The 55689-nt window shown below is 36.6% G+C and overlaps 2 protein-coding genes, 1 long non-coding RNA gene and 1 other non-coding gene across 4 annotated transcripts; 1 reads left to right on the forward strand and 3 right to left on the reverse strand.

Annotated features, from left to right (window-relative positions):
- Positions 1 to 1984: 1984 nt before the first annotated feature.
- LOC140158556 (uncharacterized) lies at positions 1985 to 9746 on the reverse strand. The gene is made up of 5 exons (XR_011859797.1): positions 9499 to 9746; positions 6809 to 6970; positions 5955 to 6075; positions 5489 to 5605; positions 1985 to 4078 (listed from the first exon to the last, which is right to left on the reverse strand). It is a non-coding gene; the product is annotated as an uncharacterized lncRNA (long non-coding RNA).
- Trnav-gac (transfer RNA valine (anticodon GAC)) lies at positions 4830 to 4902 on the forward strand. Its single transcript has one exon. It is a non-coding gene; the product is annotated as a tRNA-Val (tRNA).
- A 46-nt stretch (positions 9747 to 9792) lies between the features above and the next one.
- On the reverse strand, positions 9793 to 24692 carry LOC140158441 (low-density lipoprotein receptor-related protein 12-like). The gene is made up of 7 exons (XM_072181532.1): positions 24565 to 24692; positions 15247 to 15320; positions 13552 to 13656; positions 12392 to 12618; positions 11362 to 11524; positions 10731 to 10835; positions 9793 to 9932 (listed from the first exon to the last, which is right to left on the reverse strand). Exons 2-7 carry the CDS (start codon positions 15314 to 15316, stop codon positions 9793 to 9795), a joined length of 810 nt encoding a protein of 269 aa, XP_072037633.1. The 5' UTR covers positions 15317 to 15320; positions 24565 to 24692.
- A 20708-nt stretch (positions 24693 to 45400) lies between these two features.
- Positions 45401 to 55428, reverse strand: LOC140158557 (low-density lipoprotein receptor-related protein 12-like). Its single transcript, XM_072181691.1, has 6 exons — positions 55306 to 55428; positions 54310 to 54383; positions 53276 to 53380; positions 51641 to 51891; positions 48921 to 49074; positions 45401 to 45497 (listed from the first exon to the last, which is right to left on the reverse strand). The coding sequence occupies exons 2-6, from the start codon at positions 54377 to 54379 to the stop codon at positions 45409 to 45411; spliced, it is 669 nt and encodes a 222-aa protein (XP_072037792.1). The 5' UTR covers positions 54380 to 54383; positions 55306 to 55428; the 3' UTR covers positions 45401 to 45408.
- Between the last annotated feature and the right edge of the window lie 261 nt (positions 55429 to 55689).

The raw sequence follows: 55689 nt of genomic DNA on the forward strand, positions 1-55689 counted from the left end.
ACTTTTTAGGCTAAATGGCCAAATATGAGGTTAATTTGGCCTGAAACCTACATACAGGCATCAACATGGGGGGGGGGGTGATTGTATGGACCATCCTATCAAAATATTGGGGTTTTTATCCCCCAGGATTGACGCCTATGCTTCTTACTAAACCAGAGAGTCGGAACCAGTGGTTGTATTTATAAACATGATTTCCCTAGAAGGCACTATTGGTGATTTGCTCAATCGGAAAATAGAAAAAAATCAGACTTTGTAAAGAGAATGGGGTTTCTAACATACATTGTAATTGGCAATACCGAACATGGCATAATTAAGGAAAAATATCACATGTTTGCCTAGATCACTGAGAGCCTTATCAGTCATTTTAATTACTCAACTGTATGTATTCTTTGTACTTGGTATAAAGAATGCACAAATGATTGAGTTTGACAGACTGCCAATTAACCTGGATTCTATTCTTGTTAGGCATGAATTCTCTTAAATAAGTGAACAGAGGTTCGACTGCGCGCGGACACTGCACTGATAAGTTCATAAATATTCCTGTATGCTGCCCTCTTGCTCACTTGGCATGCTGATCATTATCTGATCATTGTTAATTTAAAAAAAAAATGATATGTTATCCTCGGGGCCCTAAAGCACTAACCCCTGTTCACTAATTCAAGAGAATTCATGCGCCCGGTCCAGATCCGGCAGTCTGAAACCCATAATGATCTGGGCACAGGCACTGACACACATGCATATGTGGATTTAAGGAAAGAAAAAAAATTGAATATATTGCCTTCGGGCACATTAATCCCCTGTTTGCTAATTCACGAGAATTAGCGCGTAGCATGAATTTGACAAAGGGACGAATCCAGATTCGGCAGTCTGAAACTCATGATATGCTTGATCTGTGTGCACACATTTGGGAAAGTTGGTGGAAATGATCAATGTCATTAGGAGATTGAGTCATTAATGAAAGGGTTTTGAGATAAAAAATCCCAGTAAAAATAGTATTCAATACCTTCACAAAAAACTCATTAAACTTGAAAGAATTGATTTCAGTGAAATGTATTCATACTTTATTGCAAACTTCATTTCTTCAATCTTACATGACCTGGGGTTGACCATTGTGAAAATATGATCATCAATACTCAGCAAATACAAAAAAGGTATAACGTTTTTAAAACGTTTTGAATGAAAATACACTTCGACAAAATGTTTTGAAAATGTTATTTAAAAATATTTTGGCACACGTTTTTGAAAAATTTATTGTCATCACTTTAATACATAACATCCTGTTAGAAAATTTTGCACCAAGTTTTCAAAAATGTTTTTGAATATTATTAAAACATTTTATACCTTTATAACCCCACATTTAAATGTTTTCTGGAAAACGTTATGTCACTTTGGACTTAGACTTACTGGGCTTACATTATGTCAATTTGGACTTAGACTTACTGGACTTACATTATGTCTCTTTGGACTTACTGGACTTACATTATGTCTCTTTGGACTTAGACTTAACTTGACTAACATTAGGTCTCTTTGGACTTAGACTTACTGGACTTACATTATGTCTCTTTGGACGTACCAGACTTACATTATGTCACCTTAGGCTTGGACTTACGGGACTTACATTACATCATTTTGGACTTGGACTTACATTATGGCACTTTGGACTTAGATTTACTGGACTTACATTATGTCACTTTGGACTTAGACTTAACTTAACTAACATTATGGCACCATGGACTTAAGACTTACATTAAGTCACTTTGACTTAAGACTTATTTGCCTTACAATAGAGAGATTGAGATTTCCAAACGCAGTGATCGGACAGACATCAATCTTTTCAAAACCACTCTCTTGTATCGAAGCAAGGTCGCGTATTTAGCCAGTTTTGACGATTTGCCACGTGGGAAATTAACGTAGATACATCGGTGAAAATGCAAAGAAATTTGTTCAGTTCACAATATGTTAAGGGGGTACTACTACACCCTGTTCAATTTTGTGCCTATTTTTGCATTTTTCTCAAAAATTATAGCACATTGGTGACAAGTAAGATATGTATATTATAGGAGCAAGAACTACAACTTCTGTACTGAAAATTCAACAACTCAAAGCACGGTATAGTTATTGATTTATTGATCAAATATTGGTTTTCCCTCATTTTTTACTGTAACTCCACAACAGTTGTCTGTGCTGAAATAAAATTTCCAGTGCAGTAGTTGTAGTCCTTACATGTCCCCAATGCGCTATAATTTTTGAGAAAAAGGCAAAAATGGGCACAAAATTGGGCAGGGGTGTAGTACCCCCTTAAAGACAGTCAAGGATAATGAACATACGAAGGAAAGTTTGATTATTATTATGATCCTTTTTGTTTGTAACAAATCATAATAAAGCTACAGCAATGTGCTAAAAACTGCCTTCATTTATACGTGATGCATGATGCAGAGATTGTCCATTGAAATGTGTGTGATACTTTCCATATAAAAATGACATTGCAATTTCACATTTTGGACACCAACGTCGTATAAAAACGCATGTGTTACGCAGAAATGTGCTGATTTTACGACATGTCGAAGTTCATGCAACGCGCCTAATTTTCAGCACAAAACGTATGTAACATCGCAATCTCTCTATTAAGTCACCTTGGACTTATTAGACTTACTGGACTTACCACTTTGGACTTAGACTTCAGTGACTTACATTAAGTCAGTTTGGACTTGACTCACATTATGGCACTTTGTATTTACACTTTCTGGACATAAATTATGTCTCAGACTTACTGGACTTAAATTATTGCCACCGCTTTTGTTGCACCGGGAAAAAACATTATGCAATACAATACAATACAATACAAAACATCGATCTATTTATCATAGGCCCCCTAATGGCCCAAACTATTTATCTTAATCATAATTTTTTCCTGACATTTAATTTGATCGTCTTAGTTCAATAAAATCCTGTAACAATCGTGCAAATTATGTTAAATTTTCTGTATTTGGCAGCGATAGAGTATGCATAGCGCTTATCATTATAGGCTATGGACGCATTTCAACAGCACCCTTATTTGGTGGGAAAAGGTCGTTGAACTTTTACACAGAAGTCAAGCTCAAAAATGCTCGGACTTTGTTAAAAAGTATAGTTTGACCTATCTGCGATGTACAGTTATGGAGTTATGAGCAAAAAAGGTAACATTGCGACGTCTAATTTTGGTGGCACCACATTATTTTGGTTTTGTTGAAAATGGTCCCAAATTTTCCATGATAAATCAGAAAAATAATAGTTAGTGCTATGTAGGATGTTTTGTTACCTCATCAAAATGGACAATACATATTGAGTCGCATTGGGTTCTATATTGAATCAATTTGACCTTGACAAATTGTCGTGTTAGGCCTACCTGGATAAGAAAGCACTCAAGATAGTTAAAACTGTCCATTTTCTGATTTCTTGCAACAAGACAAATAATTTGAGACCAGTTTCATCAAAATCAGAGCAAATTTCATTTTCACCCCCAACTGGACAAAATTGGACCTTTGACGTCACAATGTTACTATTTTGCCCATAACTCCATAACCGTACATCATAGATAGGTCAAAGTATACTTTTTCTGATCCTTATTACCAGTGGATCACGATGGTATGAGGTTTGAACAGGTCTGATTAATTTTGAAATTGACCCTCTTTGCAAAGTTCAATGACCTTTTTCTACTATAATGAGGGTACTGTCATGAATGCCTCCATAGCCTAGATTAATTAGCACTATAAATACTATTCATCTGCCAAATATGACAACATTAACATGATTTGCACGATTGAAATCAATTGCACTATTTGTATTGCCTCAGTGAGCCTCGTATAACAATAGCCATCAATTCATTAGCGTTCTGAGTGTATTAATCATTGTCTAGTGCCCTCTATTTCAATGACGGATATCCGTCAGCAAACATATTTTGTTGCCGTCCATACTAATGAGGGCTGTGTGTTTCCAGGATGATGCGTCTCTATTAATTCTCAACGTGATCGTTGGTGGAGCTCTTACACCTCGGTAATAGTTTTCTCATGCAGTGGGAGTAGGGCGACTTGATGATTTTCTTTTTGAAGGAAAGAAAAATAACATGGAAAAATATCATTTGAAAGTACCGAATATAATGAAAGCTAAGACATGATTAAAATACATTAAAAAGGTGAAAACAGTCCGTTAGCAGGAGTGTAGAGAGACATATTGTTATGGAAAGACAGGAACGTGCACATTATACACAAAAGGAAGGGAGGGAGGGAGAAATAAGCAGTTATAATAATATTCATCTTTTGTTGGAAATTTGCTAAACTTGGTTAGGCCTACTGTATTTTAAGTAACCTAACTCTTTTGGTTGCTTGTGAGCCACGGGGGGAGGGGGGCACTTGTATTTCAAGGTGGACACCATGTTCATGTAAAAAAACAAGCGAGAGGTCTGGGGTTCGAGTCCCCGCACAGGCAGGTATGTCCGGAGGTTTTACTCTGGTATATCTGCCTATGCATGTAATGTTTCCACTTGTAAATTCATGTTTAATTGTGCTAGTGTGCGATGCGTAATTCTTCTTTCCCCTGTATATTGATATATTAAGAATACGATTAAGCATCATTAATTTGATCTCGATGCGCTAGTTTGTACTGTTTGAATGTTTCCATGTTCCAGTGTATGATGCGTAGGCCTCTTCCCTTGTTTGCATGATTATATTAGGCGGGGTAAGCATCATTAATTGATCTCGTACACTGGTATGTAATGTGTTGTTTGTACTGTTTACCCCGCATGACTGCTCATATCCATAAGTACCAGACTTGAGTCCTGTTTATCAGGGACAGTCTGTGTAGCTCAGTGGTAAGAGCGCTCGCCCGACAAGCGAGAGGTCTGGGGTTCGAGTCCCCGCACAGGCAGGTATGTCCGGAGGTTTTACTCTGGTATATCTGCCTATGCATGTAATGTTTCCACTTGTAAATTCATGTTTAATTGTGCTAGTGTGCGATGCCTAATTCTTCTTTCCCCTGTAAAAAGGGTTGTTTTTCAGCATTGGGCAAGTACAGCGCTGTACCTGTTTAGTGTCAAAAACGCCAAAAATCAGGAAAAAGGGTATACTTTTCCAAGCAAAATACTTGCTTAGGCCTTTTTAGGGTTAATGGCAAAATAAAAAAGGGTGAAATAGGCTATGTTTGCTTCTATCAGAACAAATCGTAGGGTAAAACATTAAGAAAAGCTAAGAAACATCAAACTACTTAAATTATACAAGAACCTGAACATGAATTTTTACTTTCTTAGTGTTAAAAAATGGCAAATTACTTGTTTAGGGTATGTTTTGCATGCGCTGAGTAATACTTGTTTAGGGTGCGTTTTGAGAGTCCATACATGAGCATGGTGTCCATCACGTAATGTAAGTGGCCCCCGGGGCCATGGATTGGATTTCAACCTGAATAGCCCAATAGCAGGCATTTTGTTCTCAAAGCAATTCACTGAGGCTTTAGATACCTTTTTTATTGACGGGTGACGACTATTATTACAATGATGATAACATGCTTAGCACTGCTCCCAAAGCGCTGCCAAGAATTATGGTTCCCGTGCAACGTAGTCCTGAACCTTCACTTTCTGGAATGCAAAATGTAAGAAATCATTTTGAGAGTAAATAGCGTGTAGAAACACCACTTAATATGAACCGTTGATATCCACGGTTCCTGTGTATCCAGTGTTGTACACAAATTTCTTGTGTGTGTCCTCGTTTACCATTGTTTACAAACACGCCCCTACACATAACACATGCACCCCAATATCCAAAAATTGGATCACGCTTTTGAGTTCTGCACCACGATCGAAATGATCGCAACACAAACCTATGACATGTACTACCAATTCCAAAAGGTGCGGGGTCCAGTTACCAGGAGTTAACCACCCGCTGGCGAATTGCTGCTATAATCTTTGATTGCTGTATGTAACTAACCTGTTTGACATTGTTCTCCAGAGAACCCTGCTGGGCATTTACAGTTCAGGTTTCCCTTCTGTCATGACGCATTCAGCGCCATTCTGGCATGGATTTGCTAGCCCGCACTCAGTGGACATTACTGTAAGGTAAGCATACACAAAAACAGTATGTGAATGCAAACATATGAATATTCATTAGTGGTAATCTGGTTCACAACGCCATATAACGGGTGGTAACCACAGTAGTCTCCTACACAGCCAGTTTGCGTCGGTCTGACACTCGTCGATCAACATGTTCGTGATAGCCACATACAGTCTGGCTCGAGACTAGACTATAACCACAGGTGGTAACCACCTTGGGGGATGATGCTATTTACTCTTTTTGTTCATAACATCTAAACAGGCTGGTAGTAAACTTTATAAATCCAATGGATTGTACTTAAAGTGTATGTAGCTGGGATGAAAAGCCGACGATCAATTGAAAATGTTGACCTTTCGTATTGAAGATATGGATTTTTCCCCAAAACACCAACAAAATTTAAGTCTTTTTGGGGAAAATGTATATCTTCAATATGAAAGGTCAAATAGTTCAATTGATCGTTGGCTTTTCATCCCAGCTATACATACACTCTAAATTTCTTGTATTCAGAATGCAATTGGACATGTCTGGTGTACTCTCATCTCCCACAAAAAATACTGTGCAAACGTTAATATCCAATTCCTTAATATGACTAAAAATGGGACAAACAATGACAAATGAGGACGAAAATGTGGCTTTGCCCCCTCACACTAAAATCCTGGCTACGTTACTGTGGTGCTCAGTAGGAAATAGCAGGATCGTGAATAAACACAAAAAATATGAATTATTCTTACCGATAGAGTATTCAATATTGAAGCCTTTGTTCGATCTTGATCCATCTGATCTAAATTGTATCCATAGGTAGTTTCCCATAGATTGATACGGTTCGATAGCATCATCCCCGCAATAAATCTCACCGTCATCATTCTGCAGATCCGTGATTTTATCTCAAAGGTCTGTTTCAAAAAGAAACTTGATAGGTTTATAATATATAACTCTAAAGACGTATGTAAAATTGGTAAAAGAGGACACCCTCAATTTTCTCGAAATTATGGTTTATCACACAATCATGCTTTGAAAAAAAAATGTGCCGGACAATAGACCCCCTTTTTTCATCAGCTTACACCCAATTACCACTTTTTCAAATATGCCACCAAATGACCCCCTTTTTCATCAGATTTACACCAAATTTTAAGCGCGCATTTTGAACAAATTTTACGTTTGTGTAGCAATTCAACTGCCAAATTTTTATTTTGCCCAGAAAGTTACTTTTTCACGGTCAATGACGCCCAATTTTTAGCAATTCACCACTTAATGACCCCCTTTTTTCGGCAAAAATCGCCACCGATAGACCCCTAGCTAGACCCCCGATAGACACCAAATTTTAAGCGCGCATTTTGAACAAATTTTACGTTTGTGTAGCCATTCAACTGCCAAATTTTTATTTTGCCCAGAAAGTTACTTTTTCACGGTCAATGACGCCCAATTTTTAGCATTTCACCACTTAATGACCCCCTTTTTTTGGCAAAAATCGCCACCGATAGACCCCTAGTTTTGTACTCCAGTAGGCACAGGTACGTCACTTTCATATTCGAGTGCCCCCGGGGTTAGGTGCTTGGAATTATTGGCGCTTATGAAACACTACTTAAAATCTGGTATGGTGAAAACAATATCAGACTTAGGTCATGATAATTAATTTATCCATTGATACCAATAACAACATTCTAGTAATTTCACAATATTTGATCAGGGCCGGTGCTATAAGCCTAGCCGCGATTTTGTTTGCCGCCACAGGCAGGTTCCCATCTTACCGTCTTACCATCTCACCGTTGCTTGTAACATTGGGCTGTCCCTCAAACCTATTTCATCGCAGGCCAGGTCGGCCCTACCTATGACGTCATAATGTGAGCGCGCTCAAGCAAAATTGCAGAATCTTATCAATACCGCCAGTAGATCAAAATCAACTAAAACAAATAAACTCCTCAACAAAAGTTTGGAAAGTTTTTTCAAGCATCTATATCTCAGATTATTTGTGATATGTTCATATCGTGTTTCATATCAATGGATAGCTACTTTATTTCTCTTTACAATGACACCACATTTGAAACAATCGCCTTTTTCACAGTTGAGTACATGTCATGTGAATGTAGTGGGGTCTCAAACAGAATGTGCCAAATTGACTATTATTCTGTGCTCAAACAACACTAGTCACTAATCTCAATAGCGGGTGGTAAACCATTCATACACATGCAGCCACAACAGCCAGGCACCTCCTCCCATGAATGCTGCTCATATTCAATTCTTAACCAGGATTCGTCACAGGTCATTCAATGTGGTTGCATTGGCTACTCTGGCGCACGTACAGCACGACCAATCTGGTCTCACGAGTGTTCAATCGGCTTGAGGTCTGGGCTGATGGCAGGACATTCCATTCTCTCTACTCCCATATACCCTGGCTCCGTGGGGGCGAGCGTTGTCATCTTAGAGAATTGCAATAGGTCCCAGATTGTGAAAATATGGGATTGCAGCTTGCTGCACAGAATAATGGTCAATTTGGCACATTCCGTTTGTGACCCCACTACATTCACAAGACGTGTACTCAGGCGTGAGAAAAGTGATGGTTTCAAATGTTGTGTCATTGTAAATGTTGTAAAAGGGAAAAAAGTAGGTATCCATTGATATGCATAAAAATGTCACAAATAATCTGAGATATAGATGCTTGAAAAAACTTTCCAAACTTTTGTTGAGGAGTTTATATGGGACTAGGCGAATAATTTGACAGGGCCTAATTATTTGAAAGTAATATTTGAATATTATAGGCCTAAGTTGTACCCCCGTATGGTCCTGTCATGGTGTCAAAATACTGAGGGCATGCAGCCCCGGCGGCAAATTCAGCATAATTTCGAAATGGAGAGGTGCTAACTTTTACTTTTACTTACAAATACCGTACGAATCTTGAAATTTTGAAAGTAGACCCAGCCTAGGCTACATACTAAATTGACGATGACGCAGGGGCGTAGCCATTTATTTGGTCGGGGGGGGGGGGGGAAACATACATTTTCGGGGCACAGACGAAAAAAATTACAGTTGCATAAATACAATAGGCCTACATAGAGACTGTATGTCTTCGAGCTTCAAAAAGGCTTTTTGGGACGATAAAGGTATTTTACACAAGTTTCGCCCATTATCAGGATAGAAATGGCTTTATCTTTACAATGTGCGCGCGTAAAAATTTTGTTTTTTACACTATTTTGGGCCTGGCTGAATTTTGGTAGAAAGGGGGCTCCTTGTCCCTTTTCTTTCCCTTTGGCCTCCTGATTTTCTCCTTCATTTTTTGTCAGAGGGGCACTTTTTTCTTTCATGTTTTGTCAGGGGGCACATTGCCTTCCTCCCCCATACACAGCGGCCTCCTAACCCCCCCCCGGGCTACACTACTGCGGTGACGACAACGACGACCGTATAATTTGTTTTCCTAATTTCTTACTCTTAGCCAATCATAACAAGTGCGTGAAGAACTACACTGGCCTCCTGTGCAAATAATACTTGTTCCTGGGTTCTGCAAATCAAAATCGGCGAAACGTAATGTAATTATGGTGTCTGGAGGTCCCTGTATTATCCACGTGCATGTTGTATCCGCTGGGTAGTCTGATGGGTAATTCGGTGAGCTGATAAACCCTGATGTAGGTGATGTTGCATTTATTTTACCGCCACAGCTATCAACAGTATTTACAACACCTGTGAGGAAAAAAATACAAACGCAATAACAAAATGGGGATCGCTAGAATAGTCCAGATATTATCCACGTGCATGTTGTATCCGCCGGGTAGTCTGATGGGTAATTCGGTGAGCTGATAAACCCTGATGTAGGTGATGTTGCATTTATTTTACCGCCACAGCTATCAACAGTATTTACAACACCTGTGAGAAAGAAACCCAGCCAAATACAAACAAGACATTTAGTACAGGGCGCTATTGGGTGATTTTTGAGTTAGCATCTAGTTTTCCTACATTAGTAGAACCAATGTTTTATTGCATTCTTACACCTCAAAGGATAAAATTAGAATTGGCTTATTTTTTATGCCCACTATATTTCCCACGAGGGGTCGAAAATCATAATGGGGCCAAAAGTTAATATCTGTTCTACCATGATGTAATATACCTCAAATTATTCATCTCATTGCTGGGAATAAAAAAAAGTCCATTGTCATATTTAGTTCAGGAGTTATTGAGTAAATAAGGTCAAAATATCTCATGCATAGAAGCCAAATTTTTAAAACGCACCGATTCAATCGAAATTTGTCTCAAATTACTCCTCTCGGCAAACCACATAGGATAATAATTAATTTGAGAAATTTATAACCTCAGAATCAGATTAAATTATGGGTCAAATGTTATGCTTGTACATATTTTTATTGGACTTCGGACCCATGTACTCTGAAGGGGACATGACAATACATAACTGACATTTTTTTGCGTCATCGGTTGAAAGTTTTCACTGTTGAATGCCAACTGTTGAATGCCATGTACGATTTGTATCAAATAAAAAGTAAAAGAAAGCTTTATGTTTTAAGTAATATCATAAGAGAAATTCCACAAATTGCTTTTTTAGCATCCAATCCCTCCCATACTGTACCACCTTAAGTGGCATTGGACTAATCTTTGGATTACTCTCCTGATTGTTTTTGACAATATTAAAATATGGTTTATAAAACTTACAATTTTGTTCGTCCGATTGATCTTGGCAGTCATATTCGGTGTCACACTGAAACCCATAATAGACACATTCACCGTTGTTGCATAAAATGTCATTGCCACTGCAAGCTGAAACATCAGTAATTACAAGTTAAACATTTCTCCAATAATGGCTTGTGGTTTTTAGTTCCTCGAAAGATGGAGCGGCGAGGTGACAACTGGGTGGAATTTCCAAGCAAACACAAAAATGTTCTTAAAACATTGATTCAAAACGTTTTAAGAACACATGTCGAGTTATATTAAGATCATGAAGACGTTTAAAAAATGTTATTAAAGTGATTGCGATGTTACATACGTGGTCATCAGTGTCATTATCCACAGTGAGACTTTTGACCAATCGGACAGAATAAGATTTTCATCAGTTTGATCATTGATGTCATGTATGTGACCAATCGGTACCTTTAATGATTGAAAATTTACGTCACGCATTAGCGCCGCATACCAATCGTACGTATTCACGTTATGGAACGTGATTATAATAGCGTAACGTCTTTGATGAAGTCACATGACGTCTCGCAAAAACATCATATCAAATGATAACAGGCAGAAAATAGCAGGATCTTGAATAAACACCAAAGATGTTAATTACTCTTACCGGTAGAGTACGTAATATTAAAACCTTTGTTCGATCTTGATCCATCTGATCTAAATTGTATCCACAGGTAGTTTCCCGTAGACTGATATCGTTTGATAGCATGATCACCGCAATAAATCTCACCGGCATCATCCTGCAGATCACCCGATTTCTTCTCAAAGGTCTGTTTCAAAAAGAAATTTGATAGAACTAAAATAACACCCATGATGTAATGTAGGATTGGGTTGGGTGCATAGAATTATTCTACTTTAAATCTGGTGTATACTGAAAACAATATCAGCCTTATGTCATGATTATCAATTATTAGCAGACTTGGGACTTCTTTATCCAATGATACCAATAATATCATTCTAGTCCTTTCACAATGTTTGATCAGGGCCGGCGCTAGTTGCCGCAATTTTGTTTACCGCCCTAGGCAAGTTCCCATCAGCCTTAAGCCCTTAAAAAGGCTGACTTGTAACATTTGACCGTCCCTCAAACCTATTTCTAAAAATTGTATCGCCGGTTCTTCATTTGATGTCATAACGTAGGTGCGCTCAAGCAAACTTAGGGGCGCACCATTTGATTTTCAGGGGGGGCATGGGAGCTTTTTTTGAAAAAAAATCGCCTACTGGTCAGATTACAAAAACCCAATTGCTTCACTGATGAGTAAAAAAAAAAGGATTTTGCCCCACCTAACTCTGGATAAAGATATATATTAAAAATTGAAAAAACAATAGTCGCCCGAAGGCGGTGAAAAAGAAATCCCGCCTTAACCAGACTCCCATGCCCCCCTGAGAATGTAATGGTGCGTCCCTTAGAATCTTATACCGTATTTAAAATAATTAATTAAAACAAATAAATGGGACTAGACGAATAGTTTGACATAATTATTTGAAAGTGATAGACATAAACAAACCCGGTAGGCAAATTTTGAAGTCAGCATTTCGTAATGGTTACGAATCTTGTAGATCCAGTCTATACTAAATTAATGATGATGACGACGACGATGACAACGACAACGGTATAATTTGTTTTCCTAATTTCTTACCGTTAGCCAATCATGGCAAATTTTTGTAGATTCTCTTGTTTCTGGGTTCTGCAAATCGAAATCGGTGGAACGTAATGTAATTTTGGTGTCTGGAGGTCCCTGTATTATCCACGTGCATGTTGCGTTCGTTGGGTAGTCTGATGGGTAATTCGGTGAGCTGATAAACCCTGATGTAGGTGATGTTGCATTTATTTTACCGCCACAGCTATCAACAGTATTTACAACACCTGTGAGAAAAAATACCAAATACAAACGAGAGATTTAGTGTAGGGCGCTATTGGGTGATTTTTGAGTTAGCATCTAGTTTTCCTCCATATATACCACAAAAGACCACGATGAAACCACTGCGCATGCTTGAATCACAGGGTCTGTGAGGACGTAATCACCCTAAGTGCTATATGCTCACGGAATCGTTGGCCGGGGCAGCGTAACCCGTGTGGCTACCGGTCGTTGATCGTGTGCTTGGCATGCGGGGGAGGTGGGTGGGGGTCTAAGGTTCGAATCCCGGGGTGCCAAGCGATTTCTTTGTTCATCTTCTCTCCTTTTTCGTTTCGTCTTTAACTTCCGATAGCAACACGCCACGCGCAATTGGGAAATGGTGTTCACTTTATGTTTGAAGTCGATTCCAGACCAAAATTTTCCGAGGAACACGATGCCGGTGGGCCTTTTTTGAAAAATTGTGCTTTAAAGTTATAACATTAAAATATTAATAATAGCTAATAAGCATAGTATTATGATTAGAAATAGTTATTTTTACTGTCATACCACTTGAATTTTATATATGTTCTGTTCCATTGATGAATTTTGGTCTGTAATTAATTTCTATTAATTGATTACTTAAATAACGCTGTTTGAAAACAATAGAATATATAACAAATATAATGCATGTGTTGATATAGGATAATAATGCTCATTCTGACAGTTTTTTGCGTCATCGTTTATAAGTTTTTCATCCGCAACTTTTGAATGCGCCGATGTGCGATTTGTATCAAATAAAAAGCAAAAGAAAGCTGAATGTTTAAGTAATATTATCAGAGAGATTCCAAAATTGCTTTTTAGCACCCAATCCTCCCATACCATACCACCGTAAGTAGCACTGGACTATATATTTTACTTTCTTGATTGTTTTTGACAATATAAATATGGTTTATTAAACTTACAATATTGTTCGTCCGATTGATCTTGGCAGTCATACTCGGTGTCACATTGAAACCCATTATAGATACATTCACCGCTGTTGCATAAAACGTTATTGCCACTGCAAGCTGAAACATCAGTAATTACAAGTTAAACATTTCTCCAATAATGGCTTGTGGTTTTGTGGTTTCTCGAAAGATGGAGCAGCGAGGTGACAACTGGGTGGACTTTCCAAGCAAACACAAAAATGTTCTTAAAACGTTTATTCAAAACGTTTTAATAACATAAGTCGAGTTATATTAAGATCATGAATACGTTTTTAAAATGCTATTAGAGACATTGCGATGTTACATACGTGGTGCGCATGCGTGACACGTACGCAGGCCCGTGCGTTTATACGACGTTCAAAACGGTGTTAAATATTGCTAGTCTCGGTTCCAAACTGGATTGTGCTCATTCGTCACGAAGGAGAACAAGGCGGCTGGAACAAAGCCTAATATCTGAGCTTATCTGATCTGGCCGATAGAGGGCAATGTGATTGAAAATTTAATGGTTACCGAGTATCTGCCTAATTCAATACAGCATACTTTTGATTTGGACTAAAAACCAAGGTTGACATGCTGCTTAAATTTAATTGTATTTTTGTGCTCCCCAAAACATATATTTTGGTAGATTAAGGACCACTACACCCAGTATTATCATGACTTATCTTTCAAAATGAGAATTTTTCGTGCTGAAAATTAAGCGCGTTGCATGAACTTCGACATGTCATTAAATCAGCATATCCACGTAACACGTGCGTTTTATACGACGTAGGTGTCCAAAATGTGAAATCGCAATGTCATTTTTATACGGAAAGTATCACAAACATTTCAATGGACAATTTCCTTTTGATGTTCATTATCCTTGACTGCCTTTAAAAACATATCGAGGGTTGAGAGCCAGAAAGCCTCAACTTACAATCACATGCTCCCACAAAATGAGCATAAAGACGCCAGGGCACTATAGAAGATACAGTCCATTAATAATCATCACAAAATTCAATAGAAACAAAAATATTGTGGAGGGAATATTGATTTTTGGTTATCAAAGCAAGGAGCCAACTTTATGTTCATTTTGTGAGAGCTGGTCATAGTGAGTTACGGCTTTCTGGTTCTGAACCCTCAATATTTGAAATGGACAAATTCTGTGCATTTTCAACGAGGTATCTACGTTGATTTCGCACCTGCAAAATCTTCAAAACTGGCTAAAATACGCGACCTCGCTTCGATACAGGAGAGTGGTTTTGAATAGATCGACGTGCGTCCGATCACGGCGCGCCGCGGCGTTTGGAAATCGCAATCTCTCTGTTGTAAAATATTTTGGGCAAACAGTTTTGAGAGGGCTTGTCACATCAGTACAGCTGTCAGTACTGAACCAAATGCTAGCTTGAAGTTTCTGTCTTTCTTCTTGCCAAATTATATCGTTTGATTGGTAGATTTTTAAAAATGAAGTATTTCAGAAACCGAAATAACCCATAAATAAAGAACCATTTGATATACTAGCATTAAAGTTCATCTGTGTTGGTAGACATCATAATTTATGATTTTCAACTTTTGATCTCAACACAAGATTAGACATACCTCGGATGTACATGTAAGCACAGACATGTAAATTTACACGAATTAAGTAAAAAAATAATAAATGAAATCTAACATTTCAATAAAAACACACAATACCTGTTTGCCCTTGATCAACAATTGCAGACAATAGAACGACGAGCTTGATTAAACATATGAATGCCATCATCGTGCTGTCGAATGCAAAACAAATAATTATATTAATTTACTTCCTTTTACATCCAGGTGAGTCCACTATCGCAGTGTTACCAGCGAAAAGACTAGCCTTGACCAACGGTCTTGTGCCCCGGTCTTGTGCTTGGGTTACAACTTGATGTAAACAAGGCGAATTTGTATGTTTTTGTGTATAATATGTATTCCCCGTGAGAAGTCTTGCACCCTCCGCCATGATATGTAAGATTTTTACCCATTTTTAGTACTTTTTAGCCTATTTTTGACCATTTTCGTTAAAGTTTTCCCCTTAAAATGGCTTGTCCCTTTCCTCTCTTCCCCCTCTGAAAAATGCTAGCTACGCCACTGTTTCAACTTTACCTTATGCCGAGTCCTGCTAGTATAAATAATGCCTCGATGCATTTCCTAATTATTTTCTTCAGATTTGCCTCAAAATTCAAGCAAAAATCAATAGTTTCGCACTTCAAACAAATCATTAGAATGTTTGTGAACAAAAGTAACAATATAATGATACTTGGGTGGGGGTGTGTGTGCGTACGTGTTTGCCGGCAAACGAGGACACACACAAGATTGTAACAGGAAAAAATTAGTACATTTGTTTACATTTATTATAATTATTCAATGAGAGATTTTTAAATTTTGTTTTCTTTAACGAAGTCAGGAAAGATAGGCATTTAACCTGTGATACTTAAATTAATGCTGCATTGTCAAGCAAGTGTCCAAATTAGCCTTCAAAATCTCGAAATGTGCCAATTTAATGTTGACATTGTAGCTATTTGTGGCAGGTTTTCATCCCACTTGAAATTGACACTACATCACAATGCACTGTCCGATTTCAATTCATGATGCAGTCATGTCTACAGTAGAATTCATCTCGACCTTTGCAGGACTTAACCCCATTAAAAGCTATTAAACCAAGATAACACTCATTGAAACAGCTCACATACTGCAGTTACTGTCCGTTTTCCTATACACAATACACAGTGCTCTCACCATTGACGCGTGACCCTACAAATGATGTATGTTGGGAGAATGGACACTTGCCTAGTTAACATCACTGTGTGAAAAATAACCAGCCAATATTTTATTTATTCTCCAAAACTTCTAGCAAATATATTTCTCTAACATGACCTAAAATTACAGCTAGGTTAGATGTTCAGAAATGGTCGCACTTTTGTAAACTATGAGTGAGGGCAAGGCATAGCTAGCCAACTCCCCGTGTTATTTGAATGGAGATTTGACCGAAAATATTGGTATCGGACCGCTCACTTCTGAAGGATGCCACAAAAAACCGGTAAAAGCTACATTTAAATTATTCTAAATAGGTTCTAGAAAATAAAGTTTTGTAACATGTCCTAAATTTTAGCTAATTTAGGTGTTTGGAGAGGTCGTACTTTTGTGTTTTAGGAAGGACATGTAAACGACAGATAACACCAAAAATATGAAGAAATTATTTCTAAACCGTGTTAAGTCAAAAATCATTATGTTGCTCATTTTCAAGAATGCTGGTTTACAAAAAGCACGACATTGTCTGATTTCGTGAACAAAGCCACACATAACATTGTTTCCTTTCGTTTCCTTTATAATCGGCTACCCAACTGAAGCTATGAATACCAGCTTTATTGCGATATCGCACATGAAAACAGTCACTTGTGCACAACCAGAGAAGATCCGATTTAATCAGTTGAGCTGTTTCAATGAGTGTTATCTTGGTTTAATAGCTTTTAATGGGGTTAAGTCCTGCAAAGCTATTAAACCAAGATAACACTCATTGAAACAGCTCAACTGATTAAATCGGATCTTCTCTGGTTGTGCACAAGTGTCTGTTTTCATGTGCGATATCGCAATAAAGCTGGTATTATAGCTTCAGTTGGGTAACCGATTATAAAGGAAACGAAAGGAAACAATGGTATGTGTACCTTTGTTCACGAAATGAGACAATGGTCTGCTTTTTGTAAACCAGCATTCTTGAAAATGAGCAACATAATGATTGTTGACTTAACACGGTTTGGAAATAATTTCTTCATATTTTTGGTGTTATCTGGCGTTTACATATCCTTCCTAAAACACAAAAGTGCGACCCTCTCCAAACACCTAAATTAGCTAAAAATTTAGGACATGTTACAAAACTATATTATCTAGAATTTTAGAAGAGTACTTTTAATATTGGCCGGTTATTTTTCACACAGCGACGTTAACTAGGCAATGTACTATTACCTATAACATTAACTAAAACACCAAAGTACGAATATTTCCAAACATCTAAATTAGCTAAAAATTTAGGACATGTTAAAAACTATATTTTCTAGAACTTTAGAAGAGTACTTTTAATATTGGCCGGTTATTTTTCACACAGCGACGTTAACTAGTCATATCCCCATACTTTTAACGTAGGGCTATTTGTAGAGGTCACGCGTCAATGGGAAAGAGCACTGTGTATTGTGTATAGGAAAACGGACAGTAACTGCAATATGTCTGTTTTTTGATTTTTGATACTTTTATAAAGACCATTCATGTAGAATCCTTAAAGAACATGTTTCTGCTGCGCTTATTTTTGAGGTGATATGCCTATTAGTAGGTCTATATCATGATGCCTGTTGGTACCGCATAGTCAAAGATATAACAACATTGTGATTAAGATATATCCCTTCCGTGAATTCATAGAAATTCTTTATTATGATCTAACATTGTCTTCATCTTCTTTCGCAGCCGAAAATGAAGTAAAATCAGTCGGAACTCGGAAATATTAAATTTTCATTTTCTTATATGATTGTAAAAAGCATTTTCAAAGCTGCACCCCCGATTTTGACCTAACTTAGTCACAACCATCATTGACCATGACCTACATGTCACATAAACTTATGGGGTCAAAGGTCACGCAGGGGTCATAGGGGTCAAAAACGTTATTTCAACTGATAAAGCATCTTCTCCCCACAGACTACTACAGACCATGTATCAACAGTCAAAGTCCCCGTGTATTGTATAGTGTGATTTCTCGCATATTCATGAGGGCCGATTGTTCGATGTGCCGTGTCTAACAATCACGCCAGCGCGCTAGCGCTGCGTGCCTTTGCGTATACGCGATAGAGCGTTGCGTGCTTTCGCGATTACACGATAGACGAAAATTGCGTAGCTGTCTCGCCTGTCGCATTTCATGGAACAATCGGCCCTCATTATCGGGTGATGCGGAGACTTTGACTGGTTGTACAGCCTCTGTTTTCTCTCTCCTCTGTTCTTCTCCCACAAATTACGTAGAACAATGACTCCACTTGCACACCTAGTGTCTATAAAGCATACACATATTTGGGATTAAAGGTCATTAAGGAGTCACTTTCGGTGTAAAACCAAATACCATCAAATATTTTTATTAGCTAATAAAAACATAGCACAGTAACATTATGTCCACACATGAATTGCGATTACCCAATGTATATTGAGGTATTTCTTATTTGGGGTCAACGGTCATTGAGGGGTTACTTCTGGCATAAAACGAGATACCATCAAAATGCATCTTCTCCCACAAACTACTTAAGACAGTGACGCCACTTCACACATGCATTGTTATTACAAATTGTTTATAAATCATACATAGATTTGGGGTCCAAGGTCATTAAGGGGTCACTTCCGGTGTAACACCAAATACCTTAAAAAATGTTATTAACCAAGAAAAACATAGCACAATGACGTGATGTTTACACATGCATTCCTGTTACTCAGTGTATACATGTTTTTTTTATTATATTTGTAATCAAAGGTCATTAAGGGCCACTTCCGGTATAAAACGAAATACCTTCAAAAATTGTATTAGCTACGAAACTAAATTCCTCCAAAATGCCTCCAAAATCCCCAAGCCAAAAAGTAATATGCTATTTACGAACTTACAAATCAAAACGAGAAAGATTTTAAAAACAATTTTCCGGAAAAACGCATGTGAATTTTTCATTCTCCATTGAAATGTGTACAAAAGTGAAAAGTTGAAGCCCAAAATTGGCACTTTCCTTAATTTTTAGTGCTTTGATCTTCATGGGAGTAGAAATATGGCCAATTTCGAACAAGTAATTATTTGTGTGTGTATCGTACTACCTGTCCCACAATGTTCATCTTTCCAGTGTGGCAGCGTGTTCTGCCTAGCCTAGTCCTAATGACACATTTGGAATGTGACTGAAACCAGAATACGATAAGTTCCACGTATGCTTTAGACTACCCCGTGGTCCACTTGCCCATTGTGCATACTCTGGATATTGTATTTAAGCTTAAAACTCTGATTTAATTAATGTGTGCACAATTGATAGATTTTCACATCTGATCTTTTCAGTCACCCTACTCCCTCTCTTTGTTAGCTTCCCAAGTGGACTACTGACTTTGCCTTGCGGTTAAGATTTTTAACACGGGACTCTATGGAGAGTTAGGCCAATTTCTGGCCTAACTAAAATTGGCCATGATGTAATGCATCTTTAAATGGATCTGCCTTGTGATTGGTCGCCCATATCTCGCTATGGTTTAAATCTTCTGGGCCCGCGCCATTACCATTAACTACACCGTACAAAACTGTCTGTGGTATTTGCGGCGCTTTTGTGTTGACGCGAAAGTTAATCTCTCATCAAACATCTAGCGCGTCCATGCTTAGTACTTGTGGTTAATGGACTGATAAACAAGTATGCTTGACAGTGTGTTTTTAGAGAGCAAAGTCCAGGGGGTAAAGTTCTGCTTACAATTCAAAGTCCATAGTCGAATTTCCGGGGTTCGCTATCAATAAACTGGTAGATTCCAAAATCAGAATTGTTCAGTATTAAAGTGAGCCATTATGATTATGCAAGATAATGTTGCATTCAATTACTTTTATTGTCACTAATCATCTGATATGTTTAACTCTTTATGACCATTTTACTATTGAATACTTTAATTTTGATAAACATCAGTATAATTTTGAGTTCAACGAAATGGGTTCATCATGACTAATAATAACATATTTTTAATAAAATTCGACTATGGCATAGTCTACGTATGCTTACACACTAGGTATGCGATTAATTTGTATGGCAACTTCATTACATCTGCTGGGTTTCCCCCATCGTGTTGCAATGCATGTGCAACTACCTTGTTCTGCCTAGCCTCGTCCTCACACCACATTTGGAATCGGACTGAGACCAGAATACGATAAGTTGTACGTACGCTTACACATTAGGTATGCGGTAAATTTGTGTGGAGACTTCCTGTATGTTACATCTGCTGGGTTTTCCCCATCGTGTCGCAATGCATGCTACTAAAGGTTTTTCGGGATGTGATTGCTTGCATAAAATAACATTACAAATGAAAAATCTATTATGATATAGCCACCATTATGGTCGCCTGTGTAAAGATTATGTAATGTTTATTCAAATATAGCAATTCAGTACGACAGCAACTTCGTGACCTCTTTTGTTCGACAGAAAATTTATACGGGTTGGTGAACACGGGTTACGTAACACAATGTTAAAATTTTAGCCGGCAAACGCTTTTTATCAAAATAGCTCCAGAAATGGAAGACACGGGTCGTATATTGCTCCATTTATGTACCCTCACCACAGATAAGATATCAAACATTTGTGTAAAGCAACAAATAACGTGTAAAAGTTGAATTAAATGGAGAAAAATAAGCTTGAACATGTCCAAAGTAGCTCGGAAAATGAGAAAAATTGCATGTCACGAACACAAAAATGTTCATATCATCAAGCAAGAAAAAGCGCCGGAATCAAAATGGGTGTCATGTTATAGAATAACTAAAGTTAGCTTGCCTGAAAATTTCGTGATTTTTGGTTGGGGTATATTTCTAGTCGCATATTGAACATGTTGAAATGTTTATCTTTGTGCGTGACTACTGTCACGCCATATATTGTACGGCCGATGTTTTTCCTGCAAAGAAACTTTCATTGTCAATTGTCCATTGTTGGTTATTTAACTTGAAAATAATACTCCCAATGTTCAAACAATTTTAAAAGTCAGCATAAAGGTTTGTGTTACATTATTTGGACGGTGTTAATTCATTCCAGAAATAGAATCACGAGTGAGCCAATGAGTGGGTATAACATTGCTATTATTGCCACCGAATTAATCATATCTCTGGTATGGCTTAGTGGTAAATACATGTATTTGGAAGTTCGATCTTGGTTCGAACCCCGCAAGCACCTCTCTTTGATTTTTTATTTGATTTTAACTCATATTTTTAAATCCTGGTTGTCATATTTTTATTAAAGCCATAATATACGATTTCGGGCAAAGTTGAAGTTTTGTTATTCCAAAAATTATAACAATATTTATAATATTAGTAAATAACTGTCAGGAAGGTTTTCACGTTACATTTGAAGCAGAAGTAGCGAGATAAAAATGAAAGAAAACACTTAATATCTTGACCGCTTAACTGTGGTGTTCTATGGGGGATTAGTCTTAATAAGACATCAAAGTTAGTTGATCTATCTAAACAACGAACTTGGCTGATTCCAATTAGGTGTAATCCGAGGTGTAAGTTGGACATTGTGTAAAAATTACAAATATGCCAAAATATTAGGTTTGAAATTCGTGCATCTCATGATTTGATATGTATGCATAAAAGCTCATAAAATATGTTGCCGATAGGGAGGGTCTAGTCCAATTAAAAAATCGTGAAAATCTGTGTTGACGTTCCTTTATTTGATAGGCCTATATATATTCTTGAACTTTTAAAATTAAGTTTGACATGCTTTATTTGATTATTTCATATTGAAAGCTACTGAACTTAAATGCATTTTTTTAAAGATATGAACTCGAATGTAGGATTAGGCTTAAACATGAACAAGAAATAAATCATGAAAAAAGTGGGCCTTCAAGCTGACATTCATTTAGGCCTATATTATTAAAGACAAAAGGGAGAGGAAAAAGAAAAGAAAAACGAACTGAAAAATTCCACATCATCGACAAGATAACATGGGAACTCTCAACCTTCCGCACTGCAAACATTCGCTCTGTCCACTAAGCCATCGCAACTTGTTCGGGCAAAGGGTATTCTTTTGCTATCTTATTTCTCGTTCAACATGTTCAAGGATCTCACTCAACAACAATCTTATTTTGCATTTATAAAATATATAACAATAGACGTTTTTAATTGCTATGTTAATGAACATAACATGTATAATAGACAGCGCCGGCTGGCATCCATTTCGTGAAGCATCGTGACACTTGCAACGTGCACTTTACGACACGAAAACTCAAAGAACGCAACTTTTCAACCTACGACTAGGTTGTTCCACCGCTCATTTTCGCTGAAATTTTAATACAAGCTGTGGTTAATTAATGTTTATCATAACAGAAAAGCATTAGACCGGCGTTTCCTCAAAGCTGTAGATATAAGCATTTTAGTGATCGTGACATGCATTTTCTCTCATTTTTTAGGCTACTTCGCGCACCAAAAGCATTCATTTTTTCCACAATAATTCAACTTTTACACGTTATTCTTTGCCTTATACGCATGTTTCATATCTTATCTATGGGCTCAATATGGAAATGACTAGGGGAGAAACGACTCGTGTATTCCATTTTTTTGATGTTTTCTGAAAAACCGTATTTACCACCTGATTTTCAACATTGCGTTACGTAACAGCAGAGGTCACGCCGGTAAAAATTACCGGAAGTGAGCTAAGTTGCTGTCGTACTGAATTGTGTGTGTAGAATTTTGGTTGTCAACCGCGTGGGGGGCAATCGAGGCGGGGTGGGGCAGGGTGGACATGTAAAAATTATAGAGTTTTAGTTTTGGTTTTGGTTTTGGTCACGTGGTTTCCTATTATCCTGCCTAAGCTCTTGAGTGACGTCATTATTGATAGCTATCGATATCATTGTCTGTACCCTTTTTTATAAAATTTGTAGCAAGCCATTTCGGGTTTTAATTCAGTTTGTTATGTAATCGTAAAACATTAGCTAATGTCTATGGGGTGTTTAGAGATTTTGGGGTCAAAGGTCATCAATTGTCACACCACGGCTCGTGGTCTTAGACCAAAATTAATTTCTAGTTTTGATTTTATTATTGGATCTAATCAAAATGTCATATCATTGAAATAATTTGTATGTATGTAATTAAAGATGTTATAAAGTAAATGTAATCTTGTGAATACAAAGGAGCAGAAGAATATACTAAAACAACATATATATTAAATGAAATAATCATTTAAAAATTTAAAAGGGTATTTCGTGATCCACAGCCTCATCCCCCCACTTTTCTCAAAAAAAGTTGAGATTTTTATATCACTAGAAACCTCTGGCTGCATAATGTTTATGTACAAAAAATGTCTTGCAGATTAATTCGTTTAGCAAAGATATCGTGAAATTTGAATTTCGTTCTGGTATACCAGAACGAAATTACAACACATTGTCTATGGAGCAGTGTAATACACATAATCATGCATAACTCGCAAACGCAAAATCGGAATCAACTCAAATTTTGGGAATAATTTTTTTTCGTGGATATCTACTGAAAAATGTCATAAAAAGAGGATGCTAGGATCACGAAATACTACTTTGTCTTGTGTTCATAATTCTTTTTATTTGTATAGTACTAGCTGTTTTATCATAATCCCACAATGTTCATCTTCGGTGTGACAGCGTGTTCTGCCCAGCCTCGTCCTAATGACACATTTGGAATCGGACTGAGACCAGAATACAATATGTTGTACAAGAGCTTACACACTAGGTATGCGATAACTTTGTGTGGAGACTTCATATTAGATCTGCTGGGTTTTCCCCCATCGTGTCGCAATGCATGCGCAAGTTTTTTCGGGATGTGATTGCTTGCATAAAATAACATTACAAATGAAAATTTATCCTCATATAGTCACCGTTTTTGTCGCCTGTGTAAAGATTATGTAATGTATATTAACATATAGCAATTGTGTGTAGATTTTTGGTTGTCCACCGCATGGGCGACATGGTGAACATGTCCCCTCCAGATTTTGGGATGGGAGGAACAATTTCAAATGCCCCCTCCACGTATCGGCAAATACTTCCTTAGTCTAAGTAGACTTACTGTGAAAATACAGGCAATATTCTGTATTATACCTTGATTTTTGGATAAAATAATATGAAATTGTCGAATAGCCCATATCAGTCTTATAAAGACAACACTCGTACTCACTTACTCATACTTCTTATCATTTTGACTGAAATCAATCACCGAATTTGCATCAGCTTTTCTTAATTAGATAAGACAGAAAAGGAACAAATGAAACAAAAGTATTATCTTACCTTTGCCTCCTGTGTTTGGTGCAGGAAGAGTATTTAGTATGATGTCAGGCCAGAGGTGTGAGTCGTTATGAGCCTGCTAAAGAGAGATGCATAATAACATCTCTAGATATATCCCTATACCGTATCAATCCGCCAGTGCAATCACGTCATAGTTATTTTCGTCGTTGTCTGACTTATTTCTTAAAGGCCCATTCAGTGATTTGCTCATCTGGACGATCGTAAATATTGAATAATATTTTATGTTAGGGGATGTTCATTATTACTACTGGAAGTGGCCGGGAGCAGACAGAAAGTCACTGCCGAAAACTATATGACCCCCCTTATTCTATAATGAAATCCAAATGACCACCTACCTACGAGCTACATAAAAATCGTATGACCCCCACTGCAGCAATCTGAAAAACAACATCAACTTATTTTTAAATAGGCCCTAACCTATTAACTACAAACCAGCTAAAGTACACATTCTTGATTCTACAACACAATACATTCATCAATCCTGCTTTATATAGCAACTTGAACATGTTGAAAAAAAAAACCAAAGCGGTTACCGCACCATAGCTGAACCATGGATCTTCCACTGTCACACATTTCGGACTTGTTCTCTTTCCGGGGGGATATGAACTGTGTAACTGTGTTATCAAATAAATAATGGCCAAGTCCAATATGATCATTATAAAACAACCTGCTTGATCAATGATTAGCTAGTAACTTCCATCACTCATATAATATTACCTGCTGAAGCAGATGATGACACAACTAAATACCAAAGGTTTATCATAATGCTTGTCATCACATTTTCGGTTTTTAAAGGGACAAAAAAGTATGCACAACTCTTACAAAGATAAAAGTATCATGTTCTTGGCTGCTATGTCAGCCCTTTTATCATTGTAAACTACATTACACCACCCGAGGGTCACACTTTTGTTGTTTTCGAGATTATTTAATGTGGAAAAGACCCAAGATATAAATATTAACCCATGTCTTCTAAAGGAGTATAGACACACGTCGTATGAGTGCCACCCCTTACTTATTTCTCTATCATTTGACACCCTTCCGGCTGAGGTCATACCTTCTTGGTATTTCGAAATATGAAACGGACCCAAAATAAGAATATTGACCCGGGTCTTATGAGGAGTGTCACCCACGAGTATGGAAATATTTTTTTATTATACTCTTAAGCTTTATTTCTTCTCCTTAATTTGACACCACTCCGTTATACTTTCTTGGCATTTCCAGGTATGAAAGGGATCCATAATATGAATATTACCCCGGGTCTTATGAGGAGTGTAACCTCCAGAGAGGAAATTATTTTTACTATAGTTTTACTTTTTTCTCTTTCATTTGACACCACTCGGGGGTCATATCTTCTTGGCATTTTGAGATATGAAAAGGACCCATATGAATATTGATGGGTCTGATAATGAGGGTCACCTCACAGATATCGGAACACACCCCCGGGTGGAAAAAACATTTTCATTATATTCTTTACTTTTTTCTTATTTCATGCGGCACCACTCGGGGGGGGGGGGGGGGAAGGGGTAATACCTTCTTGGCATTTTGACATTTCGAGATATGTCCATTTAAGACCAAAAGGTTGCTGAGTAAGTAAAGAAGTTAGGAAGTAAGTCATAGTGCAGTTATGCTGGACAGCAAAAATGATTCGACCTTTGCAGTACTTAAACCTGGTAAACAGGAAATTACTCCAGCAAAATCAATCGATAAAGTCTAGCCCATCCTCCACATTGAATGGTGGACTGCACTTATGCCCAAATATGACACTTGCCAAGCAATAATCATCCCCTGACTCGCTCCACTGACCAAAGTTATGGACAGATATGTGAGTTGTTTTTGCTGTCATTTGCATATCAGGGAGGTACGAACGTTTGCAAATGCCCCACCTACTCAGCTTTTACCCTACATGTAATGTATACATTATTCTTGATTGACAGCAAGTACAAAAAATATCCGTAAAGTGGTTTAGCTTTAATGCCCTTCTGAAGAGAGCGGTCCACAAGTGAGTGATAGTTACTAAAAGTTGCATTCGATTTATACAGGGAATTTTGCAGGCCATGCCGTGCCCTTCCTTACTAAAACACCAAAGTGCGATTATTTCCAAACATCTAAATTAGCTAAAAATTTAGGACATGTTACAAAACTATATTTTCTAGAATTTCAGAGAGTACAAAAAATATTGACCGGTTATTTTTCACACAGTGACATTAACTAGGCAATGTCCTATAACATACACTGTTTGTAGAGGTCACACGTGTATTGTGTATAGGAAAATGAACAGTAACTGCAGTATGTAAGAAACACTAAGATAGGCTGTCCATTCCATGGTTCTGTAAAAGGGGGCTATACACAGAGACAGAGCTGCAATTGGAGGGGAAGCAATAGCTGCCGTTTAGGCCTATAAGGGCCAACTCCTCTGAAATGTATTGCACATATTGTTGGAGGTCTCAACTCTGGACTTAGAATAGTGCACTTCACCGTGACCTTTCCAGCCATAAACCCGCTTAGTGAAGATTAAACAGAGATATGCAGTACTAAACCATTATAGTAATCGATTGTCCAACGCAAATTTATTACCACGTGATAATATTAATCCAATGAGCGATCGAATTGTCCGCTTCGGTCGACTAATCCAATCGATAATGACGCTATTGACATGTGCGGGCGGAGCTCCACTGACTGAGTTTTGGGATATTTTTCACTGGTTTGCTGTCATTTACTCATCAAGGCGGTCCCCCGTTATTATAAGGACTATGCTAATGATTTAAAAATTGACATGTAGAGAATAAACTATACTTGATTGACAGAAAGTGCTAAATTTGTACCTATTACGGTTTCGTGACACCCCTCTTGCAAATGCGACCAAGCCAGGGCGGCCCGGTGAAGCAAAATGTGCATTGGAATAACACGGGAGTTTGGATATAGATGGTATATTTATTTCTCATACAAATATATGGTCCCCCGTTATTAAAGCTTGTACCGGGTTGAAAATTCAGATATTTTGAAAAAAATAAGTAATTGAAACACAGAGAAAGTACTAAAATCATAGCCTTTATACTTTTTCATATATGACGATAACTAGTTCATCTCCTATATCTACAACAGAGCGCTACCAGTAGGGTTCAGTTGCCTATTGTGAGTGCCCCTGTGTTGTGTGCATACATGTACAATAACTGCATGATGGTCTGCTTTATTCAGACTTGGACTCGGACTTAATTGACATTGACTTTGACTCTGTTGGACTCGGACTCGAATGACTTTGATGATACTATTATTATGTAAATAAGGCCCAAAAATGTATGAATGTACAGCGTTTCATATTGCATACATGTTAAAATTCCATTCAGTGATCCCAGCGAAAGTGTAACAAATTAAAATTGTTTATAAGTTGTTTAAAATGAAGGACAAGGATACTGTCAGTATATAAATTACAGATTCATGTAAAATTCCTTATTTTGTCTTAAATACACAGCTTTCTGCTAAACCATTAGTAGGCTATGTTAGCACATCTATGGCTATGACAAAGGTACCAAAATCTGAATTTTGATGATTTTTACGATTACTTCAATACCACAGATCCATGAAAACCACAATGAGATTGGCCATTAGACTGATTTAATAAGTTTTTCTTGCACCAAATAATCTTCCAAGAGGCAGGTTTGGAACAAACTTCTTACAAAATTATTACAATTCATTAGTTTAATATAAGGCTATACATTAATTGACAATTTAGAGTTGACACTGAAGTAAGTGGTACTTTAAATTAATTTGAATCGTTGACTTATATCAAAATGTCACTTTTGTAAAGAGGTTATAATAATAATAATAATAATAATAATAATAATAATAATAATAATAATAATAATAATAATAATAATAATAATAATAATATAATAATAGCGACAAGGCACATATCCACTCAATTAAGAGCGCTCAAGGCACTAAAACAAAAACAATAACTAACAATAGACAAAGAAAACTGGAAGTAAATTAAGAAACATAACTTGTGTTTAGGTTGCTGATACTGGGTGCAGTATAAAGCATAAAATTATGCCACCCTTTCTCAACATGATATACCACTGATATACATGAAGCTTGTATGTTGAATAGCCCAATGGAATGAATGAGTTGCAAACTTATCTAAATATATTAAAAGATTCAAGTAGGTTGTGACCCCCCGGAGGGCACTCCAACTTTGGAGGTGACGCGTATGTAGAGCTGTTAGACCATAGATATAATAGTCCAGGAGCAAAATCCGAGGAGTTCGTTCATCCCCCACTACATACAAGGTTTGACACCATAGGTAGTTAGTATGGACCCTCTAGATCACTGCTAGGCAGGTAGTGATCTCAAACTGTGGTATCACTTTTTTTACAGGTCATTTTGTATATGGACGTATAATCACATAAAATTACAAAAAATAGGACAAAATTAATTAAGGGGTAGGGGAGATATAAATTCTCATAACTCAACTTTTACTCATAATAATGAATTTATTTTGGTATGAATATGTAGCTAATTGATTGTTCTAACTTCTTAGTATTATTTGAAAGCAAACCTATGTTTCATTAGATCATGATTGGAAGTGGCCAGTCCATACACTATGTATAACAGCGTAAAATACGACAATATTAAGGGGTGGGGACACACAAACCACAATAGCCCAACTTTTACTGACGATAATTCATTTTGGTATCAACATGATAAACATGTAGCTAATTGATTGTTCTAACTTGCTAGTATTATTTTAAGCAAAACAAACATTAGTTAATATGTGAGAAAATGTAAAATTTCCAAGGTAACGATGTGAAATATGACAATATTAAGGGGTAGGGGATATATAAACCAACATGACTCAACTGTTACTCATAATAATGAATCCATGTTGGTATCAATTCATGTTGGAATTCTTATTAGCTAATTGATTGTTCTACATGTAACTTAATAAATATTTTATAGTAAACCTGTTTCATTGGCATGATTAGAATTATGCAACACAAGAGTGGAAAATCAAACCATGTGACACTATCTTAAATTCTCGCTACTACATGTAATGTACCTCAACCTTTGTTTACAAAATTGTGTTTGTAATGTTTGCTTGCCGATCAATTTGAGGAGGGTTATAGTACATGGCACATGTTTGGAGTATTATATTTCTACATTAGTGAGCTTTAGTGGAATGTGTTTTGGTATAATGAAACTAGAATTGGTTCCATTTTTCTATATGCCCCCTATGTTTCCCACGAGGGGTCGAAGGTCATAATGGGGCCAAAATGATCCTATCATGTTGTAATGTTGTAATCTCAAATATTGTTCGTCTCATTGCTAGGAATTTTAAAAAAGTCAATTTTCATATTGTTCTACGCTTAGTTCAGGGGTTATAACGGGGAATATATCAAAAATATCAAATGTAAAAATGGTCCAATTGCACCAATTAACGTAAGAAACCTCAATCGTATACTACATTCAAATTTTGGTGCAACGATTTGTATTCCCGTGTTCCCCTTCACAGTTAATGCAGCCAAAGTTGAGTTATGGTAATATTTCCCCTACCCTTAATATTATCATATTTGACACTCTTATACATGGGAAATGTAAGTTTTTTCTCACATTTCCTTTGTATCTACATAACAACTAATGATACTAGAATGTTAGATAAATTCATTATCACGAGTAAAAGTTGAGTTATGGGAGTTTATATTTCCCCTACCCCTTAATATTGTCATATTTATGCTGCTATATCAATGGCCTCACATGCCAGTGGCGGCCTTTATTTTTTTTCAAATACTGAGGGGGGCATCCTCCCTCAGACACCTTCCCTCTGTGTATGGATAAATAAGTCAATAGCCTAGTCTTCTTTTTTTTTGACCAGGTGCGGATCCAGGTGGAAGGGCACGCTGGTTCGTGCCCCGCCCCCTTCACGGCTAAAAAGGGCGAAAATGAGAGAAAAAAGAAGAGAAAATGTAGAAGACATCGGGTGCGAAGAAGGGAAAAATTTTTGCACGTAATTGAGTGGGCCCAAGCCTATACCTGTGATTATTTTAGGCATTGCTTGAAGGTGGGTCCTCTGCCCAAAAGCCTGTGAAATTACTGCGGGCCCGCCGATACACAGGGCCCGTCACATTTTATCACCAACATCAGTATTACGACGGACCCAATGCTGACTTCAACACCAATCCGTGCATGCATGATAGGCCTAATAAAGTGTCAGGCTGGACCAGTCCCTGGACAACTGTAATATATAAAATTTTGCAAATTGAGTTCGGGGCCTTTTTTGTTTTAAGCAATGATAAAAAGTGTGAAAATGATGCACCAAATGACTTAAATGGGACCTTCATTTTGCAAAATTTTCTAACTTCTGAGGGAGATAAACAGGCAACCGTTTTCACTTCTGTTTTGGACATCCATACACTATATGTTTTAACATGTTTAAGCAATATAATTGGGCCTACAGTAATAGTGAATAATGGTCTACGAGTTGCTTCAATTGTGCCTTCATTTTCACACATTTTCTAATTTTCTGGGGGGGGGGGACATCCCTCCTCAGACACCTGCGTATGCATGAAGAAGTTGTCATTTTCACTTCTGCTTTGGACACCAGGCCCTTTATGTTTCTAGCAATAATTGACACAGTAGTGAAAATTTGTCGATGAATGACTTCCAAATTATAGTATTAAAATTTTGCACCAAGCCTTCATTTAGCAAAATTTTCCAACTTCTCAGGAGGAACATCCCCCTCTGCGTATGCATAAAGAAGTTGCCATTTTCATTTCTGCATTGGACAACAGACACCGGAATGTTTAAAGCAATAATTTACACATTATTAGTGAAAAATTTTCGGCTTTTTCAAATTAAAACTTTACACAATAATTGTGCCAAAATGGTCCACCAAATGGCTTCAATAACGTCTTAATTTTGCAAAAGTTTCTCACTTCTGAGGGGCACATCCCCCTCAGACACCCCGTACGTATGAATAAAGAAGTTAACCCTTTTCTCTTCGGTTTTGGACACCCGACCCTTTATGTTTAAAGCAATAATTTAAAACTTGTCGACAAATTACTTCAATTGGACCGTCATTTTGCAAATTTTCGGCTTTTTCAAATTAAAATTTTACACAATAATAGTGCCAAAATGGTCCACCAAATGGCTTCAATTATGTCTACATTTTGCAAAAGTCTCTCACTTCTCAGGGGGCTCATCCCCCTCAGACACCCCCTGCATAATACATAACATATGTTAACAAATAATTAATACATAAGTAAGTTAACCTTTTCGCTTCTGTTTTGGACACCCGGCCATTTATCATGTTTATGTTTGAAAAGCAATAATTTACACATAGGGAAAGCTTGTCGACAAATTACTTCAATTGGACTGTCATTTCGCAAATTTTCGGTTTTTTTTCAAATTAAAATTTTACACAATAACAGTATCAAAATGGTTCACCAAATACCGTCATTTAGGTCTTCATTTTGCAAACTCACACTTCTCAGGGGGGCACATCCCCCTCAGACACCCCCCCTGCGTCGCGCAGGCGCGACATACGCCGCTGCCGCCCCGATGATTATAAGGTTGTGCCCCCCCCCCCTTTCCAAAAATCCTGGATCCGCCACTGGTAAGATGTGAATATATTTCAGCTTTTTACAAGTCTTAAAAATACAAAAATACAATGGCATGCATTCCTAAAATAAAGATTTGAAAATGAAACATCGACCTCATCATGTTGTGATGTTACGTCAGTCTTATGAAAACTTTACATTTGAGCTTGGGGATAAACATCTGTTTATACAGTGTTGCCAGATATTTTCCTATTTTTTCGAAATTCAGCACTAGTCTCACCTTAAATTGAAAATGAAAGTTTATTAGAAAAAAAATTACTTTCATATTAAATTTAATCAGTTGTATAAATGGTCAGTGTTGTTTCAAACCACATGGGTGTTGCCATAATTAGGGTTAAATAGCGAGATGTGGATAGTTTCAACTTTTTACAAGTTTTAAAAATACCAAAATACCATGGCATGCATTCGTTAAAAAAATATGTGAAAATGAAACATCAACTTCACCATGTTGAAATGAGGGGAAAACATATGTTTTTATAGTTTTGCCAGATATTTTCCTATTTTTTAAATTTAATTGGCCTATTACGAGAACCGCCAAACCCGAGTACCGCAAAATCTAGTATAATATATCTTTTAACATAACTTTTCCTCCCACGCACGCACAGTGGCCTAATATCAGAGCGGGTTAACATTAACAAAGCAGCGTTTTGATTGCCAAGTTTTTATTGGTAGACATATAATAGGCCTTTATCTTTTACCATAACTTTTCCTCCCACGCATTGGCCTAATAATACCAGAGCGGGTTGTGCGTAGGGAAATTCCCGTACCAATTTGACTTCGCTCAGTCCCGGATGTTATGACAGTTTCGTTGGTTTATGAACGCACTTGAACCTACCATGATTAACCTAGTAAAATATATTTTTGACATAATACAGTCCTCAAAGTAAACTTAATAAATCTAATGATGTGTACTTAAACATCTTAAAGTGTATGTAGCTGAGATGAAAAACTGACCATTAATCAAAAAATTAATGTTAATTGAAAATTTTGACCTTTCATAGTGAAGATATAGATTTTTTTCCCCAAAAGACCTACATTTTTAAAAGTGTTTTGGTGAACAAAATTCATATCTTCAATACAAAAGGTCAGATTTATACAATTTACTTTTGAGATCTGTTAAATTTCCAAAAAATCAATTTTTAATCATTTGCCATAAAATTTGTATTATATCACAAATTTCAAAAATATGTCTGATGTGCTCTCAGGTCCACAAAAATATGTAAAAACGTCGCTATTTGAGCCCTTAAGACTTACAAAATTTTAAAAATATCCACATGTCACTATTAAACCCTAATAATGGCAACACCCATGTGGTTTGGAACAACACTGACCATTTATACAACTGATCAAATTTAATATGAAAGTAAATTTCATTCTAATAAACTTTCCTTGTGAAAAGTGAAGTTTCATTTTTGTATGGACGTATAATCGCATAAATTCACCAAAAATAGGACAAAATTAAGGGGTAGGGGAAATATAAACTCCAAGAACTCAACTTTTACTCATAATAATGAATTTATTTTGGTATGAATATGTAGCTAATTGATTGTCCTAACTGCCTAGTATTATTTAAAAGCAAACCCAGGTTTCATTTGATCATGATTTGAAGTGGCCAGTCCATACACTAGTGAAAAATCAGATTTTTCACAACAATGCGTAGGGTGGGTGTTTTTGTGACATTGGCTTCAAATTTTACTATTGTGCCATTTTCTATTTTCAAATTTAATTAATTTTCCATTTTGTTTTTAATATCAAGCATATCTAGGCAAACTTTGATGTTCTGGTTCAAATATGTATGTATGTGCATGTTTGCTTGCATGTTGGTTTGTGTTGTGTGGGTTTGGGGTAGGTGTGTGTGGGTGTGTGGGGTGGGTGCGGGGTGTGTATAGGGTTCAGGGTTGGGGTGTTTTACATGTCTTAATATGTCACTCGGCTGAACTATATAAGTTCTATTAACAAAATTTGTTTGGTAAGTTGCCATTCATGTAATATTTTGAATATTTATATGTGTGGCGTGAGATCAACCGCTGTTTGTCAGGAAAATAGACTGAAAATGTAAAAAAATAGTTACTTTTCCATATGTAGCAGCGTGTGTAACAATATTAAGGGGTAGGGGAAATATAAACCATCATAACTCAACTTCAACTCATGATAATGAATTCATTTTGGAATTAATATGTAGCTAATTGATTGTTCAAACGTGTTAGTATTATTTTAAAGCAAAGCAAACATTAATTGTCAGGTAGATAGCCATAAAATGTGAGAAAAGGTTACTTTTCTATGTATAAAATAAATAAATAAATAAATAAATGTAGACATTTATATAGCGCTTTATGCCGTAAACAGCCTCTAAGCGCTTTACATTTATTCCGCCGTCATTAGAATATGTCGGAACCACGTTTGCAGCCTACAAGTGGCGCAGGGTCCATCAGTACAACGACTGTGACTACCCCTAACAGCTTCCCATTGCACCTGGGTGGGGTGAGGCAAGCGAGGCAAAGCGCCTTGCCCAAGGGCGCAACACGGTGGTGGGACGGGGAATCGAACCCACGCACGTCGAGCAAGCTCTCAGATTATGAGTCCAAGGCCGTAACCACTGAGCCACCGTGCCCTCACACCATGTCAAATATGGCATTATTAAGGGTAGGGGAAATAAAAACCATCATAACTCAACCTTTACTCATAATAATGAATTCATTTTGGTATCAATATGTAGATAATTGATTGCTCTAACTTTCCAGTATTATTTTTAACAGAAAAACCATAAGATAGACATAAAATATGATAAAAATGTTAATTTTCCAATGTGTAACAGCGTAAAATTTGACAATATTAAAGGTTAGGGGACGTACAAACCAACGTAACTCGACATTTATTCATTATAATTCATTCATTTTGGCATTAATATATAGCTATTTGGTTGTTGTAATCTTTTAAAGCAAAATAACCACTAATTGTTAGCTGGAAAGACATAAAATGTTTAAAAAATTTCAATTTTACATGTGTAGTACCGTAAAATATGACAATATTAAGGTGTAGGGGACATTCAAATCACCAAAACTGGTGAAAGTTTTACTGATGAAAATGAATTCATTTTGGTATCAATATGTAGCTATTTGATAGTTCTAACTTTCTAGTATTATTTTAAGAATTAAAAAAAAAGACAATTGTCATAGTTCTACGAAGCTTAGTTCAGGGGTTATAACGTCGAATATATCAAAAATATCATAAATAAAGGTCAAATTTTAAAAATGGTCCAATTGCACCAATTAACGTAAGAAACCTCAATCGTATACTACATTCAAATTTCCTCACAGTTACTGTGTATCTACCTGACAACTAATGATCGCTTTGCTTTGAAATAATACTAGAAAGTTAGAACAATCACTTAAATACATTTTGATACCAAGATGAATTTATTTTCATGAGTAAAAGTTGAGTTGTGGCAGTTTATATTTCCCCTACCCCTTAATATTGTCATTTTACGCTGTTAGACATAGAAAATTTACCTTTTCCTCACAGTTTCTGTATATCTGTCTGACAACTAATGGTTACTTTGCTTTAAAATGATACTAGAAAGTTAGAACAATCACTTAGATACATTTTGATACCAATATGAATTCATTTTCATGAGTAAAAGTTGAGTTATGGCAGTTTATATTTCCCCTACCCCTTAATATTGTCATATTTACGCTGTTAGACATAGAAAACGTACCCTTTTCTCACAGTTTCTGTGTATCTACCTGACAACTAATGGTCGCTTTGCTTTAAAATAATACTAAAAAGTTAGAACAATCAATTAGAAATACATATTGAATTGAATTGAATAGAACTAATACCAAGATGAAGTCAATATCATGAGTAAAATATTGAGTTCTGATGATTTATTTTCCCCTACCCCTTAATATTTTTCTATGTTATGCTGATATACGAGTGAAATCAACATCAGTTTTTGTTGGGTTTTTGGTGTGTTTTTTAAATTGTTGTCCTTTTCCCAGTGGTTACTCACGTCCTACACATAAATATTCAAAATATTACATCAATGGAAACTTAACGGATTTTGTAAATGGAAGTTGGTGCAGTGTAGTGACATATTCATGCACACACATTCATCCCCTCACCCCACACATACCCTATGTACACCCAGCACCCCCCACACACCTCGTCCCACAGACACCCCAACGAACTCATACATATTATAATGATTGGAACTGTTACAATAATGTTTCCCTTGATATGCTTAACATTAAAAACAAAATAAAACATTAAAATTTAAATTAAAAAATTAAAAATGGAAACTGAATCAATTTTGAAAATATAAAGTGGTATAGTTGTGAGATTTGAGGCCAATGTCAAACTTTACACATATGGTTTTAAAAATCAGATTACCACTCATTTATGGACTATATACTTCCAAATATGCTCAAATGAAACCTGTTTTTGTTTAAAAATAATACTAGAAAGTTAGGAAAATCATTTAGCTACATATTGATACCAAAATGAATTCAAAATCACGAGTAAAATTTGAGTTCTTGGAGTTTATATCTCCCCTACCCCTTAATTTTGTCCTATTTTTTGTGATTTTATGCGATTATACGTCCATACATAAAATGACCTATAAAAAAAAAAAAGTGATACCACAATTTGAGTCCACTACCTACCTAGCAGTGATCTAGAGGGTCCATACTAACTACCTATGGTGTCAAACCTTGTATGTAGTGGGGGGTGAACGAAGTCATTTTTTGAGGTTGCTGTTCCTGTACTATGTGGTTTATTCATGGCAGTTATTTAAACAATATAAAACCTAAAGTGAAACATGCGTTAAATTTTGAATATTATGTGATACTATCTGGCAATACTGCATAGAAGGAAATATTTTCCGAACTCAAATTTAGAATTTAAATTCACATAGTAAGTGTTCTTAGATTAATTTTTAACCTTAATATCGTTCATTCCACAACAATTTTAGGGATGTGTGGTACATACTATTTTTAAGACTTGTAAATAGCTGGAAATATCTAAATTGCCATATTAAACACCAGCTATGGCAACACCCATATGGCTTAGAATAACACTGACCATCCCAGATGATCGAATTGAATATGAAATTAACTTTCTTTCTAATAGTAATAAGATATGTTCCGTATGAAGGTGAAGTTTCAGGTTCATATCATTTAACTTAGGGTGAGTTGTGTTGAATTTCGACAAAAATAGGAAAATATCTGGCAACACTGTATAAACTGATGTTTTTCCTGCCCCCCCGGTCAAAATAACTTTTTCATAAGACCAATGTATCATCTCAACATGCTGTGGTCGATGTTGAAATCGGAGCACTACCATAATGCTTTATGAGCTATAAAAAGTTGGTATATTTTCATACTTTGAAAAAATTGAAAAACACCCCTATTTCAAATAAACGGTATAACCCACCCTGACATCTGGTGATTATTTTTATACTTTCAATGCGGCATCTAAGGTTGGACCTATTCATACCTTGTAAAGAAAACATTATATATATATTGTGTATATTAGTAACACTGGCTTCAAAAGTTGACAATTTGACTGCTGGAAAATGCAAAAACTGTGAAAATAGGCCTAAAATGGAAATATGGCTGTTACCATGGCAACAGGGATATTTTTCTGAAATTTATCCCATGTGTGTTTGTTTGAAGTCAAGGTCCATCAAATATGAAAGTATAAAGAAAATTTTTTTTTTGACCGTGGCAACTCTATTCTCAAAAATAACAGATAGTTCCTCTTAAGACCCCCTTTTTCAGCATCGCTGTCACCCAAAGACCCCATATATTTTACGAACACATGCTCTTTCACCCGAAGACCCCCTAGTTTTTCCATTTGATCTGCTGTCACCCAAAGACCCTTACAAGGTCAATTTGAACAGGAACTTTCATTTATCACTGATTTTGCTACTTTTTGCGATTTAGAACTAGAAATTCGATTTTCGAGGTTTCTGTGGCGCTGTTTCGGTTCTCACCCAAAGATTGCATTTAAGAAAAGGTCACGTTCTCACCCAATAACCCCATATTTTTTACATTTTGCTCTCACCGAATGCCAAATATCATGCTCTCACCCAATGACCCCATATTTTTTTCATTTTGCTCTCACCGAATGCCCCTTAGTGCGAAAGTGCCAGCCCTACACCTATATCCATTTCAAATTGAAGTGCCACCCGGGATTGTGAAATCTTACCACTTACTCTAAGGTTATTGGGGTGCAAAACCATATGACCCCCCCCCCCCTTTTTAAGAACTAAAAAATCATCTGACCCTCCCTTTTGCCTGTCCAAAATCATCTGACCCCACATGTTTTCTCCCGCCCCTCCAGTAGAAGTAATGAACGGTCCCTTAAGAAAGCAAACTAATAAATTTGAAAAAAAAACTTCGGATCATCCCCACAAACTTTGTGAATGTGAATACCTTTAATAATCAGCCTGATATCCGTCATAACTTACAAAATATTACGAAAAGAATCCGAGACACATTTCACACGTTATCAACTTTCACCCACTTTACCTCCAATGGATTCCAATACTTATTCGTGATGTTCATTTCGCAACATTGATTGAAAAGGGGAATTTCCGATACGATAACAACTCTAGGCCAACTTATTATAAACATGATAGAAAGATATGATAAAATTAAAACCCTTCTGTGAATTTCATCAAGATACATTTAATGTGGAAAGGGTAAGTGTAACGTTATAAAAGCTCAAAGCAAGTTATTTGTAGAAAGAGAAACTGAAATATGATTAAAAAATAATAATACAAGATATTATAAGCGCACAAATAGAAAATGGTCGTAAATTTGTGTAATCTTCACAGGAACAGAAACAAAATTATTTAGAGTCGCAAACTCTTCACAATTGGGTCGCGAACCTTAACTAACAATCCAAATATTGAAAAATATAAAAAGAAAGATATAAAGACAAGATGGTATCCCTCTCAAGACAAGACATCATAACCTCAAATAAACTCAGTAGCGATACTTAGTAGTGCCTTTCTTATGGTTACTATCAGGTAAAGATGCAACCAATATGTTCCATCATGTTCCATCATGCAAAATACTAGTATGAAAATACTCAGCTTCAATTTTCATAAATATGCCAAAACCTTGGCACAAACTATTAAGCACAAGCGGTGATTATACTCTATCATCCTACCCAACGCAGTGAAGGGTCTATTGTTCTATTGTTTCCGATTTGAGCGCTGACATATTGGAAAATGTTGCCAATCAATATTCATGAAGTCGTGCGATCAACACCTACAGCTGTTCAATTGGGCGACTTTATTGTCAGGTGCTTTTATTCATACATTGGGCGTATCGAGCTGCATCGGTTGATCCGCAATTATATTTAATATAGTATTATAGGCCTACAAGTATGATTTGCTTTGCTTTATTGATTGATTCAGAAATAGTATGGCTATATGCTTCAGCAAATATATCATATACGCGATGCTCATGTAAAATACCATGGTAGGCCTATACATAACAAAACACGATGTGGACCGCGGCTAATGTCTTTAAAAATACTACTGTAGAAGTGATGTCATAATTACTTCAAATTCTTATATGTAGACCTATTGGCAAACAATGTAGACAACTTACTTGTGTAGATTCTTATATCCGCCATACAGAGCGCACACTTTGCCTATGCTGCTGAACTGTCCGTAGCGAAATGGTAGAGCAAAGCGTGTTCACCGAGTATAATCAAATGACGTATATGGACCAATTTGGGCGCTGCAATAGGTTTTTATTCAAGGTGAACCTCTGTTTTGTGTGCATGCGACAACTCACGCACACCCTTGGGATGGACTAGTACAAAAGGTACCTCTCGTACGTATAGGCGCTTTTACGTGACTTTCGTTTCATCACTTATTGACAGTAGCCTGCCTATTATAGCGTTAATACGCTGGTCAGGTCAGTTACCGATTTAATGGCGGAAGCCCTTTATCTCGAACAAAAGGTACCTCTCGATGAATAGCGTGTCGGGAACTCCAATTGGCACAAAGGAACAATAAGCGTTACATAATCTATTTCTTCTCCTTCCTATATAAACTCCTTGATCCTACCAACCTATAAGTTAATTTGTTAGTTTACCCATAAAATAACAAAACTATCAGACTGTGAGTGGCTCTTATAGTTCAATAACGTAAGCCCTTGTTTGTTGCTAATTTGTTGACCCACATGCAGCCAAAAATTTGATCTTTGACGATTTTGGTAATAACTCAAGAACGTTGCATCTAGATATTTTTCCATCCAAAAAAACAAAGAGGATCCAGAGGCTTTGACTAATGAAAGTCAAATTCTAATATTTTGTCAATTTTTGGAAATAAGGGCCAAAACATGCCATAATATTCATTAAAAGTTTGTATTTTGTTATCAGATATTAGTTTGCACTGGTTTTGATATAGATCTCCATCGCTTTGTAATTGGAATATTCTGGAAACTCAGTGGGAAATGCTAGTAACCAATAGAATGATCATGATTCCCCCAGAAGTTTCTAGAACATTAAAGTGGTGGCGCTATCACAGTAACCATGCATGTATACACACTAATGCTTCCGATTGGCTTGTGTTGAGGTATCAAAAGGAGCTATATTTATGATGTGATAGAAATGATGTATACAGGTGAATAGTTATGATTGGTTTGTGTTTAGGTAATGAGCTATTTTTAGAAATAATGTAATGTGCCAAATATGGGGATGATTATTCTAAAAGCGGAGTAAATTAGATAAGGCCTGAGAGAAATTGATCTTAGCAGCTAAGAGGGAACTCTATGAAACTTATGTTAGCCAGTATTGGTACAAAAGTTATAATAATTGAAGATTTCAAACTTCGGTTCGCGGTTCTTGTGTGTTGGAGAGAATAGAATACGCAAAATTCAATAGTGCTTCATTGTTTTGTCGACTTGTCATACCTCCATCAACGAACTGTGGTATTTTGGTGGACTAACATACCGTAGTATATTATCTGTCTGCCAAGTGGAGCAGAAAGCTTTCTCAAGAGATCTCCGAGAGAGGAACTTACGGTCAACATAGAAGACCATTTGCAAACCAATAGCATAGTAGCTGCTAGGATAGTGAAAACCTAGTCATCAACACTTTAGACCGAGACTGTGGTAGACCAGAGGTTTCCCTTGGGTAGACAGGATCTTGGACATTGCCGGATCTTGGGTAGGTTATACGTACCCCTTTTGAAAGGACAAAGCCTTTTTGGCCACACAATTCTAAACAATATTTGGGTTTACCTAATTAATTATTAATGACCCGTACGTTATTTACGTCATGACGTCATTAGAACTGGTCACTTGTTCGATGTGAAACACGACGAACATTTGCACATTTTCTTTCCATTAACATTATAGGCCTATCGTGAAATGCCATATAGCGGAAATGTAATTGTTTTTATTATTAGGAAATATTTCTGCAGATGACCCCACGTGGGCAATGGGTAAATATACTGTATTAATTCTGGAAAGGGTCCGGCGATTTGTCCGCCATTTTTATTTTTCAGACGACTTGACCTTTTGAGGCCATTTAATAGACTTGCTTACCGGTCGTTTTTGTTATCCTAACAGTTCGCACATTGAAAAGTGAACTTCGACGTACGTGTTGCGAAAATTCTTAAGTTTTGACGAAGTTGTCATCGTTGGTTTGAACGGGGAGTCAAAGAAGCAATGTGGGTACGAGCCGAACAACCTTCCCTCAACAGGGGCGGGGCATTAGAATGAATCTGTCACATGATTGAGATTCGGGTCATCAAGCAACTCATCGATTGACCTTAGATTACCCTAAATCATCCACCCAGCTGAATGCCAATGGTTTTGGCCGTAACGTCGGTGGTAACATCTAGCCAAAACGCGAGTTTTCTGGTTGACATGATTTGATTAATCACAACTATTAAAAATTTATATGCTGCCATCTAGAGCTAAAGCCCTGGATCCCTTTTTCTCTGATTCGAATGAATTCATAACGATATGTACGCATTGTTTATACTTGGTAATAAAGGATGTACATATCGTTGAGTTTGATGGATTCCCAAATTTGGATTCGTGTCTTTAATTCTTGTTAGGCATGAATTCAATTGCATTAGCAAACAGGGGGTCGACCACACACAGTGTCATCGCCCCGATATCTTCATGCCAGAAATCGCCATGGTAGGTTGAATTCACCGCCACGCATAGCCATTTTATATCGACCTGTTTAATAGTTTTGTATCGCATCATGGGCCGAAGGACATCTGACTAAGGCTACTGACAATAGCCCCAATTAGCCCGGTTACTGTCCTCGTTGTGTGTTAGTCGAGCATGGTACACCATAGGTCATATGGTTTTAGACTACCTTCACGATTGGCCTATACACTGCGCTATATAATTCGGCACATACAAATCAAAATTATTGTCAGTTTTTGACTCAAGACGCAAGCTAGTATTTCAAAGCGCAAACTAACGACTATCATATCTGTTAAAATATATATTCAAGTGCAAGGAACCACATCTGGTTTCTTTATACAAAATCATTTACGGTAGATATTCATCATTTTCAAACCCGGTATCCAAAGATTTATCGTCTGAATATCAATCGTGCATAGCACATCCACATGTATCAATCCCGTGTATTCATTTCAGTGTCTCTTGCTGTATTATAGTGTAATTATTAACCAGGCGATGTCGGTGTGCCACACGGGAACTGCACCGATGAGTTCTGTGTATGCTGCCCTCTTTTGCTCACTTGAAATGCTGGCCATTATCTGATCATTGTTAATTGAAAAAAAAAACCGATGTGTGTTGTTCTTGGGCCCTATAGTGCAATTGATTTCAGGTTACAATCGTGCAAATTATGTTAAAGTTGTCATATTTGGCAGATGAATAGTATAGTTCTCATTAATCTAGGCTATGGATGCATTTTAACAGTAGCCTCATTATAGTAGAAAAAGATCATTGAACTTTACACAGAAGGTCAAGTTCAAAACTACTCAGACCTGTTCAAAACTCACACCACCGTGATCTACTGGTAATAAGGATTCAGAAAAAGTATACTTTGACCTATTTATCATTTACGGTTATAAAGTTATGGGCAAAAATAAAATTTGCTCTGATGAAACTGGTCTCAAATTATGTCTTGTTGCAAGAAATCAGAAAAAGAATAGTTTTAACTATCTTGGCTGCTTTCTTATCCAGATAACACAGCAATTTATCAAGGTCAAATTGATTTAATATAGAACTCATTACGACTGAATAGATATTATTTTGATGTGTTACTGTGGTAACGAAACACCATACATATATCACACACTATTATTTTTCTGATTTATCATGGTAAGGCCAATAATTTGGGACCATTTTCAACAAAATCGGAGCATTTTTCAATTTTGCTCAATGTGATGCCAAAATTAGACCTATGACGTCACAATGTTACATTCCTGCTCATAACTCCATAACCGTACATCTTGGATAGGTCAAACTATACCTTTTCTGAATCCTTATGACTAGAGGAACACGTTGTTTGTGTTTTAACCAAGTACAAGCAAGTTTGAACTTGACCTCTGTGTAAAAGTTTAACGACTTTTCCCACCAAATAATGGTGCTGTTGAAAATGCCCTCATAGTTTATAACAATGATAAGAACTATAAGTACTCTATCTCTGACAAATACGGCATATTTAACATGATTTTCACAATTCTTACGGGAATTTATTGGACTGCTCAAGCACTGATCTCCTTCTGTTCACTAATTTAAGAGAATTCATGCGCCCGGTTCATGCGTAGCATGACAAAGAGACGAATCCAGATTCGGCAGTCAAACTTATATTGATATGCTTGATATGGGTAAACATTTGTGGATTTAAGGAAAGTTGGCGGAATTGACCAGTATTCGAGCACTTTGAAGATCTTATCGAGGTCATTAGCAGGTTGAGTCATTAATTAAAATAAAAAAAGAAAGAAAAGCGCAGTGATTTATAGTGCGCTACGCACAGGCACAACGCATAGACGTTGATCTACAAGCATAAGCACACTTTACAGGTTGTTGCTGAGCACTACGGCCCACATCATTCCATAAACCATTAAACAACAAATCAGGGACTTTGCTGCTTCAAGAGCGCACACCCTAGACAATACATAATCTTCGCAACCCGAGTTTCGTACGGGTTATAACGAGACAAATTAGCAGTAAGTTCCTTGTCCAGGGGAATTTCAAGCTAACTCGATTTCTCCACGAGAGCGTACTAGGCACCGCCAGGGTTCGAACCCGCAACCTCTCGCACCATAGTCCAACGCCTTATCGTTTGAGCTAACTTGACTTAAAGGTAGTATTCAATATTCACGGAAAAAATCATTAGACTTGAAAGAACTTATTTCAGTGAAATCTATTCATATTTTATTGCATACTTCACTACTATGATCTTAGATGAAGATCGTGGTGAAATTATGCTCACCATGATCATCAATACCCAGCAAGTGCAAAAAAAATATTTTGGCAAAAAATTTTGCTAAATAAGTTTTCAAACATGTTTTTGAATATTATTAAAACGTGTTATACACTTTCTAAGCCGACATTTAAACGTTTCTGTTTAAACGTCTCTGTTTGGACTTAGACTTACATTTTCACTTTGGACTTACTTGACTTACATTAAGTCACCTTTAGACTTAGACTTAATGAACTTACATATTGTCACTTTGGACTTAGACTTACTGAACTTACATTATATGTCTTTATGGACTTAGACTTACTGGACTTATCATGTCACTTTAGACATAGACTTACATTATGTCACCTTGGAATTATACTTACTGACTGACTTACATTATGTCACTTTGGACTTACTCTTACTGGACTTACATCATGTCACTTTAGACATAGACTTACATTATGGCACTTTGGACTTAGACTTACTGGACTTACATTATGTCACTTTGGACTTACTCTTACTGGACTTACATTAAGTCACTTCGGACTTAGCCTTACTGGACTTACATTATATACCGTGTGCAATAAGTTCGTTCCGCCCCTACCCCAAAGCATCTTGTACTTAGACTTATTTGACTTAAATATGGATTTCAACTGGAATAGTCCAATAGGAGGCAATCGTTATTGTTCTCAAAGCAATCCACTGATTAACTTTAGATAATAAAATAGGAAAGACACCTTGAAAACCCTTTACTTTTTTATTGATTATTATTGACTATCTACGATTATTATTACAATGATGATAACATGATTAGAACTGCTCCCAATGCGCTGCCAAGAATTATGGTTCCCGTACAACGTAGCCCCGAACCTTCATTTTCTGGAATGCAAAAGGTAAGAAAATCATTTTGAGAGCTTTGCAAATCAGAAAAAGACACACCATCATTAGCCTAGATCCCAGGTGGATGGGGATGAATCCTCCAATATTTTGATAAGGGGGGTAGTCCATACAATCACTGTGATCCTCCCAATGTTGCCGCCTGTATGTGAGTTTCAGCCCAAATTAACCATGCCTTTAAATTTGTTCCACTTTTTGTACCATATTTCACCTTTTTAGCTTCAATGGCAAACCCATCCCCCATGTCAAAAAGAAATCTATTCCAATCTACTCCACTCTACTCATAACATCCTCAATCTTAGGCTATTGACGGACATACGTTATTCCGTACATAATAATTGTGATTGCTTCACAGCCTTGGTCAATTTCTGGGTCAAAAAATTTATTATAAAAGTTGATACTCCAGAAATAGGTCATGGTTGTTGGGCCTATACAGGGTTAAAAAAAATACCCCCCCCCCCCTAAAATTACAAAACATTTCTGTGCATGACTTGACGTACAGTTTGTTGATTTGAAAAATTCAAAAAGCTATGAATAAAAGAATCATTTTTTTATCTTCCCTAATTTGTCCCATTTCTAAACACAATTTCCAAAAATGATGCTTCCAAAAAAGTTGCATTTTTCAACATCTATATACATTTATTGTACAAAAACGTTCTGTATATCACTGTTATGATTGATTTAATTGATTTATTTTCCTTTACTTTTCCGCTGATCCTCAGTTAACCATGTAACCATCATCCAGTACAAAACAATGATTCGTTGGCATTACAATACAATTTGACATAAGGTTTTCTTTGAAGTACAGGGTGTCCCAGAAAAAATTACTGAGTGAATAAAATTGAATGTAAGTCGATAAATAGACATCATAATCAAACAATTTAAAATGTAACGCATAGCCTATTTTATTGTGCCTCACATACGAAAATTTTATTTTATTTGGTTGACTGGTTGCGAAGAAATTAACGATTACATAATGCGCGCATCAATGCAGTTCATTCCAAGTTTGATCAACAGGCACCTTTATCATACTCGCTCACCGCTTCCTAAAGTTTGTGTATCTCATTAAATTTAGTTCACATTATATGTTTTATAATTCGACGGTGTTACATGTATGTTATTCATGCTTTCACTGCTTTGTCCGAGAAAACTTTGATTTCTGCAATAATTGGTAGCTTTCCAACTTTAATTCTTTAGGTTGTGCAAATATGTTATATTTTAACTTTCCAAATAACATTTGAGCCAAGAATGACAATGATCAAGTGCTTACAGCTTCACGTGTAATTTTTGATACCATGCGAAATTAATGTTGAAGTTTTATACTTTGCATTACAATTTCCTTGAAATATTCCTAAAACATTAACGTGTGTGAGAAAGATTTTTAACCAGCTGGTATTCTGTATGCAATAATTCTTTATACAACATTTATATCAACATTAACGAAAAAAGATATTTACAAGTACTGAGCATTATCTTACATGCAAGCTTTCATTTTCAATATCGTGCAGATTTTTCATATTTGAACACAACCTAATTATATTAACAACCTAAGAAATATTATTTAAAAGAACGAAAAGGATTTCACCGAACAAAATATGAAGCCTATTCTCAGTTAATCACTAGTACGCATTGTGTTGAATGATCTTTCTTTCAAACATGGAATGAAATGAATTGACGCATGCTTTATGTAATCGCTCATTTCTTCTCAATCAGTCAACCGATTCCAATAAAATTAGCATATAAGATGCAGAATAAGATGGGCTGCACGCTGATTTTTAGATTTTTGGATTCTGATGTCTATTTCTCGACTTACGTCCAAATTCATGTGCCTGGTACTTTTTTCTGGGACACCCTGTATGATCAGCATTTTCAAAATGATAAAATCACATGGGAGTCTCCATGCATACCTTTGACCAAAAAGGTTGAACATTTACCTGTGAGTAGTGATAGCTTTCTTGGATAAAGGCGTAACAATCATAATGTGGCCACAAGAGTTGAGGTTGGGATTCTTACATGTACATCAAACCTCTTAATTCAAGCAATCTCTAATGGTCATTTCTTCTTTTACTTGTACGCCTTTATCCAAGAGAACCGTCGTTCTAGATCATTGCAACTGTTTACAAGTAAATTCCATCTCTTCTTGCCAACGAAAGAACTAAGCATCACGCTACAAACCTTATTTCCCCTATAGTGATTTTACCATTTTTGAAACACCCGCTGAATAAACACTTCAAAGAAAACCACATTCATGCCCAAATTCATGTCAATTAATCATTGTTTTATACTGAAAGATGATTGCATGGGTTGATTGAGTTATGATACACATAAAATTAAAGAAAACAAACAAACAATTAAATCAATCAAAACATTCGTCGCTGTTTTGGCATACTGTCGTATAACGTTAATGTCGTTTTGAGAAAATCGCGTTTAAAGTTATTCCAATTTTTGAAGACCCACTGGAGAGCACCAAAGTAAAATATGTTTATTATTATCAAAGAATATAATCAATAATATATTTGTCTTTGTTCTCAACTTAATACAAACTTTTTATCCATTCACTAATTAGAAGTAATTTATCTGCAAACAACACATACGGCAGTATGCCAAAATATGCACAATTTGACAACCTATGTAAAAATATATGATACGCCATGTGATATGACAGCATGCCAAAACAATAGGAAACACCAGTTACACGGTGGCCTATGGCGACGTATCATGATACGACTATGATACGACTGTATGCCAAAAAACAAAATGAAGATTTAGGGAGGGGGTTACATAAAAACCATGTCGTATCATACTAATTAGTGCCATATCTCATTAACTAATTACATTTAGGTCTCAAAACTTTGTGAATATATAGAGTTTCATTCATAGATTTTGAAAGTTTATATAACTCATTTTGCCCAAAAATCGTCATACGACACTATGCCAAAACAGCGACGCATTGATCACGTTGATATCGAGAACGCTTTTGTACATATAGGATGTTGAAAAGTGCAACTTTTTCTGAAAGCATCAATTTTGGAAAATGAGATTCTATTTGACCAAAGAAAAATTATGTTGAAAAGGGAGAACATTGAGAGGGTAGAAAAAAGTTTCCTCTATTCATAGGTTTTTAAATTTTTCAAATCAATAAAATGTATGTCAAGTTATGTATAAAAATGGTTTTTTTTGGAACCGTTTATTATGAGTCCCCTTCAGCATACTTTTGCCCAATCGGACAGAATAAGATTTTCATCAGTTTGATCACTGATGTCATGTATGTGACCAATCGGTACCCCATCGGTACGTCTTGAATGAAATCACATTATGACGTCTCGCGAAAACATCATATCAAATGATAACAAGCAGGAAATAGCAGGATCTTGAATAAACACAAAAAATATGAATTATTCTTACCGATAGAGTATTTAATATTGAAGCCTTTGTTCGATCTTGATCCATCTGATCTAAATTGTATCCACAGGTAGTTTCCCATAGACTGATACGGTTCGATAGCATCATCACCGCAATATATCTCACCGTCATCATCCCGTGATTTCGTCTCAAAGGTCTGTTTCAAAAAGAAATTTGATATGCCTATATAAACGTAATGTAAGATTTGCTAAAGAGGATACCCTCAATTTTCTCAATATTATGGTTATCACACAATCATAACACTGTGTATAGCTGTGTATACTCCTCAACAAGAGAGGGGGCGTAAGAGTTAATCTGTCACATGGTTGGGATCCGGTCATCAAGCAACTTCCTCATCGATTGACCTCGGATGACCCTAAATCATCCACCCAGCTGAAGGCCAAAGGTTTTGGCTGATACGTCGGTGATTCCATCTAACCAAAAGTGAGTTTTTCTGGTTAACTAATTAACTAATTAATCACACAATCATGTTTTGATTAAAAAAAGAATTTGGCTCCTTGACTTAAATATTGGGTACATGTGTATCCAAGAGGTCAAAAAGATATGGACTATTCCAATAGGCTTAGTAGCAGTTTAAAATATGGACCCATTCATATAGGTGCGCTAGTAAATTCCTTTTGATGCATTAGCACCTCTTGACGAACATGAACAACCCGGGTAAACAACTTCATTTTGTGGGGGAAAAAAGAGTTAAAAATCGGGCAGAAAACGGCAAAAATCGACCTATTGTTATAGTTCGGCTACAAATGAGACCCATTATTATAGTAGTCCTAGGCTAGAAATGATCCACTTTCATAGTTGCATCGGTAGTATAGTATATCATAAAAATGACCCATCGTTATAGTTTCGAGATAGAGGCCGAGTGATTCAGGCTAAGCACACCACCTGTACGATAGATAGATACGTTTCTTTCCCACTACGAATGCGCCGCTGCCATTCATCAGCTGAAATGACTCATTTTTACTATCTGCGCAGGTAAAGTTAATTACGCATCTTTAGCGTTACCAGGTTAATAAAATTCGATATCTGTCAGTTTTTGTTTTCAAAGCGCAGACTGGATGTTCAAAGCGCAGACAACAGCTTACCATATTCTTTCAACACATATATTCAACTGCAAGTCTAACAATAGGTGTTTACAAGTATCAAAAATAACGAGATATATTCAAGGATTTGAGACGACAATCATTGAATAGCAAGAGTAAATACACCACCATATATTACTTAAATACTCTTACCATTACTCATTTTTCATTATAGCTAGGAATGAATACCAGAAATAATTTCAAATGGCGGTCACTCAATTCATCTCAATGTGCTTGAAGAATGTGCTGTTAATTGTCAATGAGTTTTCAATTCACAGACAATGAGACCCTCCCCTGTTCAACAATAGAATTTGGCCTGGAGGTACATGTAACTCATAGCAAAATTTAGTACATCGCTGAGCTATAGCGATTGATTTTTAGCTAATGAGATAGAACTCCGGGAAATGCGAGCTACCTTATTGGTCAAATACCAACGGCTCACCGCACGCGGAGTATAAACTCAACCTGTGCTGTAACTTAGCAACTACTCTCAGCAGCCAGGGGGGTATTTTATAGACCCACGTGTTTTGCTGCAGGTCATATTTCTATTGGTTCGTTTACTGCCTGCACAAAATAATTATTTACCTGGTGTGGACGATGTACAGGGCTCAAAGAATTTTGATCTTTTTGGCCATGTTACCAAGGTAACAAACCACCTGAGAATTGGTGAACTATTCTTTTTTAAATTCATTTTTGTCCCTAATCCAATATTTGTCATTTGACCCTTTCCCCTTTATAACTCAAGAAATGTACATCGGAGAAAGGAGGTGAAACCATACTTTGTTTGAATCTTTATGACGAGAGGAATACATTGCTATGGTTTTGAACAAGATTTCACTAACTTTGAAATGTCACCCCTTGCATAATAACGGCCATTTTGGATTTATGCAAATTAGGCACTGTTCCAATACTTGGAATTTCCGGGAATATTGATATGTTTTTGTGTGAGCTTTTGGGAGAAGGACGCATGTGAAGTGGATTCTGCTGCAAAAAGTGGTGAGTGATTTCATATTTTGACTGATCTCATGATCTTGCTTAATTGTAACATTTTGCCGTCCCTCAAACCTATTTCAAAAAGTGGTATCCTCGGCCCTACCTATGACATGTATGACGTCATAATGTGTGTGCGCTTAAAGAGGAAGCCCTGCCAGAGCAGTTCTTTTGGGGGAACCAAAGCTGCCTGGTTATCAAATTAATCAGTGACAAGATTATCTCTGAATCTGACAGGTGCTAATTGATGGAATAACATTAAAACATCAATTCAGAGATTACCTTGTCACTGATTAATTTGATAACCAGGCAGGTTTGGTTCACCCCCGAAGAACTGCTCTGGTGCGGCTTCGTCTTTAAGCAAAATTTCATAATCTTATCTATACCGTAGTAGGTCAAAATGAGTAGCTGTTTTTCTCAGCCCCCACCCCGTTTGGTCCTGTGGGGCCAGGGGGTCATGGTGTCAAAATACTGAGGGCAAACAAACCCGACATGCAAATTTGAATTCAGCATTTCGAAAAAGAGTGGTTACTAACTTTTACTCACAAATACTGTACGAATCTTGAAATTTTGAAAGTAGAGCCATTCTATTCTAAATTGATGATATAATTTGTTTTCCTAATTTCTTACCCTTAGCCAATCATAACAAATGCGTCTAGAACTACACTGGCCTGCTGTACAAATTAGACTTGTTCCTGGGTTCTGCAAATCGAAATCGGCGAAACGTAATGTAATTTTGGTGTCTGGAGGTCCCTGTATTATCCACGTGCATCTTGCGTTCGATGGGTAGTCTGATGGGTAATACGGTGAGCTGATAAACCCTGATGTAGGTGATGTTACATCTATTTTACCGCCACAGCTATCAACAGTATTTACAACACCTGGTAGGGGGAATATCAAATACAAACGCAATAACAAAATGGGGGATGAAAAAGAAATAAAAGAACAGTTTACCAACCCAAAGGGTTATAATTAAACAAGACAATATATAAATACAAATCCCGATCGGCACACAACCCAACTTGAAAAAAAAAGCAAAGAAATGTGCCGGTATGGGATTCGAACCCACGACCTTCCGATCTCTAGACCTGACGGACGCCCTATAAATTAGGCATCTACCCGCTAGTTTATGTAGACAATATTGTGGTATACAATGGGCTATTCCAAAAAATAATAAGTGCACACCCCTATAGAGGAGTTACTTTTCAATAAAAGAAATGTCTGGATTTCCGAGTTCGCTTTCTGAAAACGACTGGGATATTCTAGTTGCCATTGTTACTGGACAACACTTGAAAATGCAATTAAAGGAGTATTTCGTGATCCTAGCATCCTCTATTTATGTCATTTTTCATTAGATATCCACGAAAAAACCTATTCCCAAAATTTCAGTTGATTCCGATTTTGCGTTCGCGAATTATGCATGATTATGTGTATTACACTGCTCCATAGACAATGCGTTGTAATTTCGTTCTGGTGCACCAGAACGAAATTCAAATTTCACGATATAATATCTTTGCTAAACGAATTAATCTGAAGAAATATTTTGTACATAAACATTATGTAGCCAGAGGTTTCCAGTGATATAAAAATCTCAACTTTTTTTGAGAAAAGTGGGGGATGAGGCTGTGGATCACGAAACGCCCTTTTAAATGAATGAAATATCACGGAATGACCAACATCAACATGAGTCTCTCAAATTGAGGATATCTGAGTTTGCGCTATTTTTCTGCTGGATTTTTTCACCTTTGCACAATTAAAGTCTTGATTTCTAACAATGATGACTGAACAAAAAGTCTGGACTATCCGAACGCCTCTATCATGTCTATAGGGGGTGTGCATCTATTTTCTGGAATAGCCCAATACACACAAACATAATATAATACGCAAGTACACCAGTAGGGTTGGAAAAAAGTTCTTGACGTATAGTGAATTCAGCACCTTATGGTTAAAAAACGTTTATGGCACAATTGCGCGCGAAGCGGGCGAAAAAGTTTGCCATTTTGAAGGTAAAATGTTGAAATATGGTTCCAAAATTGAATAAATTCGCGCGAAGCGTGATAAAAATTTGCACTATTGGGGCTAAAATGGCCAAATATGAGGTTAATTTGGTCAGAAACCCACATACAGGCGTCTACATTGGGGGATGATTGTATGGACCATCCCCCCTGGCAAAATATTGGGGGATTTATCCCCCCCCCATCCCCCCGGGATCTACGCCTATATTTGACAATATGTTTAATATATAGTTATAAAATAAAAACTTACAATTTTGTTCGTCCGATTGATCTTGGCAGTCATACTCGGTGTCACACACAAACCCATTATAGACACAGTCACCGTTGTCGCATAAATCGTTATTGCCGCTGCAAGCTGAAACATCAGTAATTACAAGTTTAATATTTCTCCAATAATGGCTTGTGGGTTTTAGTTCCTCGAAAGATGGTGCGCCCGTTTACAATCACGTGATTGCAAACACCGAATCTGATTGATTAGTAAGCTGCTCGTAACGAGAATTTTGCTTGAGCCTGTCACATCATGACCCAAGTGTGTGTCCACCCGGACCGAATGATTAAACAAACAAACAAACGAACGAACAAACAAACAAACAAACAAACAAACAAACAAACAAACAAACAAACAAACAAACAAACAAAAACAAACAAACAAACAAACAGACAAACAAAAGAAGCTGCGCGTAGGTAGCTGCACGTTATGACTTGGGTGGCTTGCCATACACGCACGACTGGTGTATCATTACATGTAAGCAGGTGTATCATTACATGTAAGCAAGTTCAAAAACTGAAATAACCCACTATAAAATAATAAAGAACTGTGTGATTTTTAAAAAGCACGGACGTACTGAATTTACATGATTTAAAGACCTATTCAGTGATTTGCTCATCCGGAGGATCGTAATAATTATCAAAATTAAGACTCCGACACCTTTGTCAATTTCATAATGTGCTAACATAGCCTGTCAGTGGTTGAGTCGAAAGTCGTGTATTAAAGACATTTTACATGAATCTGTAATTTCTCTACTTGAGTAGAAAAATCAGTTACATATTTGAATGGGGCATCAACTTTGTTAATACTGCTGTTTTCCTCGTTTTTGCCAATTTTTTTCATTTCAAAAATACCTAGTGACAATTTTATGACGTATCCTTCACCTTTAAGCAATTTATAAACATTTTTTTAATTCATTTACACCTTTGCTGGGATCACAGAATAGACCTTTAAGTAAAAAAGAATAAACTAAATCATTGAAAGCGAATTAACATTTCAATAAAAACACACAATACCTGTTTGCCCTTGATCGACAATTGCAGACAATAGAACGACGAGCTGGATTACACATATGAATTCCATCATCGTGCTGTCGAATGCAAAACAAATACTTATATAAATTTACTTCCTTTTACATCCAGGTGAGTCCAAAAGTGCAAAAGGCAAAAAAAAAAAATCATATTTATTTTATAACCAAATTTAAAGTTTTAAAACTTCGTGTGAATGCTACATTCAAAATTCTAATGCACTTTGTACAAATATTTTAATTAGGTATCGCAATAAAAATGCTCATAATAATAAAATGGATACAAGAGAACAGGTAGTTTCACGAAGAATAAAATATCGTCAGAAATAATATTATTTTGGATCATTTTGGATAATGTATGTAAACCTTTGTTTGCAGTGCTTACTGATATCAGATTCCAGGTTATTTAAAAATATGGCAAATAATAAAGGGGAATGATTATCACCCTGACGAATACCTGTTAAGGATGGAAAGAATTGAGAAATGTTTCCACTGTGGTATTTGACACAAGATTTTGCTTTCGCATAAATATGTGCAAGACCGTGAGAATTTTACCATTAATACCAGCATTTCTGTCTATTAATCGTATCAAATGCTTTAATGAAAGCACAGAGGAGTTTTGTCCCTTTATGCAAATGAATGTCAATGATACCTTTTAATGCTATAAGAAGTAAAAGATGCTAATACAAGTTCAAGATAATTTTTACATACATTTATTATGTCTCCTACAACATATATGTATATATTCTTGATCTTGATGAAATAAACTGAAACTAAACCTGAAAATATGATCAAGCGCTGAGTATTGTTTCTAAAGCCGGCTTGATTGTAATGTATGTACATCATATAGGCTACGAACAAGACGTTCATTATAAAGTCCATTCTAGGACCAAAAGTGCATTTCATCCGATATCTAAAAACACCACTCGTATTCACTTACTTAAGTGGGCCAAAAATAACAAATAAATGAGAAGTATCATCTTACCTTTGCCTTCAGTGTTTGGTGCAGGAAGTGTATTAGTATGATGTCATGCGAGTGGTGCAAGTCGTTGTGAGCATGTTGTGAAATGTTGAGAAAGCGGCATTTTTATAGCCACAGAAATAGCCCAACCGTAGCCAGAATGTGGTATCAATCCGCCAGTGGAATCACGTCATAGTTATTTTCATCGTTGACTGATCTATTTTTCAGCCATTAATTGGCCTTAAACTTTTTGTGAAGAGTTTTCTAATTATGACCCTCTCCTCAAGACCACGCCCCCTCGGGGTGGAGCTATGTTACCACCAGCAAAGAGGATAATGGGATACCAATCACTCTGAAAAAGTATGTCGTCCATGACATACGAAACTGTCCGGTCAGTGTCAAAATGTT

The sequence above is a fragment of the Amphiura filiformis genome, chromosome 8, assembly GCF_039555335.1.
Source record: "Amphiura filiformis chromosome 8, Afil_fr2py, whole genome shotgun sequence".
NCBI classification, from domain to species: Eukaryota; Metazoa; Echinodermata; class Ophiuroidea; order Amphilepidida; family Amphiuridae; genus Amphiura; species Amphiura filiformis.

Excerpts from the sequence above, each read along its gene's own strand:
- LOC140158441 (XM_072181532.1), bottom strand. The coding sequence starts at position 15,316 with ATGATGGCATTCATATGTTTAATCAAGCTCGTCGTTCTATTGTCTGCA. Across the intron at positions 12,619-13,551 it reads TCAATCGGACGAACAATATT|GTGTTGTAAATACTGTTGAT; the intron begins GTAAGTTTAATA and ends TTTTTCTCACAG. Across the intron at positions 9,933-10,730 it reads TCAATCGGACGAACAAAATT|GTGTTGTAAATACTGTTGAT; the intron begins GTAAGTTTTATA and ends TCTTTCTCACAG.
- LOC140158557 (XM_072181691.1), bottom strand. The coding sequence starts at position 54,379 with ATGATGGAATTCATATGTGTAATCCAGCTCGTCGTTCTATTGTCTGCA. Across the intron at positions 53,381-54,309 it reads TGTCGATCAAGGGCAAACAG|CTTGCAGCGGCAATAACGAT; the intron begins GTATTGTGTGTT and ends CTGATGTTTCAG. Across the intron at positions 51,892-53,275 it reads TCAATCGGACGAACAAAATT|GTGTTGTAAATACTGTTGAT; the intron begins GTAAGTTTTTAT and ends TCCCCCTACCAG.